This window comes from Elephas maximus, chromosome 5 (assembly GCF_024166365.1).
Source record: "Elephas maximus indicus isolate mEleMax1 chromosome 5, mEleMax1 primary haplotype, whole genome shotgun sequence".
Taxonomy (NCBI): domain Eukaryota; kingdom Metazoa; phylum Chordata; class Mammalia; order Proboscidea; family Elephantidae; genus Elephas; species Elephas maximus.
Window position 1 is genome coordinate 13,615,836 of NC_064823.1, and position 72,089 is coordinate 13,687,924.

Genomic DNA, 72,089 nt, shown 5'->3' on the forward strand with positions numbered 1-72,089 from the left:
AAAGAATACAACCCTAACGCACGCCTTTCCTGACTTTAAACTAATCAGTATCCCCTCGTTCTGTCCGAACAACTGCCTCTTGATCTATGTAAAGGTTCCTCATGAGCACAATTAAGTGTTCTGGAATTCCCATTCTTTGCAGTGTTATCTATAGTTTGTTATGATCCACACAGTCAAATGCCTTTGCATAGTCAATAAAACACAGGTAAACATCCTTCTGGTATTCTCTGCTTTCAGCCAGGATCCATCTGACATCAGCAATGGTATCCCTGGTTCCATGTCCTCTTCTGAAACTGGCCTGAATTCTGGCAGTTCCCTATCGATATACTGCTGCAGCCATTTTTGAATGATCTTCAGCAGAATTTTGCTTGCGTGTGAAATTAATGATACTGCTCTATAATTTCCACATTCAGTTGGATCACCTTTCTTGGAAATAGGCATAAATATGGGTCTCTTCCAGCCAGTTGGCCAGGAAGCTGTCTTCCATATTTCTTGGCATAGACGAGTGAGCACCTCCAGCAGTGCATTTGTTTGTTGAAACATCTCATTTGATATTCCATCAATTCCTGGAGCCTTGTTTTTTGCCAATGCCTTCAGAGCAGCTTGGACTTCTTCCTTCGGTACCATCAGTTCCTGATCATATGCCAGCTCTTGAAATGGTTGAATATTGACTTATTCTTTTTGGTATAATGACTCTTTGTATTCCTTCCATCTTCTTTTGATGCTTCCTGCATCATTTAATATTTTCCCCATAGAATCCTTCACTATTGCAACTCAAGGCTTGAATTTTTTCTTCAGTTCTTTCAGCTTGAGAAACACCATGTGTGTTCTTTCCTTTTTGTTTTCCATCTCCAGCTCTTTGCACATGTTATTATAATACTTTATTTTGTCTTCTAGAGAGGCCTTTTGAAATCCTCTGTTCAGTTCTTTTACTTCATGAATTCTTCCTTTTGCTTTAGCTGCTCGATGCTCAACAGCAAGTTTCAGAGTCTCCTCTGACATCCACCTTGGTCTTTTCTTTCTTTCCTGTCTTTTCAGTGACCTCTTTCTTTCTTCATGGATGATGTCCTTGATGTCATTCCACAACTCGTCTGATCTTCGGTCACTAGTATTCAATGCATCAAATCTGTTCTTCAGATGGTCTCTAAATTCAGGTGGGGTATACTCAAGGTCATATTTTGGCTCTCATCAACTTGCTTTGATTTTCTTCAGTTTCAGCTTGAACTTGCATATAAGCAATTGATGGCCTGTTCCACAGTCAGCCCCTGGCCTTGTTCTGACTGTTGATATTGAACTTTTCCATCGTCTCTTTCCACAGATGTAGTCAATTTGATTTGTGCGTGTTCCATCTGGTGAGGTCCATGTGTATAGTCGCTGTTTATGTTGGTGAAAGAAGGTATTTACAATGAAGAAGTCGTTGGTCTTGCAAAATTCTATCATTCAATCTCTGGCATTGTTTCTATCACCAAGGCCATATTTTCCAACTACTGATCCTTCTTCTTTGTTTCCAACTTTGGCATTCCAGTCGGCAGTAATTATCAATGCATCTTGATTGCATGTTCGATCAATTTCAGACTGTAGCAGCTGATAAAAATCTTCTATTTCTTCATCTTTGGCCCTAGTGTTTGGTGTGTAAATTTGAATGATAGTCGTATTAACTGGTGTTCCTTGTAGGCGTATGGATATTATCCTATCACTGACAGCGTGGTACTTCAGGGTAGATCTTGAAATGTTCTTTTTGACGATGAATGCAACACCATTCCTCTTCGAGTAATCATTCTAGCATAGTAGACTATATGATTGTCCTATTCAAAAATGGCCAATACCAGTCCATTTCAGCTCACTAATACCTAGGATATCGATGTTTATGTGTTCCATTTCATTTTTGATGATTTCCAAAATTCCTAGATCCATACTTCGTACATTCCTGGTTCTGATTATTAATGGATGTTTGCAGCTGTTTCTCCTCATTAGCGTCGTGCCACATCAGCAAATGAAGGTCCTGAAAGCTTTACTCCATCCATGTCATTAAGGTCGTCTCTACTTTGAGGAGGCAGCTCTTCCCCAATCATGTTTTGAGTGCCTTCCAACCTGGGGGGCTCATCTTCCAGCACTATATCAGACAATGTTCCCCTGCTATTCATAAGGTTTTCACTGGCTAATGCTTTTCAGAAGTAGACTGCTGGGTCCTTCTTCCCAGTCTGTCTTAGTCTGGAAGCTCAGCTGAAACCTGTCCTCCATGGGTGACCCTGCTGGTATCTGAATACCACAGTACGACAAACTGGCAGACACATGGGGGGAAAATTACCTATAACACCAAAAATGATATCTTAATGGCACAAATTTTTGGAAGAGACAGGAAATAACATGAATACCTGAAGGGGGAAAAGGATAAAAAGAAGGAGGAGTTAACCATTTCAATTACAGCATTAGAACAGATATTCATGGAATTAACAAGTATTTTTTAAATGTAATATGTCTGTATCTGAAATGTAACAGGAAATGTCACTATGAAGACCCACATTAGTATTCTGGAATACAAAGGGAAAAAAAACAGCATAAAATACAAAAAAAAAATGGAAATAATGAGGGAAGAATAAGACAATTGAAGAACAATGCAAAAAATCTAAAATGCATGTGATGGAATAATAAGAAGTATAAAAAATAGGTGGAAATCACGAGAATTACAGAAAGTGTGGGAATTTTCTTTAACCTGAGGAGGCTTTGAGTCAGTGTATTTAAAAGCTCATCCAGTTATAGCTGGGTTAAGCAGAAATTTGGGTATAATTCTTGAAATTTCAAAAAACAAGAGAAAGATTTTGAAAACTTCCAATCAGAAAGTCAGACAAGTGACTGGCAAGAGAAGCGAAACTAAGCTATACAGCTGGGTCCTTAACACCATCGCATGTGACCACCTTGTTCACCTTTCTCGGGTTGTGGCAACCGCGCTGGACATGTGTCCCACATGATATAGCTACAAGATGTAAGAGCACCGCCATCCAATACAACCTTTAATTTTCAGCTTTCTCCTTTCTAGTGTCCCTCTTCTTTTTATGTTGCTGATTCCAATTCCCTTTTCAGAAAGTTGTTCATTTGTGGACAATCAAGATTTTAACTTACCTATTTAAATTTTGTAGCTGCTGAGATTTCAAGGATCATCTTTGTTAAAGAGATGCTTAATATTTAGAAATGTGTGGAGAAATAACTTCATAAGTTTGGGTTAGCAGTTTTTTTTTTTTTTTTTGGAAAGAAGAGACTTTTGAATAAGTACAGAAGATATTATCTATTGAAGCCTGGTGGTATAGAGACTGAAATACAAAAGAGAAAAAAAAATTCAAACATTACCAGTGAAAATGCCTTGCTACTATCAGAAAGTAATTTTGCTATTTAAATTTCTCTATGGAACATAAAATACTGATATCATTTCTAAAATTAAGAGGCTTATAAGATATCACAGTATATAAACTGCACTCTCTTATGGAATGTGCCAAGACTTTGTTTTGCAAAATTAATGAAATTGCTCACTTCATCACTTCTTCACTTCTATTACCTCTTTAATGACTTCATACACTCTGGGAGAGAAGTGTACAATGAATTTAACAAGATTTTTACTAGTTTGCTGTTCACACTATGCATGCAGATGTATTTTATATGCAATAGTCATTTAGGCTTACTCAAATTCTATATATATTCTATTCATATCTATATCAAAGTTTATTAGTTGTTTTTTAACTATGTATCTATTTATCCATCTATCTATTTATCATCTATGTCTGTCTGTCTATCTACCTGTCTATAGTTGCTATATTTATAATACATAATAGAATCTTTCAGTATTTTATTTCTAATATGGAACATTAACTAAACATGATAATATTTTGCTACACACTTTTAATAGCATAAATAAAATACTAGTTCTTGAATTATAAGAAATGATTATTGACAGATAATTACTATCTTGTTAGATAACCTCATTCAGTATTTATATTCATATGTAGTCTACATGGAAACCCTGGTGGCATAGTGGTTAAGTGCTATGGCTGCTAACCAAAGGGTCAGCAGTTCGAATCCACCAGGCTCTCCTTGGAAACTCTATGGAGCAGTTCTACTCTGTCCTGTAGGGTCGCCATGAGTCGGAACTGACTCGATGGCACTGGATTTAGTAGTCTATATTGTAATATAAAATAAGAAACATTCATAATAAAAGTCAGTAAAATATTAACTTTTTGTTCTGATGATAAATATGAAAAATGGTCATTTTGAGGAAATAACATGACAAGAAAAATAAAGCATACTAAAAATAATGTTACATTTATTCTGCCAATAAGATTCTCAGTCTTGATTTTAAAGTAATATGATGACTGAGTAATTTGTGACAATTATAGCTTCCCTAATTATGTATATGATTTTTTGGATTTCATCATGAAAAACTTTGGAAGAAATATTGAAAAATAAATAAATTCTAAACAAAATTTAATTTTATAAAAATGAATCCTTTGGTCCTCACATTATTAAAACAGTAACAACAACAAAACACACACACACACACAATCACATGACCTGTTTCCTTTTTTGCTATATATACAATTTAGGAAAACATTCTAATTTTTGTTTGTTTAGGTAAATTAAATAAATAATGTAGAGGATGACTCTATCGATCAATGGTTTACCAAGGCAACTATTGCCATATTAAAGTCCAACCTAAAAATATAATCCAATGTTTCTTATCTCTCTATCAGTCTATCTATATACACGTGTATTTATTTGTGTTTAATAATGGAAGTTCTTGACCACATTTTCCTTGTTTGCTTTAAATAAAGCACCTTCCCTAATATATTTAACTTTGAGTAACTGTCTAACTTCCTTTACGTACCACACAAATTCTCAGGGTGGAAACATAACCTGGTTTGATTTCTTGCAGTGGAATTCAGAATTTAGAATAAAGGATTAAAAGAAGGATTCAGTACCCTGCCCTAGGCTTCTAAACAAGCATGACAAGAAATAAGTGTGCATCAGGATCAGTTGTTTCATTAGCTGCCTCGTTTATTTTTATTTTTAGTTTTTCCTGAGGAAGAACATGATCAAAATGAGCATAGACAGTGTCAAAATAATCCAGGCACCTTGACTCTACATATGTGGGTGGTTAGGTTATTGGTTCATGAACAACCTTTTCAGTAGTAAGTTTTGCTAAGCCCTAAACAAAATAATAGGATTTAACTAGACATCCTATTATTTTATCTCAAAATAATTCAAAGCAGTTGCAGCAGCACTTGGACAAGAACCAGCCAGAAATTCAAGCCGGATTCAGACGAGGATGTGGAACCAGAGATAACATTGCTGATGTCAGATAGATCTTGGCTGAATTCAAAGAACACCAGAAATATATTTACCTGTGTTTTTACTGACTATGCAAAGGCGTTTGGCTATGTGGGTCATGACAAATTATGGATACATTGCAAAAATGGGAATTTCAGAACACTTAATTGTGCTCATGAGGAACCTACACTTAGGCCAAGAGGCAGTCATTAGAACAGAACAAGGAGATAGTGTGTGAATTAAAATTAGGAAAGATGTGTGTAAGGATTGTATCCTGTCACCATATTTATTCAATCTGTCCATGTGAAAGCTGGACGATGAATAAGGGAGACTGAAGAATAATCGATGCCTTTGAATTCTGGTTTGGGGAGGAATATTTAATATACCGCAGATTGCCAGAAGAATGAACAGGTCTGTCTTGGAAGAAGTACAGCCAGAATGGCTAATTCAAAGCAAGGATGGTGAGACTTCATCTCACATACTTTGGAGATGTTATCAGGAGGGACCGGTCTCTGGAGATGGACATCATGCCTGGTAAAGTAGAGGCTCAGTGAAAAAGAGGAAGACCCTCAATGATATGGATTGACATAGTGACTGCAATTATAGGCTCAAGCATAACAATGATTGTGAGGATGGCACAGGATTGGGCAGTGTCTCGTTCTGTTGTACATAAGGTCAGTATAAATTGGAACTGCCTCGATGGCACTTAACAATAATACAATCTGTATGATGAGCAAATAATCTGAAAAAATGGACTATATGAAGAAGAATGCAGCATCAGGATTGGAGAAAGACTCATTAGCAAGCTGTGATATAAAGGTGACACAATATTGCTTGCTGAAAGTGAAGAGGACTTGAACAACTTACTGGTGAAGATCAAAGGCTACAGCCTTCAATATGGATTATACTTCCACATAAAGAAAACACTCCTTACAACTAGAACAATACACAACATCATGATAAATGGAGAAAATATTAAAGCTGTCAAGCTTTTCATTTTATCTGGATTCACAATCAATGCCCATGGTAGCAACAATCAAGAAATCAAACGCATATTGCATTGGGCAAATCTGCTGCAAAAGACCTCTTTGAAGTGCTTTAAAAAAAAAAGCAAAGATGTCACTTAGAGGGCTAAGGTGTGCTCTACCCAAGCTATTATATTTTCAATCACCTCATATGCATGTGAAACCTGAACAATGAATAAGGAAAATGGTAGAAGAATTGATGCCTTTGAATTAGGGTGTTAGCAAACAGCATTGTATATACCATGGACTTCCATAAGAATGAACAAATCTGTCTTTGAAGAAGTACAACCAGAATGCTCCTTAGAAGCAAGGGCAAGGAGACTTAGAATTGAGGATGAAGAGTCTTCATCTTGCTTACTTTGGACATGTTACCAGGAGGAATCAGTCCCTGGAGATGGACATCATGCTTTTTAAAGTAGAGGGTCAGGGAAAAAGAGTAAGACCCTCAACCAGATGGACTGATACAGTCACTGCATCAATAGGCTCAAGCAGAGCAACCTTTGTGAGGATGGCACAGGACCGGGCAGCAGTGTTTCTTTCTATTCTACATAGGGTCGTTATGAGTCAAAATTGACTAGATGGCACCTAACAATGACAACAACACCTAGACATCAGACGTTAGAATGGAGGAGAGGTTCTGGCTACCAATCCAGAGCAATTTCTACATAAACCAGACAATCAATTTTAATTCTTAAAATTTCCTGAACCCAACTCTCCATTCAGACACTCAAATTTCAAAAGCCTAAGTATGAGTATACTAGAAATATTTTTATGTTTAAGCCTTGAGACTAAATGTAAGCATATTTATATTTATGTTAAATTTATATTAACTAGGACAAAAAAGTTCTGACGACAGATATGTGCGTGCGTGTGTCTGCGTATATGAGTGTGTGTGTATGTGTATTTTAAATCACTGTTGCATTTAAATCAATATGATCTGAGAGGAGAGGGGACAGTTCAGATTAATCTGAACAAAACAGAACTAAGAATTTACATTGATTTTCTACTTTCCAAAATTCTTCATAAATCATGATCATCACATGCCATTCCTATGTGCCCTTGATTCTGAAAGCTATAATCTCTTCTTTTACTTCAAGTCCTTCAGAACAGGACATTTTTCTAAGCACTCCTTCCTACTTACACATTGTACTTATATCCTCTATCTTCCTTTTTTATTTACCTATAATACTGCTAGCTGTACGCAGGATGCTGACATCTCAAGGTTAACAAAATGAGTTAATGAATAATAATACTTTTGTTCTCAGTGGGCCACTTGCCTATAAGTTCAGTAAACTAGGAAAGAAATAAACTCTCAAGCATGTTAATATTGTAGATATTCTAAACATGATTTCTGAAATGGTTAAGTTCAAAAATCCTTATCATCAAAAAAATGCTTCATAATTTCTGATTTAAAAATTATATAGACCATCTTTCCCTAATATTTGCTATTTGCGGTACACACAAGAACAACCCGTATGATCTAACATAAATATTCAGGAAAAAAATTGATAAATATTTTGTAATTTTCATTTCACATGAAATCAAGGGCAATATTCTCCTGGTGATATTCAGGTAATGATTAGTCCTGTCTCATTTATATTTATTATTCTTTCCTATTTTGATAATTTTTCACATATTCTGATTATTCATTACCACTGCTCTCACAATTGATTGACTATAATGAGTACTGAGAGCTCCACTCAATTGAAATAGCTTCTCTTTGTGGGATACGCATTGGAAAATAATAAAAATGTGGCAGGTAAATTTTTTTGGATAGAAGTATGCAAAAAAGTGGATTGGAACAGGACAATTGAAGTGAAGAAAAAGAAAAATTATGAAAGAGGTTATTATAAGAAATAAATGTGCAAAAATAGCACACATTAGCAAGAAAAAGATTTTCTGAATCAGCCGTGCCTTTGTGCAGTATTTCTTAATATATTCTGCTTGTGAAACATGTTCTAAAGAATCTGCAAAATCAAAGAGGCTTTAATGGAATGCACCTTCACTAAAGGCTAGCAACTTGACACACATCTTTCAGAAGAGTTTGAATTCTGTAATGGAAATATCATGACATTAACCAAAGGTGCTCACTAACTGATCTGAATTAAATAGATACAAACCAAAGGCAAGGTACCCTCAGGAATTTGAAGATAGAATAATAATGGCCTAATTTATTCAGAGTATAAAGTGCAGGTTAAGTTTAGGAAAGCAATTATAATTTCTATTTTGCAGAAATGTTTTACTTTAATCAGTACAGTTAGGTTATTTTTCTCTGATAATAATTGCTTCCTACTCGCAATACACAATATGTCTATCTACCTTCCTGTCTATCTATCCTCTATTTCTCTATCTATTCATCATTTCATCTATGAACGTGAAAGTTGTTGCCACTTGAAAGTAAAAAATATATTTAAATATACATTGCTATTTACTGTAAGTCTTCTAAATCAACAACCTAACCTGATTAAACTCATTTTAAATAGAACACATTCCAAAATTTTAAAATATATATTTGAAATAAAATGATAAAATAAAACATGGCTAAGACATGGAATTAAACATAAACATAATAAAAAGGAAGAATTTTAATGCTTGATTAGTTTAAAAACTTTTAGACAATTGTTCTAATAGGTCTAAACATCCTAAAGATACTTTCATGTGTTAGAATTTGCAAAAACAGTTGATTTCATCTACTTCTATTTTTTAAAAAATAATATGAAACCAATCTTTCATAGATATGATACAATTTCTCATAATATTAGCATGATTTTAAAAAAATACAATTTTTAAATGATATTCAATGTATTACTATTTGATGAATTGACACAGTGGCTATAACAATGGGGTCAAGCACAGTGACGATTGTGATAACTGTGCAGGATCAAGCGGTGTTTCCTTCTGTTGTACACAAGCTTGGTACGAGTCAGAACCGACTTGACGGCTTTTTTTTTTTAACAACAACATATTGCTATTTATAATTATCAGAAGTTTTTCGTTTATTCATTTCTTCTTTTCCATATAGGGAAAAACTGGTTGCCTTTTTTTGATGAAGCAAAACATGCTGACTTTTATCACAGTAACGTAAAAATCATTACTCACATTTATAATTACTCACGTTTTTAACCCTATGGCTGCAGCATGTATTTCTCTGCCACGTTACACATGATATGTAGAAAAAAAATAGGGCTAACATTTTGTTTTAAAATATTTTTAACATAAAATATTTTAGGCTTCTTTAATATAAGGTAAAATAAACATAATAAAAATTCAAATTCTATAGTCTTAGAACTGAAACACATTATTGCTATTGTTAGTATGTCAGCAACAACTTGTGATGGAGAGAAAAAATACATTTCAGTGCATCTGATTCAACTGAAAATGTGATCATTCAAATTTCTGAGTTCTTCGTCTTCCCACTCTTGCACAGCTGAAAAATAATGTAGGCTAAAAGTGAATGTACTAAAATGAGATACAAATAATAGCCGTGTAGACAATTTTGATTTAGTTATATTGTTAATATTTTAAATTTTAATATTCCAATACATACCGAAACATTAAGAGTTATCACATAAGTGGAAAGAATATTAATATTTTTGGTTCCTATATTTTTGGTAAAATATTTTTATTAAATATGTTTTTGGATAATTGCACATTTACTTATTTGTATTACTGTATTTATTTCAGCTCTATACTTTATCAAAGGAACCCTGGTAGAATTTATCAAAGGAACCCTGGTGGCACAAAGGTATAGCTCTCAGATGCTAACTAAAAAGTTTGGCAGTTCTACTCACCAAGTGGCTCCAGGGAAGAAACTCTAGCAATTTGCTTCTGTAAATATTACAGGCAAGACAATCCTATGTGGGAGTTCTACTCTGTCGTACAGGCTCACTAGGAGTCAGAATCGACTCCACAACACCATATTTCACCAATGATAATAGCTTGAAATATTTTCAAACCATCACCTAGGGAAAAAAAGAAAAACTGTTTAGAATCTAAATCCATGAGGGTTTTTAACACACAATTTTTTTTGTGTTCTCCTACCAAGTGTCTCTAATTTCTATAATATTTGAAAAAATGGTCCACTTGATTTTTACTTTTGTTTGTGTTATAACAAAAGGGAATACACATTTGTTTAGTGAGATGATGAAAGAATAGAAAATCTAGAGATTAGAGCAATGAAAGTAATACAAGTGACTAAAATGCTGACTAATTGTCATGGTGTTTCTGTGGTGTTCCAGATGATTCGAAATTAGGAATTCTTTAGAGTCATGTATTCATAAATCCTTACAAGAGGATATAACCACATTTAAATAGGCTAATTCATAACTTTTGAATGTTCAATAACAATTTATTAAAGTGCATGTTCAATAAAATGGATTTGAAGATCATCCTATTTAATAAGACCTCAATTTTGTTCACTAATTTTAATAAACTACACAGTAGGAAATGAAGAATTATGGTTAGAAATCTAAATAATTTAGGAGGTAGTGTCAATTTTCGTACTGACTCATTTGTTTATTTTAAAGAATTATTTGTATGCTTAACTTTCTAGTGTTCCATCAATCAAATACAGTCTACTCAAAGCATGGTGATAGGATTATAAAACAATTAGGTTTCCTGGTAAAAAGATGAGGTGGGGAATGCTTTATGAATGTTGGCTAAATTGGTGGACTACAAAGAATTGGAACTATTAAATTCTCCTACTCAGGAAGGGATAGAAAGGAGAGGCAAACTAGATAAAATTAAATAGAAATGGATGTTCAGCAACAACAAAGACTCATAACAAGTATACGCCTGATTAATGATATTATTTAATGGTAAGAGTTAAGCATTTATCATTCAACTTAGAATATCTTAGAAATTAGTTTCATCTAAATCTATGTGAGTTGTTTTTTAAATTGAAGAAACTTCAGTCAAAATTAGCATGGGTTGTAGTTGGTAAGAAATTATACCAAAGTATTGTTAAGTAGCGTTCTCTAGACCACCAGTTCTCATCAATAATGCTTGAGTCAACAGATTAATTTTAACAACTTCTAAGGAACATTCAATTGTCCTACTTGGCCCAAAATACTTCCTCTTGATGTTCATATTTCTGACTAAACATTTTTTTTAAACGAACTTAGATAGAATTTATGAGTTTGAAGACTTTTGACAGATACATATCTCCTTGTAACTAGTACAAAGTTATAGATTATTCCTATCAGTCCAGAAATGTTCTCCACCCCCCTTTGTTATCAGTACAAGACTGAGGAAACCACTGATGTGATTTCTGTCACTATAGGTTTAGTTTTGACTCTTCTAGATTTCGGTAGAAATGTTTTACAGTATGTACAATTTTGTGGCCATCATTGCTGATGTGAGATGGACCTTGGCCAAATGGAGAGAATACCAGAAAGATGTTTACTTCTGTTTTACTAAGCAAAGACTTTTCCATCAAAACAAATTATGGATAACATTGTGAAGAATGGGAATTGCAGAACACTAAATTGTGTTCATGTGGAATCTGTACAAAGATCAAGGGGATAATATGTGGTATAACATTGGATTAGGTATGTAGAGGGGCTGTATTTGTTCTCCTTACTTAATCTATATGTTGAAAAAATCATTTGAGAATGGCTATCTGAAGAAGAATGCAGCATCAGTGTTGGAAAAAGACTCAGGAATAACTTGAGATATGCAGATGACACAACTTTGCTTGCCTCCAGTGAAGATGACTTGGAACACTTACTGATGAAGATCAAACATTACTGCCTTAAGTTAGGATTACACCTGAACATAAAGAAAATGAATATGCTTACAACTGGCCAATAAACAACATCACGATAAATGCCAAAGAAAATGAATTTATCAAGGATTCCATTCTTTGTGGGTCAAAAGTTAATGCACAAGGAAACTACAGTCATGAAATTAAACAATGTGTTTCCTTGAGCAAATCTGCTCTGTTAGACCTATTTAAAGTGTTAAAAAGCAAAGGCATCATTTTGATGACTAATATGTGCCTGATCCAAGCCGAGATATTTTCAATTGCCTAATATGCATGTCAAAACTGGAAAATGAAAAAGGAAGGCAAAGGAAGAATTGATGTATTTGAATTGTGGTGTGTGTGAAGAATATTGAATATACCATGGACTGCCAGAACAATGAAAAATCAGTCTTGGAGGAATTACAGCCAAAAATTCTCCTTAGAGGTATAGATGATGGAACTTTGTCTCACTTACTTTGTACATGTCATCATGAGAGGAAAATTGTTGGAGAAGAACATCATGTTTGGTAAATAGATGGTCAATTAAAAAGAAGCATATCCTTAATGAGATGGATTGACACAGAGGCTGAATCAAAGGGGCAAACATAGAAGTGATTGTGAGGATGGCACAGGACTGGGTAAGTTTTCATTCTGTTGTACGTAAGGTCAATTTGATGATGTCTAACAGCAATAATAATTTTGTGTCCATCTCCTTTTGTTCAACATACTATTTTTGAGATTAATCTATATGTTTGTGTACAGCAGTTTATTACTTCTTATTACTGAGTTTTAGCTCATTGTAGAATATATTACAACTTTTTTATCCATTTACTTATCAATGGAATTTTGGGTTATTTCCAGATTTAGATGATTATGAATAATGTTTTTTTTAAACATTCAAGTAAATATTTTGAGGTGGATATGTGTTTTCTTTCTTTTTTCCCTGTAGTATTTTAAAGTTATTGTCCCATTGTCTTATGGCTTTCATATTTTTATGAAATTCTATGATCATGTTTGTAATTGTTTTTTCTTTAAGAAATGCGTAGTTTTTTTCTACATCAGTTTTTAAGATTTTTCTCTTTATTAATGCTTTTCAACAATTTGATTAAAATGGGCTTTGATATGGTTATCTTTGATTCTACTGTAATTATTTACCACATTTGTGATTTACAATTACACATCTGTTTGACTGAATGATATTTTCTTTCTGTTCACTAGGACCGTGTTCATTTTTTTCCTAGAACTTTGTGTGTGTTTCGGGGGGAGGGGGATGCTTCTGTTTTAATAATTTCTAATGCTTTGTCTTCCAGTTCACTGATGTTTTCTTCTGAAGTAACTAAAAGTAACTAATTGTCAGTTAATTCCATCTAGTACTTTAATTTTTATTTCAAATATTGTATTTTTTTATCTCTAGAAGTTCTATTCTGGTCTTAATTTTGACTGAGTGCAGGACACTGCATATTTTATATTGTCAAATGTTGAATTTTACTCTCTTTAAGAGTTTTGAAGTTTGTAACTTTTGAGGCTTGTTTTTAAGCTGTTAGGGCTGATCCAGAATAGCTTATACTTGGAGGTCACTTTAGCTCTACTAACATATAACCCTGCTTAGGGCTATATTGAGTGTCTCTGTTATTCAAGGAAGGACAACTATGATTTGTTGGCGCTCCAGTTATCTCACAGTCCTGTGTGCTCTCTGCATATTTTTAGCTTATAACCACCTCACCTGGCCATTCTTTGTTCTGCGCATGAATACCCCATAACTTAGCAACTGTGTCAAGGAGACGCCTTTGCAGATTTTTGGAGCTGTTTCTCTTGTAGGTCCCTTCTCTCTGCTATTTTCCCTTAAACTATTCCAGCCTTGTGTCTCTCCCTGATTTTCAACCACTGTTTCTATAATTCAGCAAGCCCTATTCTCCTTTCCTGTTTCTCAGTTAGAAAGTGCCTCCAAGCAGAAGATAGAAGTATCTCCTGGCTCCTCTTTCATTGTTTCCCTTTTCTCAGGTATTATAGTTCTTTACTATTGTTGTAAACGTCTGAAAACCATTGTTTTTCATACAGATTCCAGTTGTTTATGATGAGTTCAAAGTTTGACCCCAGTTACTTCATCTTGCCTGGAAAGGTTTTATTATTTATTTTTAAGAATAACTGATGGCAGTGCTTTGGGAAAAGGTTAATAATTTCTTCAGTCATGTAATATTTTTTGAAAATGACACAACTAAGAATTATTATGAAACTTGGGTAAGAATGAAATCAATAATGTGTGACAACATATCCTTTTTACACTGATAATGCACGTAATCTCTATTTTAGTAAACATCTGATATTTAAAACATCTTTTATACTTTGAAGCACTTCAAACAACAGATAACCGGTGCCTTTGATCAGGAATAAAACCTATGTCTCACAGAACACATATCAGTTTGAGAAATGTGTGACTGGTATTTCAGTAGCCTCACGTGTTTGGCTTGTCTGCGTGGAGATGTGCTTATGATCCTTTGGTGTACAGTTTTGGCAAGGATTTTATTTTATCAGATTGTAAAGCACCCGTTTTCGTACTTGTTATCACATACCCCTATACGTCTCCAACAAAGGAAAATGGAGCAGAAACAAACACACTGATAGCTCTCAGGTTATATACTTCATAAGCCAAAATCTTGTTGTTGACCCCATCCTGTCTCTGTAATTCTCTGTAACTCTGAAACTCTGCTTTTGCGGCATCTATTTCTCTGCAACTACATAAACGTGCAGTTTTGAAGCGCTATAAGGCCTGAAAGAGAGTTTATCATACAATAATAGTATTGTTTACCCCACCCCTACCCTGTAACTGACCTGAGGGATAATAATGTTAAGATTCTCTCTCTGAATTCACTCAATGCCACTGAGTAAATATACAGCAAGAGGCATTTTATTGACACGGCAAACCTTAATAGCAGTCTATTTTTTTTTAAATACATATGATTTTTGTAACAGATCCGATTGAGGTTCTCATTCTGTAAGTATCTTTCCACTGGCTAGGAATGTGCAATACCATATCATTTTATTTTCTGTTGCACATATGCCACAGTCCTTAAGGGTTTCATGCAAAGCAAAATAGATCATACAGTCACATAATATTTAAAGTCATACCAGTTTAAGTAAAATTAGTAGTAGTATTTTAAGTCAAATCTCTGATAGATTTTCTTTTCTCTCTTTTTTTTTTAAGCCAAGTTCCACAAATGGTGCAACAATCTAACATCAACAGGCCTATTTGAATTAACTGGGCCTACTGACTTCTGGAAAAAAATTTTTGAAGGATCATATATATCCAAGAAGGTTATGCCTTAATGCCCAGTGTTCTGTTCTGACTAAAAAGATAAATGAATAAAAATATAATCTTTCAATTGCCTATATATATTACAACAAGAAGTGGAAACTTAGATGAGAAGGAAGTGGCTCTAATTAACATTACAGAAAAGAGAAGGAAGCTTTGTGGCACTTTTACGTAAACAGTTGCAGAGGAAGGTAACATAATATTGAAAAATTGACAAACTTTTCCAGGTGATAAGACAGGGCATAAACTCAGGGGATGAAGCCATATATTTAGTAAAGATTAGATTTAAAGGGGAAAGTATGAAGAATGTCAGGTAATATATGTAGATAATAGTTTGAGCTTTTTTAGTGTCATAACAAGTTTAAAAAGAACATGTTATTGGTTTATATAATTCAAGATATAGCCATACCCCAAAATTTCCTTTCAAAGTACATAATACACAAACATACAAGTATATATGCTTGACATCTATTTTATCTTAGATAGTTTAGTCTGTGAGTCTAGTGTAGCCGTTTGCTTACATTTGAGGCAATGTGTTACAAAACAAACCTAAAACGTTGTTAACATTTAATTGAGGCCATTTCTCTGCAGTCTGTACAGCTGAACATTTAAAATTCACTTAAAATCAGTTTATCTCTCTTGAAAAAACTCTAAGTGCTATATTTAAATTTAAGAAAGACCTAAGTGTGTCTTTTAGAGGAATAAAGTAAATGTTACATCTGCTGGATTTAGCGCTACTTAGTGTCCTTTTTAGTGTCCAGACAAAACAAAAACTAGTCCAGTTGCCGCTGAGTAGATCCTGACTCATTGAGACCCCATGTGTGAGAAGTAGAACTACACTCCAAGGGAATTTCAAGGCTGTGCTGTTTCAGGAGCAGGTTGCCAAGCCTTTCTTCCAAGCTGGCTCAGGAGGGTTCGAACTGCCAACCTGTTGGTTACTAGTTGAGTTCTTAAATGTTTGTGTCACCTAGGGACTCCAGAATTTCATAAATGTCTTTATGCCAGAATAAGTAAGGAAAAAATAACCTGCTCCAAAATACTTGCACAAGAGTGAAATCATATTACATATTGCCTATCCTATTTGTCTTCAAATAAAATGCTATTTTACCTCAATAAGCCATCATACCTAAAATTATTACAGTTTATAATCTTCTCTTTGAATAAGGTGTATTGTGAGCTTCCAGTATTAGATTTTCTTGTTATTCAACTTTAAACTAATAAGCAAATTAGATTGTTAAGAATATGCAAGATTGGTCAATATAGATATCCTTTCTTTTCCTTTCCTTTCCATTCTATTCAGTCATCCTCCTGTTCCATTCCTTCCTTTCTCTTCTCTTTTCCTTCTCCTCATATTCCCTCCCCTCCCCCTCCCCCTCTCCTCCCCTCCCCCTCCCCCTCCCCTCCTTTCACCTAAATAATTCTTGTCTACTATCTAATTAGTGAATACTTCTCTCCCTCTGTCTACACCCTGAAACCATCAAAGAATATTTTCTTCTCTGTTTAAAATATTTCTCGAGTTCTCATAATAGTGGTCTCATACAATATTTGTCCTTTGGCAAATAATTTCACTCAGCATAATGCCTTCCAGATTTCTCCACGTTATGAAATATTTCATGGATTCATCATTCTTCTTTATTTTTGCATAGTATTCCATTGTGTGAATATAATTTATTTATCCATTCTTCTGTTGATGGGCACCTTGTTGCTTCCATCTTCTTGCTAATGTAAACAGTGCTGAAATGAACATGAGTGTTCATATATCTGTCCATGTACAGGCTCTTATTTCTCTAGGATATATTCCAAGAAGTGGGATTACTGGATCCTCTGGTAGTTCTATTTCTAGCTCTTTAAGGAAGTGTCAAATCAAAGTCCAAAGTGGTTGTACCATTTTACATTCTCACAAGCAGTGTATAAGCATTCCAGTCTCTCCACAACCTCTCCAACATTTATTATTTTGTGTTTTTTGGATTAAATTGTTGGAGTGAGATAGTATCTCATTGCAGTTTTGATTTGCATTTCTCTAACAGATAGTGATCAAAAGCATTTCATCATGTATATGTTAACTGTCTGAATGTCTTCTTTGGTGAAGTGACTGTTCATATCCTTTGCCCATTTTTAACTGCGTAATTTGTCTTTTTGTTGTTAAGTTTTTGCAGTATCATGTAGATTTTAGACAGCAGATGCTGATCGGAAATGTTGTAGATAAAAAAATTTTTCCGAGTCTGTAGATAATCTTTTTACTCTTTTGGTGAAGTCTTTGGATGAGCATAAGTGTTTGATTTTTAAGAGCTCCCAGTTTTCTAGTTTCTCTTCCAGCAATTTTGTATTGTTAGTGATGTTTGATATACTGTTTATGCCATGTATTAGGGCTCCTAGCATTGCCCCTATTTTTTCTTCCATGATCATTATCGTTTTTGATTTTATATTTAGGTCTTTGATCCATTTTGAGTTATTTTTTGTGCATGGTTGTGAGGTATGGGTCTTGTTTCTTTTTTTTTTTTGCAGATGGATATCCAGTTATGCCAGTACCATTTGTTAAAGAGACTGGTCTTTTCTGTATTTAACAGACTTTGGACCTTTGTCAAACATCAGCTGCCCATATGTGGATGGATTTATGTCCAGAGTCTCAATTCTGTTCCATTGGTCTTTGTATCTGTTTTTGTACCAGTACCAGGCTGTTTTAACTACTATGGTGGTACAATAGGTTCTAAAATCAGGTAGTGTGAGGCCTCCCACTTTGCTCTTCTTTTTCAGTAATGCCTTACTTATCCAAGGTTTCTTTCCCTCCTATATGAAGTTGGCAATTTGTTCCTCCATCTTATTAAAAAATGTCATTGGAATTTGGATCAGAATTACATTGTATCTAATAGATCGCTTTGGGTAGAATAGACATTTTTACAATGTTAAGTTTTCCTATCCATGAGCAAGGTATGTTCTTCCACTTATGTAAGTCTCTTTTGGTTTCTTGCAGAAGTGTACTGTAGTTTTCTTTGTATAAGTCTTTTACATCTCTGGTAAGATTTATTCCTAAGTATTTAAACTTTTTTTTTTTTTTTTTTTTAATTTTCTTGGGAACTACAGTAAATGACATTGATTTGGTGATTTCCTCTTCGATGTTCTTTTTTGTTGGGATAGACGAATCCAACTGATTTTTGTATGTTTATCCTGATACTCTGCTGAACTATTAGTTTCAGTAGTTTTTTTTTAGGATTCTTAGGGTTTTCTGTGTATAAGATCATGTCATCTGCAAATTGAGATACTTTTGCTTCTTCCTTACCAATCTGGATGTTCTTTATTTCTTTATCTAGCCTAATTGCACTGGCAAGAACCTCCAGCACAATGTTGAATAAGAGTGGTGATAAGGGGCATCCTTGTCTGGCTCCCATTCTCAAGGGGAATGCTTTCAGAATCTCTCCATTTAGGATGATGTTGGCTGTTGGCTTTGTATACATGCCCCTTATTATGTTGAAGAATTTTCCTTCTATTCCTATTTTGCTGAGAGTTTTAATCATGAATGGTGCTGAACTTCGTGAAATGCCTTTTCTGCATCAATTGACAAAATCATGTGGTTCTTGTCTTTTGTTTTATTTATATGGTGAATTACATTGTTTTTCTAATGTTGAACCATCCCTGCAAACCTGGTATAAATCCCATGTGGTCATGGTGAATTATTTTTTTGATATGTTGTTGAATTCTATTAGCTAGAATTTTGTTGAGGATTTTTGCATCTAAGTTCATGAGGATTATAGGTCTGTAATTTTCTTTTTTTGTGGTGTCTTTACCTGGTTTTGGTATCAGGCATATATTTGCTTCATAGAATAAGTTTGGGAGTGTTCCATCCTTTTCTATGCTCTGAAATATCTTTAGTAGTAGTGGTGTTAACTCTTTCCTGAAAGTTTTGTAGAATTCGCCAGTGAAGCCGTGAGGGTCAGGGCTTTTTTTTGGGGGGGGGGGCTGCGAGAGTGTTTTTTAATTATCTTTTCAATCTCTTCTTTTGTTATGGGTTTATTTATTTCTACCTCTGTTTCTGTTAGTTTAGGTAAGTAGTGTGTTTCTAGAAATTTGTCTATCTCTTCTAGGTTTTCAAATTTGTTAGAGTACAGTTTTTCAGAGTAATCTGATATGATTCTTTTAATTTTTATTGGCCCTATTTTGATATTGCCCATCACATTCCTTATTCAGGTTGTTTGCTTCCTGTTCTCTTTTTCTTTTGTCAGTTTGGCAAAGGGTTTATCAATTTTGTTGATCTTTTCAAAGAACCACCTTTTGATCTTGTTAACTCTTTCAATTGTTTTCTGTTCTCTAAAAACTGCTCTAATTTTTGTTATTTGTTTTCTTCTGGTGCCTGAGGGCTTCTTCTATTGCTCTGTATTTGTTCAAGTTGTAGGGATAATTCTTTGATTTTGGCCCTTTCTTCTTTTTTGTATGTGCACCTTCATTGCTATAAATTGACCTCTGAGCAGTGCTTTAGGTGTTCGCCATGGGTTCTGATAGGAAGTGTTTTCATTCTCATTGGATTCTATGAATTTCTTTATTCCATTCTTAATTTCTTCTGTAACCCAGCCATATTTAGCAAGGTGTTGTTCAGTTTCCAAGTGTTTGCTTTCTTTTCCCTGCTTTTTCTGTTATTGATTTATACTTTTATGATGCTTTGTAATATTTTGAAGGTTTGATTCTGTTAAAGCTTGCTTTGTTACCCAATATATGGTTTATACTAGAGAATGTTCCATGTCCATTGGAAATGAAAGTATCCTTGGCTGCTGTTGGGTTGAGTGTTCTGTAGATGTCTATGAGGTCAAGTTGGTTGATTGTGGCTTTTAGATGTTCTGTGTCTTTATAGAGCTCCTTCCTGGATGTTCTGTCCTTCACCAAAAGAGGTGCGTTGAAGTCCCCTGCTGTTATTGTTGAGCTGTCTATCTCACTTTTCAATCCTGTTAGAGTTTGTTTTATGTAGCTTGAACTCCTGTCGTTGGGTTTGTAAACATTTAATATGGTTATATCCTCCTGGTATATTGTCCCTTTAATCATTATATAGTGTCCTTCCTTATCCTTTGTGGTAGATTTAACTTTAAAATCCATTTTGTCAGAACTGAATGTTGCCACTCCTATCTGTTTTTGTTTATTGTTTACTTGATATATTTTTTCCATCCTTTGGGTTTTAGTTTGTGTCTTTAAGTCTAAGGTGTGCCTCGGATAGGCAGCATATAGACGGATTGTGTTTTTTTATCCATTCTGCCACTCTCTGTCTCTTTATTGGTACATTTAGTCCGTTTACATTCAGTGTAATTATGGATGGATATGAGTTTAGTGCTATCATTTTGATGTCTTTTTTCTGTGTTGTTGATGGTTTCTTTTTTTCACTTAACTTTTTTGTGCTGAGTCATTATTCTTTATGTATTTTCTTCTTTCTCTTTTTTATTGTTGTTGATTTTGTTTTTCTGAGTCTTTATGTTTGTCTTGTATTTTATTTCAATGAGCAAGATTGTTAATCTCTTTTGTTTCTACCTTAATATTTACCCCGTTTTCCTAAGTTTAAACCAAACTTTTATTTCTTTATGTCACCTTGGTTTCCTCTCCTTATGAAAGATCTATTACTACATTTTTCAATCTCTCTTTATTGATTTAATTTTGTTACCTTTTACATAATGACATCATTGTTTCCCTGTTTTGAGTTTTTTTTTTTTTTTTTTTATCTTGATTTATTTTTGTGATTTCCCTATCTGGGTTGATATCTGGTTGCTCTGTCATGTGTTCTGGTCTTGGATTGATACCTGATGTTATTGATTTTCTAACCAGAGGACTTCCTTTAGTATTTCTTGGATTTTTGGTTTGGTTTTTGCAAATTCCCTAAACTTTTGTTTATCTGGAAATGTCCTAATTTCACCTTCATATTTGAGTGACAGTTTTGCTGAATATATGATTCTTGGCTGGCAATTTTTTTCTTTCAATGCTTTATATACATCATCCCATTACCTTCTTGCCTGCATGGTTCCTGCTGAGTAGTCCAAGATTATTCTTATTGACTCTCTTTTGTAGGTAGCTTTTTGTTTAGTTTATCCCTAGCCACCCTTAAAATTCTCTCTTTATCTTTGATTTTGGCAAGTTTGATTATAATATGCCTTGGTGAATTTTTTTTGAGATCTACCTTATGTGGGGTTCAATGAGCATCTTGGATACATATCTTCTCATCTTTCACGAAATCAGGGAAGCTTTCTGCCAACAAATCTTCAACAATCCTCTCAGTGTATTCCATTTTCCTTTCCTGTTCTGGTACTCCAATCTCTTGATAGAGTCCCACATGATTTTAGGGTTTGTTCATTTAAAAAAAAAAATTATTTTATTTTATTTTTTTCAAATACATTGGTGCCAACTATTTTATCTCCAGTCTTACTAATTCTGACTTCCATTTCCTCAATTCTGCTCCTCTGACTTTCTATTGAGATGTCTAATTCTGAAATTTTATTGTTAGTCTTTTGAATTTCTGAATGCTGTCCCTCTATGGAGTCTTGCAGCCTATTAAATTTTTCATTATTACCTTCTTAATTTCCTCCACTGCTTTTTCTGTGGGTTCCTTTGGTTTTTCTACATTTTGCCTGATCACCTTCCTGATCTCTTGAAGAATTCTGTAAATTAATCTTTTGTATTCTGCCTCTGGTGATTCCAGAATACCTCTTTGTCCAGGATAGTCCATGATTCTTTGTTTTGAGAGTTTGTTGAAGTGATCATGGTCTGCTTCTTTATGTGATTTGATATTGACTGTTGTCTCCGAGCCATCTATAAGTTATCATATTTATTTTATGCTTGCTTACTGTATCCTTTGGAAACCCTGGTGGCATGGTGGTTAAGAGCTACGGCTGCTAACCAAAAAGGTCGGCAGTTTGAATCCAACCAGTAGACGCTCCTTGGAAACCATGTGCAGCAGTTCTACTCTGTCCTGTAGCGTCTCTATGAAAAAATAAAAATTTTTTTTTGACTGTATTCTAGCTTCTTGCTTTGTTCTGTTTTCATATGTCCAAATAGGCTGTTTGAGAGAGCTAGCTTGATCATTTGTGTCTTTGAAGCTCTGATGTCCTATCACCAGATGGCTAGAGATATTACTAGGTATATAAGCCCAGGAGTCCATTCACTTTTCTTGTATGGATTCAACTCAGGTGTCCAGGTAGTTGGACATCAGATGTGTTGCACAGGCTCTGTCCTCGAGTCTTAGTAGGTCAGGGGTGATTGGTGTAGGCACAGGTATCTGGTTGCAGCAGAGGTTCACGCCTTGAGCAAGGCAGGGGTTGACAACCATCCCCTGAGTGTCTGTGAGGAAAGCGTGTTCCTGTTCCTAGAGTGCACAGGTGGGTGGGTTCTGCAGCCAGACCCTGGGCACCAATGCTTTTGAGTGTAAGGACTGGGAGGCACTACGTATCCTTGGACCCCTGAGGTTGGTGGCTAGGTGGTGTGGATGGAGCCACCAGTCCTCAGGCCCCTGATATGGGCATGTGAGGACCCATTTAATTGGTAGAGTGGTGTCAAATGCCAAAAACCCATCTCTTTACCACACAGCTAAAACAGTTAAAGTCAGATCTCAGGCACATATACCATTCCAGTCTGCCAACAAGGGTCTAATCTCCGGAAATGGGCCCTTACAGGTCCATGCAGGGGTGAAAGGCATTCAAAGTTTGTGGACCATTTGTGCCTGGACAGGAGCCTCTTCTGCCCTTGTTTCCTGTCTTAAGGGAGCTGGCAGATTGTCTCTTCTCCAAATTGTCAATTTATTCTTTCTCGGGAGAATGGCTAAATGCACACAGCAGGACCTATCTCAGATCCAGGGAAACTGACTGCCACTGAAGCTGGCTTGGGCACTGGGGGCACAATAAAATAGATGCAAGTACTTAGCTTTAGCTGAGAGTGCTATTCTCTTATTCCAGAGGCTCACTGTCCCTCCCTGAGGAACTCGCATCCTAAACGCCACCAGCCCTGCCATGGTCGAGCCAGGAGATCATGCCTGAGTGGCTCCAGTTCCTGCTGAGTCAGGTCCAGCTTCTCCTTGCCACATCTAAACCCTCTCTCCCTCCTGCTACAGCTCAGTCCAATTTCCTAACTTTGCCTTTGATGTTCAGAGCTCCTAATGTGTCATATATACAATCACTTCACTTGTTTTTTAGGGTCTTTGTGTAAGAGGGATCACCAGAAACATATGACTACTCTGCCATCTTTGCCCCACCTCCATAGGTTTTTCAGTGGCTAATTTTTCAGAAGTAGATTGCCAGACCTTTCTTATGAGGCATTGTGGGTAAATCTAAACCCTCAGCCTTTTAGGCTACTGTACTTACCATTTGTACCACCACAAACTATGAAAATTGACTCAAAAAGAAACAAATAACTTTAATAGTCCCTTAAAATATTCCCTTAAAATAAAGCCTAATCCAGAGCAAGACCCTAGCTATCTTCTGTTCTATGAAGGCTGAGAGAGGTGAGGAAGTTGCAGAAGAAATGTTTGAAGCTGGCAGAGTTTGTTTTATGAGGCTTAAGGGTAGAAGCTGCCGCCATAACACAAAAGTGCAAGGTGAACCAGCAAGTGTTGATGTAGAAGCTGCAACAAGTTATCCAGACCTTCTAACTAAGATAGTTGATGAAAGCGGCTACACTAAATAACAGAATTTCAATGTTGGACTAGGAATTTCATAACTAGAAAGGAGATGTCAATGCCTACCTTCAAAGCTTCAAAAGACAGGGTGACTGTCTTGCTAGGGGCTAATGCAGCTGGTGACTTTAAGTTGAAGCCAATGCTCATTTACCATTCCAAAAATCATAGGGTCCTTAAGAAGTATGCTAAATTTACCCTGCTTGTGCTCTCTAAATGGAAAAATAAAGCCTGGATAAGAGCACATCTGTTTACAACATGGTTTAGTGAATATTTTAAGCCTAGTGCTAAGTCCTACTGCTCAGAAAAAAAGATTCTTTTAAAATATTACTGCTTATTGACAAAGAACCTGGTCACCCAAGTGCTCTGACGGAAATGAACAAGGAAATTAATGCTGTTTTCATGCCTGGTAACACAACATCCATTCTGGAGCCCATGGATCAAGGAGTAATTTTGAATTCCAAGTCTTATTATTTAAGAAATATATTTCTTAAGGCATTAGCTACCATAGATAGTGATTCTGCTGAAGGATCTAGGCAAAGTAAATTGAAAACCTTCTGGAAAGGACTCATCATTCTAGACGCCATTACAAACATTGGTAATTCATGGGAGGAGGTCAAAATGCCAACATTAGCAGGAGTTTGGAAGTAGTTTATTCCAACCTTTATGTATGACTTTGAGGGGTTCAACACTTCAGTGGAGGAAGTAACTGCAGATGTGATAGAAATATCAACAGAACTAGAGTTAGAAGTGGAGCCTGAAGATGTGACAGAATTGCTCCAATCTTATGATAAAACTTTAAATGATGAGGAGTTGCTTTTTATGGATGAGCAAAGAAAATGATTTATTGAGATGGAAACTACTCCTGGTGAAGATGCTCTGAACATTGTTGAAATGACAGGAAAGGATTTAGAATATTACATAAACTTAGCTGATAAAACAGCCAAATGGTTTAAGAAGATTGGCTCCAATTTTGGAAGAATTTCTACTGTGTGCAGAATACAATCAAACAGCATTGCATGCTACAGAGAAATCTTTTGCGAAAGAAAGAGTCAATCAATGTAGCAAACTTCATTGTTGCCTTATTTTAAGAAATTGCTACAGCCACCCCAGCAACCGCCACTCTCATTAGTCAGCAGCTGTCAGCATCAAGTCAAGACCCTCCACCAGCAAAAAGATTACAACTCACTGAGGGTTCAGATGACAGTATTTTTTAACGAGAAGGTATTTTTTAACTAAAGTATGAAGATTGTTTTTACAGGCATAATGCTATTGCACACTTGATAAAAAACTAGGGTATAATGTAAACATAACTTTTACATCTACTGGAAAACAAAAAAAAAAAAACGCGTGTGACTCGCTTTATTGTGGTGGTCTGGAACTGAACCTGCAATAGCTCCAAGATATGCCTGTAAACACTTAAGAAAGAAATAATACCCATTCTACACGATCCCATCCAGAATATAGGAGAATCTGGGACACTTCCCACTATATTTTATGAGACCAGCATTACCCTAATATCAAAAGCAGACAAAGATATTACAAGGAGAAAAAAAAAAAAAAAAACTGCAGATGAATATCCTTCATGAAGACACACGTACATATGCCCATGCGCGCACTTACTCAACAGGATCAAACACAGATACTGTGGCAAGTGAATTTAACTCTGTTGTATGTACCAGATAGATACAGGAAGTAGAAGAAGAGAAAGAAAAGAGAGAGAGGAAGAGAGAGAAACACAACAAGCAATCTTACAAAGAGAGTGAGGGAAAAAAGCTGACTTAACTACTTTGTAAAACAGTGTTTTGATTGGAAACTCTAACGCTAAAGACTAAAAAATTGTACATAAACACTGTATTCTTACTAATACATTTCTTTCTCACAGGGGCACAAGTTAGCTCTTCAGAAACTACGTTATTTCATGTAGTCTCTAAATCTGGTTTCAGAGTCAAATGAACAGATGATCCACTATATTAACAGCTTTAATCACTAACATAAATCACCAATTACATTTTGGTACATATTAATTCTAAAAAAAATCTTAAAAATAGATTCTGATTTTGCTTGGGAAGAAGGTACTACATGATTTAAATATAATATGACTGAACTTTCTCAGCTAGTATTCAAGGAAACTCCAGACACTGATAGTCTAACTTTCTTCTTGGCAGCAATTTTAGAGGCTGGGGACAAGTATCCGAATAATGAGCTATTTTTAAAACATGGTCTCATGTTAAAGTTACTGGACTAGCTATAGAAAGACAAATATTTATCTGTTTACTTGATTTAAAAATGACACACTTCTCAGAAATACTGTCTATTATTGATACAAAATTGACAAACAGGAAAATAACATAAATTACCATTATTTTCAATTGCATAAAACTATTATGATTTGTGTTATGACAGATGGTGTACGAACAGTGTCAGTAATAAAGCCACATTTCACACATTTAAAAATGAAAGGTTTTTTTTTTTTCTTTACCTTTTAAATTATATCATTAATTACATTTATTAGAAACCTAGGACAACCATTCCTAAAACACACTTCTAATTTAAGAATATGTGGCACACAGATTTTATGGTGCTATCAAAATCTTTGTTTTATAAGCTTATTTCCTCAGCCTAAGCCCAAATTGCACTGGCAAGGTTAATGGAAAGATCAATAATTCCTAGGAAGAGCTAACTGGTCTTTAACTGAGAATATTTCTCCATATTAAAAACACACCACAACAATAATGTTTTATGTATATGATGCCATTTAACTGGAGGAAAACCAAACAATCAAAAACCATGGAAAAATATGATTCTCCCCTTCATCCAAAAAGAAAATTCTTCAAAGAATTATCTAAGAGAAAACATATACAAAATGACTTATCTAATAAAAGTACATAAAATCATATTAAACTATTACCTTCTTTAAAGTTGTGAATAACCTCACCAGCCTGTCTTTTATCCGTACACTCAAACACAGCCTTCATCCACACATATGGCCATTACTAGAAACTGATCTCATCTCAGCTTCTAACTTAGTGATTACAATGTACTATGTGTATATTCGTGCTTGGTACAAGCAATCATTTGGCAAGAGACATTGTTGATACTTCAGTGATGAGTAAACGTCACCTTCACTAGGAAATACCCAGCTAATGAAGAAAATGTGTTATGGGTTCTTATATTCAGAAAATTAAGCAGAGAATTGGAAAGCATGCCATAAATACAGGGTGTTATAGTATACATATTTTTTATTATTATCCAACATAAAATTATATTTTATTATCTTTCATATTGTTAAATGTGCAATAAAGAGAAAGTCAATATTCCTTTCACTACTTAGTCTACTTTTATGTTAGTTTTAATTTTATTGAGATACCCATCTGCAGCACTTTTAATGTTCCAGTAACTCATTTTTGTATGTAAGCAAAAGGTTATGAGGAGGTAGAAAGCTAAGGAAAATCTGCATTTGGGGTTGTTTCAAAGTCATCATCCTCCAACTACAGAACAACAAATAGTTACCCAGGCATTGCTCTTCTTGGTTGTTTATATGAATCAAATTTTCTCACTATCAGAGAAAGAAGTTACAAATAAGAAATGAGGTGGGTGTGCGTGTGGATAAATCCTATACATTGAAATAGGATGCTCCAGCAGAAACACACTTCCTTTGGCTGCTTTTGATTTAAAATTATCTATTTATTTAAGAAGGTATGTTGTCAGATTTATGAAAATGTTAATATAGGTTAACTTGCATTTTGGGGGAAAAAAACTTACTGCCTGCCTTTATTTTCAAACCCTCAAATTAGAGTAGAGCATGAAAATAAAGATTAAGTAAATAAATAAGAACAAAGAAAAACATAACCTTACACTATATATATGTTGTTGTTAGATGCCATCAAGTTGGTTTCAACTCATAACGACCCTATGCACAACAGAATGAAACACTCCCCAGTCCTGCGCCAGCCTCACAATTGTTACTATGCTTGAGCCCATTGTTGCACCCACTGTGTCAACCCATCTCATTAAGGGTCTTCCTCTTTTTTGCTGACCCTCTACCAATTTTATATATATATATATATATATATATATATATATATATATATATGTGTGTGTGTGTGTATACACACGCACACACATACACACATTAAATTCTTCCTTTCAAACAAACACATTCAAACAACAGGAACTTCAAATGATTTTGCAACAACTAATCACTTCGTATACAGTATTTGGGGACACAATTGCTTCAGTTTTCCATTTTAAATGAAGACCAGAATATATACAGAAAGAAACCAATCGATGCAGGCTGAGTTTTTAATCTTCCTGCTTTATTGTGAGTGTGTAGATTTCTATCAAGTAGAAATTCCATTTGACTGTAAATTGCAAAGAGTAGGAAACTGGTGTTTGGAAAAAATAGGTTATTTATTTATTTATTTTTTTTCTGAAAGTCTTCATAATATCATCAGGAAGCAAAATTTTCTATTCTTCTGTTGGGTCATTCTTAATGTATTTGTCACAATATTTTGCTAGCCTCTGTAGCAAACCACCCGGAATCATATCATGACCTAAACATGATACATGTAAATGTGCCTTGTATCAAAACTCTAGTGTAGGTTTTCTTGAGGACCTCCTCAAAGGCACAGGATCCTTCATCCTAGTGGACCTTTCACCTTCAGGTGCAGACACAAAATTGATGTACCACATCTTTGCTCATATCCCATTGGCAAGAATTATGTCTGAAATCTGACTAGAAAGAGGAGGATGAGAAGGGAGACAAGAAACATATGGCAACTGAGTAGTTACATTTTAAGCTTTAGGGAAATGTTGAAATAAATATTAAAAAAATAGAAGAGAATAGGTTTGTCTGAAATTCTATTGGGTGAATGTGGGCAAGAAAATAAGCTCACCCCTCTAAGCTATAGGGTCACTATGAGTTGGAATCAATTCAATGGCAATGGGTTTTAAGCTATAGCTTCCTTTATTGTAAGATGAATATTACAGAGATTTGTAAGAATATTTAATAAATATTGAACTTAATTTGTCTTTGTAGTTAATAGATGCTGAATAAATTTTACATTCATTGTCAAATGATAACTCTCCTTGGGAACCAAACCAAACCAGACCTGTTGCTGCTGGGTCGGTTCTGACTCATAGCAACCCTATAGGACAGAGTAGAACTGCCTCACAGAGTTATCAAGGAGCAGCTGGTGGATTCGAACTGCTGACCTTTTGGTTCGCAGCTGTATCACTTAACCTCTATGCTACCAGGGTTGCCCCTTGAAAAACAGTCCTCTTATTTTCTTCCATTACAATATTTTACACAGGTTTCCAGATTTACTGTAAGTATATGCTGACATTACAAAAACAAAACACGATAAATATCCAGAGTAAATAAATAAAAATAGGCAGAGAAAAATTCTAAGATACTAACCTAAGTCCTCAACCCACCACAAAGAATGCTTCATATAAGTGCCTGAAGTACTTTTTTTGGTTGGTCTCTATCAAGGATGTTTTCTATTCTCTGCTGTCAGGGGCAGGAGGGTGAAGCAGAAAAAACAAAAAGAAAGTAGGAAAAAAAGTATACATACAATAGAAACTTAATTTTGATGTTGAGAATGAGATATACTTGGGCAAATGTGGCCTTCTGGAAGAGAAAAGAGAAGGTCCCCAGTGGATCAAAGTGAACATGTAGTGTATATGTTGCAAAACTATTTGTTTTGGTCAGTTAGGAAATACATTTTGTCCACTCTGTTACCCATTAAGGTGTGAAAATAGACAAAAAACACCAAAATGAGAACAAATGCTATTATTTATTCAGAGCTTGCAAGGGAGTCAGTCACTATCACTTGTGTTTGGCAGAGACTGAAAGGAAGGCAGAGGATGTGAAAGCTATATGGAGGAAAAAGAGAAGGCTTCAGGTACGCCGTATTGAGTTTCTTGGCATCAAGGAACTGGAAGCAGACTAAATAGCAAGGCATCCTATATGTTTTGTCAGGGGGTGTATTTGGCTTTCTCCAATTGGTCCTGCATGAGAATGGGGCAAGAAGTGGCAAAAATTAGAGAGGCTGCCAATATCCAGGCTGTCAGTCAAGCCCTTCCATTTAGGGTCCATTTTTAGAGGGGTTGTTGTTTGGCTTTCTTAACTGGTTGCTATAATGATTTTAATTTTTTGGGCTGGTTGCTGGAGTTTGTGGGTCAGAGTTCTATTTTTGTATGTGGTCTGGCCACTGTCCATTTGTTTATTCAGTCTTTTAAAGGAAAGTTGGAAAGGTGGTTGAAGGCCAAGTAACAGGAGGTAGAGTTGAAAAAAGAGGCCTGTGTGGTGTTTCGGTTATTACTCTCCTTCAGATGGGATAAAAAGGAGTCTAGTGGTCCTGACTCTACATCAAAACATTCTATTTTAAAAGGCAGGCTGAAAAGATACAGATTCTAAAGTTTATTCTTGAATAAGGAAAATAGTAGGGAACCAAACACATTTTGTGGGGCTTTGGGGAACGAAACACACAGGTGTAGAGACAATTCTTCTTATCCCCCTGGTTCTGTGTTCCTCCTCTATCCTGACCTTAGCAGCTTTAATGAATAAAGGTGGGGCCAACGTCTACCCACAAGTAGAACTGATGGCCCTAAAAATTACCCAGTCATGCTGGGACTTCAAGGATGGGAGGCCTTAAAAGTTTATACATCTGTTGAATGCAAGCCACCAAGTCACCATCCCGTCCACCCCTGGGAATAGGAGTGAACAAAGGTGCCATGGGACATAAAATGGAATCATGGTGATGTGTTAGAGGTAGAAAGAAAGAGCTCTCAGGCTGGGTAAATACCCAGATACTGGAAAGCGAACAGGCAAGGAGCCAAAAAGTTTCTGAGGTTATTCCAGCTATCCCCCAAACTTTGCTTACAATTGCCCCCTCCCTAAGCTCTGGTGTTTTCTAATCTCCATCTGGGGGATAAATAGATCTCCTAGAAGCTCCAACTGTTAGCCTCGAAATGCTGAGTTTAACCTATGGGATAGAATAAATCTTGCAGAGAAGAACATAAAGGAAGTTAAAATGACTTTGTATTATTTTGTTGCTTCTGCATATGAATGTATGGTAGGAATTGCTGTTTGGTATTATATATCTGTACTTTCCAATCTCACAAATGACAAAGGGGTCACCCTGACAAGGAGAAACTAGGGATCGATAAGTGTGTTAATGGGAGAAGCTCACCTGCCCAGTAGTTGGGCTAAGATTTGGCATGGGTACCATTCAATTTATTGTATGTTTTGGATATTGGGGATAGAACAAGTCTTTCTAACTGATGTTTTTTTGTTGATTGGTGAGTCTTCCAAAGGGAGGCTACTTCCAGAGGCATGTAGTTTTTATTGGCAGGCAACCTTGAGTTGGCACAAATTTGTGGTTTTGAAAGGGCTACTAGATATACTATCTTTTTGAAATCCAGCTGTTAGCTTGTTAATGAGCTTTTGCTAAATTGAAGGCCTAACCCATGGAAAAGTCCCTGGGTAGTGCAGATATTACGGAACTTTGCTGGTAACCAAAAGGTTGGAGGTTCCAGGCCACCAAGAGGTACTTCAGAAGAAAGGCCTGGTGATCCCCTTCTGAAAAACCAGCCACTGAAAGTCCTGTAGAAAACAGTTCTGCTCTGGGACACATGGGGTTGCCGTGAGTCAGAATCAGCCCAGCAGCATCTAGTTTTTAACCCATAGAAGCCCAAAGATTCTGACCTGATGCTCATTTTGAGGGTGGGTTACCTTAGAGTCTCTAACTAACAAACTAGAAAAGTCCCAAAAAATCTTACTTGTCAACTATTCGTGATAAAGTGAGGACTGTGAGGATCTTTCTCCAGTACCAACGCGGTTTTACATGAGAAAGTGGTAGCTATCCCTGTGGGGGTGATTTAACTCCTACTCCACTGAGCCAAGGAAAGACAGAGCTGCTGGTTTTCTGGCATCCCCCCAAATGCCAGGGCATGACTAAAAGATGCAGTGGCATCACTAAGGTTGGTGTCACCCAGTGCAGCAACTCCGAGTGTCAATTCCCCCTCATGGACCTCTTCCCACACTTCATGTTTTAAACTGTTAATTTCTCTGTTTAGTTATCAATTAAAGCATAAAAAATTGTTATATGTGTATGTTTATTATCAATTTTAATCATAGAATAATATGTGACAAATATAGTTGCAAATTGCTTAAACGTAATATTTGTTAGATTATATGAATACTAGAAACAATTTTTTTTTGTAAAATCTTTCTACATTGAATAACATTATTAAGTAAAATACTATTAGTAACTGAGTGGAAGCCTTTTTTACTTTTCTCCTTTTAACTTAATTACTACTTAGTTCTCAAAAAAGGTATAGATATAAGTTCACAAATATTAATTACTACAATAAAAAACTGTAGCTAAAACACCAGAAAATTTGACAAAAACAAAAACTATAAAAAACACTGGCAGAAACGAAAACACTGGCTTGTAGTGTGTGCAGACGAAACCACATGATTTGAAGCGTTATGGTAATTGAGTAATAATGGCAGTTCTCACCAAAGGGCATTAGCCGCTGACCTGCTGCAGTGGAGTCAATTCCAACTCATAGCCGCCCTATAGGACAGAGTAGAAGTGCCTCACTGAGTGTCCAAGGAGTGCCTGGTGGACTCGAACTGCTGACTGTTTGGTTAGCAGCTGTAGCTCTTAACCACTAGGGTTTCCAAAGTGCATTAGAAGCTTCAAAAAACAAATTAGCATAGAGTTTTAGCGTCGCGGGTATATCGATACATGTAAGCTAGGCTTACAAAAAATATGTTTGTTGCTTTAATTAATTACAGGGTATTTTCAAGAAAAAACAATAAATTTCTGCTGAAACAGTGCACAAAAATTTTATAGACAGTCATTTTGGTGTCACCCCTTCTGACAGTGTCATCTGGTGAGGTCTGCACCCACGCAAGCTCCTAGTGATGCCAATGAACTTATGTTCAATTTAGCTGAAACACAATGGTCTCTTAGGTAGCTGTTTTACCCTCAGAACCACCATGAGCCTGTCAGTTTATTATAACTGTGGTGTTTTGCTTGTTGCCGTGACGCTGGAAGATATGCCACTGGTATTTGAAATGCAGGAAGGAACATCCATGGTGGACAGGTTTCAGCAGAGATTCTAGACTAAGACACACTAGGAAGAACAATCAGCTGATCTACTGAAGAAACTGGCCAGTGGAAACCTTATGAATAACAGCAGAACAATGTCTGGCATGGTGCTGGAAGATGAGTTCCTTAGTTGGAGGATGCTCAAAATACAGTTGGGGAAGAGATGCCTCCTCAAGGTAGAGTCAGCCTTAATAACATGGATGGAATAAAGCTTTCAGAACCTTCATTTGCTGATGTGGCATGACTCAAAATGAGAAGAAACAGCTGCAAACATTCATTAGTAACTGGAACATGGAATGTACGAAATATGAATCTAGGAAAACTGGAAGTTGTCAAAAGTGAAATGGAACACTTGAAGATCCATATGCTAGGAGGCAGTGAGTTGGAATGGACTGGTGTTAGCCAATTTGAATCAGACAATCATAGTATCTACTATGCAAGAAATGACGAATTGAAGAGGAACAGTGTCACAGTCATCATCAAAAAAAAAAAAAATCAAGATCTATCCTGAAGTACTACACTGTCAGTGATAGGACAATACCCATACACCTGCATGGGAGACCAGTTAATACGATTATTATTCAAATTTATGCACTAAACACTAATGTCAAAGATGAAAAAACTGAAGATTTTTACCAATTTCTACAGTTTGAAATTGATCAAACATGCAATCAGTATGCATAGATAATTTCTAGTGATTGTAATAAGAAAGTTTAGAAACAAAAAGAAAGATCAGTAGTTGGAAACTATAACCTTCATGATAGAAATGACGCCGGAGAGTTTTGAAAGACCAACAATCTATTCATTGGAAATACCTTTATTCAACAACCTAAACTGGGACTATACACCTGGACCTTGCACGATAGAATACACAGGAAACTAATTGACTATGTCTGTGGAAAGAGACAATAGAGAAGACCATCAGTTGGTCTTTAGCAAATTCAAGTTGAAGATGAAGAAAATTAAAACAAGCCCATGAGAACCAAAGTACACCCTTGAGTATGTACCACCTGAAATTATATACCATCTCAAGAATATATTCAATGCACTGAACACTAATGACCAAAGACAAGACAAGTTGTTGAATAACATCAAGGATACTACACATGAAGAAAGCAAAAGGCCATTAAAAAGACAGGAAAGAAAGAAAATACCAAAACTGGACATCAGAACAGATTCTAAAACTTGCTTTTGAAAATAGAATAGCTAAAGCAAAGGGAAAAACTGAACAGATTTCAAAGAGAGCATCGGGAAGACAAAGTAAAGTGTTATAATGAAATGTGCAAAGACCTGAAGTTAGAAAACCAAAAGGGAAGAACACTCTCAGAATTTCTCCAGCAGAAAGAACTGAAGAAAAATTTCAAGCTTCGAGTTACAATATTGAAGGATGCTAATGGCAAAATTGGGCAAGAGCTTGACTGCTAACCAGCTGCTCAGTTGAAACCCTATGGGGCAGTTCTACTCTGTCCTATACAGTCACTTTGAGTCGGAATTGACTCGACAGCAACAGATTTGGGTTTTTTTGTTGGTTTATGGACAAAATACTAAAAAACACAGGAAACATCAAAAGAGGATCAAAGTAATACACAGAGTCACTGTACCAAAAAGAATTGGTCAACCTTCAATCATTTCAGGAAGTAGTATTTCATCAAGAACCTTCGGTATTGAGGGAGGATGTGTAATCTTCACTGAAAGCATTGGTGAAAAACGAAACTCCAGGAACTGTTGGAATACCAACTGTGATGATTCAACAAAAGAATGCAACTCTGGGATTGCTCACTCATCTACTCAAAGGAATTAGGAAGATGGCTTTCTGTCCAACTGACTGGAAAATATCCATATTCATGCCCATCCCAAAGAAAGATGATGCAACAGAATGCAGAAATTATCAAACAATATCATTAAAATTACATGAAAATAAAATTTTGCTGAAGATAATTCAAAAACAGTTGCAGCAGTGCATTGACAGGGAACTGCTGGTATTTTAAGCTTGATTTGGAAGACGACATGGAACAAGGGATATCATTGCTGATGTCGGATGGATCTTGGGTGAATACAGAGAATACACAGAAAACCTGTGTTTTATTGACTGTGAAAAGGCATTCGACTGTGTGGATCATAACAAATTGTGGATAACATTGTAGAACCTGTACATAGACAAAGAGGCAGTCGTTTGAGCACGACAAAGGGATACTGTGTGGTTTACAATAAGGAAAGGTTTACATCAGGATTTTATCCTTCTACCGTGCTTATTCAGTCCATATATTGAGCAAATGATTTGAGAAGCTGGACTATTTGAAGAACAGTGCTTCAGAATAGGAGGAAGACTCATGAACAACTATGATATGCAGATTACTCAATTTTGAGTGCTGAAAGCAAAGAGGACTTGAAGCACTTACTGAAGAAATCAAAGACTACAGCCTTCGGTATGGATTATACTTCAACATAAAGAAGACAAAAATCCTCACAACTGGATGAATAAGTAACATCACAATAAATGGAAAAAAATTGAAATTGTTAAGGATTTCATTCTACTTGGATCCACAAGCAATGCTCATGGAAGTGGCAGTCAAGAAATCGGTGGATGTATTGCATTGGGGCAAATCTCCTGCCAAAGACCTCTTTAGTGTGTTGAAATGCAAAGATGACACTTTGAGGACTAAGGTGCACCTGACCTAAGCTGTTATGTTTTCATTCATCTCATATGCATGTGAATGCTGGACATTGAACGAGGAAGACCAAAGAGGAATTGATTATCTTTGAATTTTGGTGTTGGGGAAGAATATTGAATATATCATGAATTTCCAGAAGGATAAACACATTTGTCTTCGAAGAATCACAGCCAGAATATTCCTTAGAAGGGAAGATGGATAGACTTTGACTTACGTACTTGGGACATGTTATAAGGAGGGGCTAGTCTCTGGAGAAGAACATCATACTCGGCAAAGTAGAGGATTAGCAGAAAAGACCCTTAACATGATGAACTGACGTGTGGCTGCAAAAATTGGCTCAAACACAGCAACAATTGTGAGGATGACACAGGACTGGGTAGTATTTCTTCTCTTGTACATAGGGTCCTTATGAGTCAAAACCAACTCAATGGCACCTAACAACAACAATGACAAGCACAACAACAACCTATTCTAAATTGAAATCAGGCATGGATATTCTGCTTAGTGAGCAGAACTCAGCCCCAACTGATGCAGATTTAGGACACCGCTCTCTGGAGCTGGAGTGCTGGAGTAGGGCAAACAGTGAAATGCATGGCTACTAACTGAAAGGTTGACGATCACACTCACTCAGAGGCTCCTGGGAGGAAAGGCCTGATGATTTGCATCCATGAAATTAGAGCCTTGAAAACCCTATAGAGTGTGATTCTACTTAACACTTAGGGTCACTATGATTTGAAATCAACTCATAATTGATTTTGTTTCTTTGGAGCCATGACCTGTGGAAGTGGATCCTGATCGTTGATTGAATTGCCTGGGCAGTCATGTATGCCCTTGGTAAGTGTTCATTTCTTTTAATGAGACCAACTGAAATAAAATAACCATTCCAGGCTCTATGTTTCAGAGGCAGAGGATATACCTGCAGACCAAACTTATGACTTCTGCCAAAGATGTACCCTTTGTCTCCAAGTAGGGGAGGCCACATTGCATGGAATGTGCCCCACCAAGTCCCTGGCACGTTCGCTACTTCAAAGATTTTGAACCTACTGCTCACTCTACCAATTAGCTTACTCTGACCATACTGATGTGGTCCTTGAAACTAATTTATGTCATGTGTTTGGCTTTCTGGACCAATCAGTTTGATACTATGTGCTTTTGTGACAGAAACTATTCAATAATGAGTTGATGATCTGAACCTACTTCCTTCTTCTCTTTCTCATCTACTCATCTTATTAAGCCAAATTGTTATTGTCTGTTTTTTAAATGCAGTTGTCTCCACAAAGGGATGACCACTAGGCTGCTGTGTAGGTAACGACCAAGATGAAAGAAATGGGGGATCACAGGGGTTAGATAGACCCATTTTGGAATTTAAGATTCATCTTTAACCATCTGGACATGATGCGTCAGTTTTTTGCCCACCAGCAATCTCAAATCAGTATGGTGGGCACACCCTCTTGGTTACAGCTTGACCAAAGGGGGACCTAGAGGGTTCACACTTAATTCTGATTGTTTTATGAAAATGCATTTGCCCCCCTTGCATCTGACACTTCTGAAAAAGCATGGGTGAGAGTAGGTGATGATTGGGGAAAAGAAAATGTAAAATCATATTTACCAAAATGGTACAAACTGATTTTATGAAAGTGAAGAAAGAAGAAAAAATATCTGTGGAAGAGAACCCCTCAAGTCCTCAGAGTTGCAATGGAGGGGACATTAATGATGCTTGTTTTTCAAAACTGCCCTTGGAGCATTTCACCAGAAGGATAATAATGTCTTAGTGTTGCTCTCCCAAATAGTTGTATATGAAAGTAAACTGAGTGCTGAATCTGTCTTCTCCCATTGGAGAGCTGTGACCAAAATCAGCAAGGGCTGGCTACAGTTCCTATACCTTACATGCAAAGCACCTCCTGATATTATATTCACCTTCAATCTCAGTCTTCCTTGGGGCAAGTGAATTGGTGCCTTGAACATGTAGGACAGATCAAACTGACCACCTTCAAATTGTCCTTCTGAACCAAGGACTGGATCCTATTATTCAGACTGAACAGGGGAACCTAAGGCTTAACATTGTACTACGTGGTAGGAGGTGGTAGGTCCCACTGGAGCCGTGGACAGATGCTATGTGGGAAACCACTGGCAACGTGTGCCTTCTGGCTGATATATACCCCATTTGAGGGACCTTTACATTGGTTTCCAGGTATACCACATGTGCCTTAAAATTCTACTTCTTGTGTGAAACTTGTATGTTAATTTGCCTCCTTAAGTTTTAAGAAAACATCACATGTAAACCATGTAGCCCTCAAATGACCATGGAGTTCGCTTCAAAACTAGGATATACTCAGTTGCTATGGGGAGCTTCCTGGAAGGAAAACTGATTTATACATACTATACATCCAGTTTTACCTATGATAGCAGCCATTCAATTAGGAAAGCTAGCTCAACATTTGTCAACGTCCCAGATTTTTCCTTGCAGGCCATGGTAGCATCTGTGCAGTCAGTGGTGTGTTATGCTAGGCCTGGATTAATGCCTTGGGCAAGGTGGAAAGGTTCATAAAGAAGTGTAAGAAGAAAGCCACTTGGCTTTGTACAATAGGCCTTGATGGTTTATGGGATTTTTTCAGCTGGCTGGATCCTAGATCTGGGGGACATGGCTGAGATCTATACTAATTGTTGGTCTCGTTTGTTTTGCTGCTTCATGTCCTGCTGATAATAGTGTTAATTATGTGTTGTGTAAGACAAAGGAAAGAATTTGGTCTTAGTCCTTGTCATTCAGATTAATCTGAATGGGAAATTGAATGGTACATAGATGGAAAATTTGGCAGAAGCCAGACCACCCAGAACCAAGAGGTGGAAGCTTTGCGAACAATGCCTCATGGATATTTTCCTATTTCTGCATGGGCAGGGTTTTCTGGGAAACCCCGGTGACATAGCAGTTAAGTGCTACGGCTGCTAACCAAAAGGTCTACAGTTCATATCCACCAGGAGCTCCTTGGAAACTCTATGGGGCAGTTCTACTCTGTCCTGTAGGGTTGCTATGAGTCAGAATCGACTCGATGGCAATGGGCTTAGGGCTTTCTGAGCAAAAAATTGTTGCAACTTGGGCTAAAAGATAATTGAATAGCAACCCTCAGAGAGATTAGAAACATCTTCTCCTTAGACATTTGTTTAAATTTCAGGGGTTGCAACCTAGGGAACCCACCCTGCTTAGGGTTTGTTTATATTCCAGGAAAAGGAGTGCTTCCCTCTCTACAGAAGAGAAGAGGTAAACTTCAAGATTCAAAATGCTGGAGACTTTCTCCTGTAGTACAAACCTTGTATGCTTAGGATAAATGTAGCCCTCACTACTGTCACCCCTCCAGGAATTGGGGCATGGAGAAATATACATGCTGCTCTGTGAGTATATAAATGATCTGATCCCTGATCCAGGCATTTCGTGTTCCTGTTATTGTGTGTGTACGTATGTGTGTGTATTTACATTATATACATATATATGGACACAAAGATACATGCTCACACATACAAACATGTATCTATCTGTGCATGTAGGGTAACACCTCAGACCCATCAGTTTCAGATTCAACAAGTTTAATAGAAGTCCAGTGGTAAGATTCAGAAAATCAGCAGTAAATGTTCAAAGTTCAACTATTTCCGCACTACACTTCTCCAACTGTGTGTAATTCTGTCAGGGCCATTTTGGCAAGGAGAGTTGGAATCATTATAGCCTAAGTATTGGGAACTCTTGATGCAGCCACATTTTAAAAGTATCCCAGTTAATCAACACAGAAACACATAAAGGGGGTTAATGCCTTCTAAATGACCATTAAATAAAATTTCTCATTTCAATTATTTTAATAATATTTCTATATCCTCTTATTAAATGTTTGCCTTCGTCTATGCAAATCTTTCTGAATTGGGATCTCTACAGTATCATTTTTTTTTTTTTACAGTATCATCATAAACTTTATCATAAATTGTTGTTGAAAGGACCCTTGAAGTCATGATGCCATATAAAACAAAAAGACACAGTTCATTGATGACAGGACAATGAAAGATATAAACTATTTCAATGGAGTCTAGCTTTAACAAATTCTTTCATTTTTTAAAATTTAATTCTGACTTCTGTGCATTTATGTTAATTTTATATATGTTTTGCTTATAGGCAGATACCTTACAATTCTGTTTATCTTTGACTCTCATTGGAAAAGAAAAAGAAAAAAAAGGACAGTGAACAGCTTAGTAGTTGTCAGCAAGTGGTACATAAACTTAGAGACATCAGATGATAGCCATGGCAATTACGGAAAGGAAAGAGACCCCGGATAAATAAGGCATTACTGAAAAAGAAGAACAAAGTGGGAGGCCTTACTTTACCTGATTTTAGAACTTATTATACCGCCATAGTAGTCAAACAGCCTGGTACTGATACAACAGATACATGGACCATTGGAACAGAGTTGAGAATCCAGACATAAATCCATCCACATATGAGTAGCTGATATTTGACAAAGACCCCAAAGCAGTTAAATGGGGAAAAGACAGTCTTTTCAACAAATGGTGCTGGCATTACTGGATATCCATCTGCAAAAAAATAAAACAAGACCCATAAATTATGCCATGCACAAAAACTAACTCAAAATGGATCAAAGACCTCAATATAAAATCTAAAACGGTAAAGATCATGGAAGAAAAAATAGGGGCAAGGTTAGAAGCCCTAATACATGGCATAAACACTATATAAAACAGTATAAAGAATGCAGAAGAAAGACTAGATAAACGGGAGCTCCTAAAAATCAAACACCTATGCTCATCCAAAGACTTCACCAAAAGAGTGAAAAGACTACTTGCCGACTGGGAAAAAGTTTTTAGCTATGACATTTCCAGTCAGCGCCTGATCTCTCAAATCTACATGATACTGCAAAAACTCAACTGCAAAAAGACAAATAAGCCAATTAAAAAATGAGCAAAAGATATGAACAGACTCTTCAGTAAAGAAGACATTCAGGTAGCTAACAGATACACGAGGAAATGTTCACGATTATTAGCCATTAGAGAAATGCAGATCAAAACTACAATGAGATTTCATCTCACTCCAACAAGGCTGGCATTAATCCAAAAACAAAATAATAAATGTTGGAGAGGCTGTGGAGAGACTGGGACACTTATACACTGCTGGTGGGAATGTCAAATGGTAGAACCACTTTGGAAATCAATTTGCGCTTCCTTAAAAAGCTAGAAATAGAACTACCATACGATCCAGCAACACCACTCTTTGGAATATATCTTAGAGAAATAAGAGCCTTTGCACAAACAGATACATGCACTCCCATGTTTATTGCAGCACTGTTTACAATAGCAAAAAGATGGAAGCAACCAAGGTGCCCATCAATGGATGAATGGATGAATAAATTATGGTATATTCACACAATGGAACACTACACATCAATACAGAACAATGAGGAATCTGTGAAACATTTCATAACATGGAGGAACCTGGAAGACATTATGGTGAGTGAAATTAGTCAGTTGCAAAATGACAAATATTGTATAAGACCACCATTATAAGAACTTCAGAAATAGTTTAAACTGAAAAGAAAACATTCTTTTATGCTTACGAGAGGGGAGAGAGAGGGAGGGTGGGAGAAGGGCATTCACTAATTAGATAGTAGATAAGAACTACTTTAGGTGAAGGGAAAGACAGCACAGAATACAGGGGAGGTCAGCACAACTGCACTAAACCAAAAGCAAAGAAGTTTCCTGAATAAACTGAATGCCTTGAAGGCCAGTGTAGCAGGGGCAGGGGTTTGGGACCATGGTTTCAGCGAACATCTAAGTCAATTGTCATAATAAAATCTATTAAGAAAACATTCTGCATCCCACTTGGAAGAGTGGCATCTGGGTCTTAAAATGCTAGCAAGCAGCCATCTAAGAGGCATCAGTTGGTCTGAACCCACCTGGATCAAAGGAGAATGAAGAACACCAAGGAAACAAGGTGATTACGAGCTCAAGAGACAGAAAGGGCCACATAAACCAGAGACTACATCATCCTGAGACCAGAAGAACTAGATGGTGCCTGGCTACAACCGATGACTGCCCTGACAGGGAACACAGCATAGAACCCCTGAGAGAGTAGGAGAGCAGTGGGATGCAGACCCCAAATTCTCATAAGACCAGACTTAATGGTCTGACTGAGACTGGAAGGACCCCGGTGGTCATAGCTCCAGACCTTCTATTGGCCCAGGACAGGAACCATTCCCAAAGCCAAATCTTCAGACACGGATTGGACTGGACAATGGGTTGGAGAGGGATGCTGGTGAGGACTGACCTTCTTGGATCAAGTGGACACTTAAGACTATGTTGGCATCTCCTCCCTGGAGGGGATATGAGAGGGTAGAGGGGGTTAGAAGCTGGTGAAATGGACATGAAAAGAGAGAGTGGAGCGAGAGAGCGGGCTGTCTCATTGCGGGAGAGTAATTGGGAGTGTGTAGCAAGTTGTATATGGGTTTTTGTGTGAGAGATTACTTGATTTGTAAACTTTCACTTAAAGCACAATAATAATAATAATAAAAGTCTATTATTCAATCTCCGGCATTGTTTCTATCACCAAGGCCACATTTTCCAACTACTAATGCTTCTTCATTTCCAACTTTTGCATTCTAATCGCCATTAATTATCAATGCATCTTGATTGCATGTTCGATCAATTTCAGACTGCAGCAGGTGAAAAACATCTTCTATTTCTTCATCTTTGACCCTAGTGGTTGGTGTCCAAATTTGAATAATAGTCATATTAACTGGTCTTCATTGTAGGCATATGGACATTATCCTGTCACTGCCAGCATTGTACTTCAGGATAGATCTTGAAACATTCTTTTTGACAATGAAGGCAACACCATTTCTCTTCGAGTTGTCACCCCAGCATAGTGGACTATATGATTGTCCGATTCAAAATGGCCAATACCAGTCCATTTCAGATCACTAATGCCTAGGATATTGATGTTTATGTGTTCCATTTCATTTTTGATGATTTCCAATTTTCCTAGATTTATACTTCGTACATTTCAGATTCCGATTATTAATGGATGTTTGCAGCTGTTTCTTCTCATTTTAAGTCATGGCACATCAGCAGATGAAGGTCCTGAAAGCTTTACTCCATCTATGTCATTAAGGTCGACTCTACTTTGCAGAGACAGCTCTTCCCCAGTCAGTTTTTGAGTGCCTTCCAACCTGGGGGCTCATCTTCCAGCACTATATCAGACAATGTTCTGCTGTTATTCGTAAGGATTTCACTGGCTAATGCTTTTTAGAAGCAGACTGCTGGGTCCTTCTTCCTAGTCTGTCTTAGTCTGGAAGCTCAGCTGAAACCCGTCCTCCATGGGTGACCCTGCTGGTATCTGAATACCGGTGGCATAGCACAGTTAATAAGGTAACCACAAAATCATTGTGCATTTCTGATATTTTTTGTGGAATTATATATATTTTTAGTACTGAGACAATATTTGCTCTAGCCTCAAGCTCCAACAGAGCAAAGTTCTAAAATCATAGTAACTATTCATTCTATTTCCATCACAAGTATTTCAGTTGGTCTTATTGTGGTGGCTTGCATGTTGCTGTGATGCTGAAAACTATGCCACTGGTATCTCAAATACCAGTAGGGTCACCAGGGTGGAGAGGTTTTGGCAAAGACTCCAGACTAACACAGACTAGGAAGAAGGACCTGGCAGTGTACTGTTGTAAAAATTAGCCAGTTAAAATCTTATGAATAGCAGTGGATCATTGTCTGATATAGTGCCGGAAAATGAGTCCCTCACGTTAGAGGGCACTGAAAGTACCACTAGGGGGGAGCTGCCTTTTCAAAGTTGACCTTGATGACATTGATGGAGTCAAGTTTAGGACCTTCAGTTTCTGATGTGGCACTACTCAAAATGAGAAAAACAGTTGAAAACATCCATTAATTACTGGAACATGGAATATACAAAGTATGACTCTAAGAAAATTGGAAGTCATCAAAAATGAAATGGAACACATAAAGATCAATATCCTAGGTATTCATGGGCTGACGTGGATTGGTTCTGGCCATTTTGAATCAGACAACTATATGGTCTACTATGCAGGAATGACAGCTTGAAGAGGAATGGCATTGTATATAGCACTAAAAAAAAAAAAAAAAAGAAAAATCAAGATCTTCCCTGAAGTATAACACTGTCAATGAAAGGATAATATCCCTATGCCTACAAGGAAGACCAGTTAATAAGACTATTATTGAAATTTAAACACCAACCACTAACGACAAAGGTGAAGAAATAGAAAATTTTTACAAATTCTGCTATCTGAAATTGGTCAAACATGCAATCAAGATGTATTGAAATTACTGGTGATTGGAATGCAATTCAGAGTTGGAAAATATGGTCTTGGTGATAGAAACAACTCTGCAGATCACATAATAGAATTTTGCAAGACCAATGATTTTTTTTATTGGAATTTTTTTCCAACAACGTAAACATCAACTCTACACACGAACTTTACCAGATGGAAAATACAGACATTATTTGGGGGAAGAGATGATGGAGAAGCTCAATATCATCAGTCAGAACAAGGCCAGGACCAACTGAAGAACAGAACATCAATTGCCCATATGCAAGTTCAAGATGAAGCTGAAGAAAATTAAAACAAGTTCATGAGAACCAAAATACAACCTTGAATACATTCTACCTGAATTTGGGGACCATCTCCACAATAGATTTGACACATTGAACACTAATGACTGAGAACCAGAGGAATTGTTAGTTGACATCAAAGACATCATACATGAAGTAAAGTATGTAAAGACAGGAAGAAAAGAAAAGACCAAAATTGGTGTCGGAAGATACTCTGAAACTTGCTCTTATGCATCGAGTAGCTAAACTGAAAGGAAGAAATGATAAAGTACAAGAGCTGAAGAGAAGATTTTAAAAGGTGGCTCAAGAAGACCAAATATTGTAATAAAATGGGCAAAGACCTGGAGTCAGAAAACCAAAAGGGAAAGAACATGCTTGGCATTTATCAAGCTGATAGAACTGAAGAAATAATTCAAGCCTCGAGTTGCAATAGTGAAGCATTCTACGGGCAAAACACTCAACCATGCAGGAAGCATGAAAAGAAGATGGAATGAATACACAGTCTACTTTCAATCATTTCAGGAGGTAGCATAGGATCAATAACCAGTGGTACTAAGTGAGGAGACCCAAACTGCCCTGAAAGCCTTAGTGAAAAACAATTGACGGAACACCAATTGAGATGTTTCAACAAACTGATTTAGCACTGGAGGTGCTCACTCATGTATATCAAGAAGTTTGGAAGACAGCTACCTGGCCAACTGACTGGAAAAGATCCATACTTGTGCCCATTCTAAAGAAAGGTGATCCAACAGAATGTGGAAAATATGGAACAATATCATTAATATCACTTTCAATTAAAATTTTGTTGAAGATCTTTCAAAAGCTATTGCAGCAGTACACAGACAGGGAACTGCCAGAAATTAAAGCCAGATTTAGAAGAGGACATGGAACAAGGAATATCACTGCTGATGCAGATGAATCTTGGCTGAAAACAGAGAATACTAGAAAGATGTTTACCTCTGTTTTACTGACGATGCAAAGAGATTTGACTGTGTGGATCACAACAAACTATGGATAATATTGCGAAGAACAGGAATTCCAGAAAACTTAATTGTGTTCACGAGGACCTGTACATAGACCAAGAGGCAGTCATTTGAACAGAATAAGGGGATACTGTGCAGTCTACAGTCAGGAAATGTGTGTGTCGAGGTTTTATCCTTTCACGATACTTATTTGATCTGTATGCTGAGTGAATAACCTAAGAAGCTGGACTATATGAGGAAGAAAGTGGCATTAGGACTGTTGAAAGACCATTAACAACCTGCATTATGCACATGACACAACTTTGCTTGCTAAAAGAGAAGAGGACTTGAAGCACTTACTGATGAAGATCAAAGGCTACAGCCTTTATTATGAATTACACCTCAACATAAAGAATACAAAAATCCTCACAATTGGACTAATAACATCATGATAAATGGAGAAAATATTGAAGTTGCCAAGGATTTTATTTTACTTGGATACACAATCAACACCCACGGAAGCAGCAGTCAAGAAATCAAAGGACGTATTTCTTTGGGTAAATTTGCTGCAAAAATCCTCTTGGAAGTGTTGAAAACCAAACACGTCATTTTGTGGGATGAGATGTACCTGACCCAAGCCATGGTATTTTCAGTCACCTCATATGCATGTGCGAGCTGGAAAGTGAATAAGGAAAATTGGAGAAGACTTGATGCCTTTGAATTATGGTGTCGGCAAGGAATATGGAATATACCATGGACTGCCAGAAGAAGGAACAAGTCTGTGTCGGAAGAAATGCAGCCAGAGTGCTCCTTGGAAGTGGACATGGTGAGACTTAGTCTCATGTACTTTGGACACGCTATCAGGAAGGCCCAGTCCATAAAGAAGGTCAGCATGCTTGGTAAGGTAGTAGGTCAGCATAAAAGAGGAAGACCTCAACGAGGACAAGATTCATTGACATAGTGGCTGCAAAAATGGGCTCAAACATAGCAATGATGTTAGGATGATGCAGGGCCAGGCAGTGTTTTGTTCTGTCCTACATAGGGCGGCTATGAGTTGGAACCAATTTGATGGCACCTAACAACAAGAACATCATTAACTCTATTTGAATACTTTGAAAAGTTTACTACTTTGTTGGTTTATTTTGGAAAAAAAAGCAAATAAACCAAAAAAACTCTCTTTCTTTCCTGAAATCCCATTTTTTAAAAAGTGGCCAGCTTTGCATTCTAATTATTTGTGAAATTTTGGAATTTCCCTTTGGCTGTCCTCACATTGAGGAAATGTATTGTCAATTACATGTGTTTGCATCCTTCACTGGGTCTCACACAGACTACTCAACCCAAGAGTTGTGCACTAAGTGACTGGATTGAGTAAACTCATATTTTTGAAGATGAATTTCTCAAATTTTACTTCTCTGTTTTCTATAGGGTCACCCCGAAGAAGAACCATGTATGCACCAAAGTGCTCTATCACAATAAAAAAAAATAAAGAGGATTAATATGTTTCTCTGTAATTATTATCATCGACCTAAAAATAAGTAAATATTATTGGCAGATGGCTCTGTTTCAGACAAGAAGAAATAATTATTAAAAATATTAACCTATTAGACTGCTAACTATCAAATGACCTACACTATACTCTTTGGTTTATCTGTAAGTTTTGAAAATAATATTTTTCCTTGCATTCATAATGTAGCATACTCTCATTCAGCAGAATCTAAAATGACTAATATCTTAAATCACAACTTCCATAATGATTTATTTCAGAACGCACATATATCATCATTCTCTTCGCATTTAGACAGAGACAATTCTACTACTTGGGTTGACATTTAATTTTTGTCACTTTCTGGCTTCAAACTGCCATTAAACTATTCAGTAATAGACAGATGTGGTCTATGGATGTCAGTCATGTAACACTACAAGTTTATTTCACATGTAGCCTGCTTCTTTCCCTTACTTTAAAGGGTATGTTGGTTTATTTCTGTGCGTTTTCATTCATTAAAATATTGTAGACCAAAGTAAATCACCACTATATTCCAGTTTTTGACATCATTACCATATATAAGCCAATAGATTTAGACTTATACATTTTTCAAAGTATAGAAAGCTTGAGCTCACTGATCCAAAACCATTTACAGTGTTTTGATTCCATTTTGGAATAGTTACTTTGGTACTGACACTTAGAATTTAGTGCAGTGGGCTAGTTGTAAATCTAGCATAAACTCTGTCTGTATGGTGGTGTTCAGCCTCAGATTTATTTGTCTGTCTAGTGAAGTCAAAAAAAAATACATATATGAAGGACAACTTAATAAATTTATTAATACATGTCAATTGACTCTATAGCCATCACGATCTTGCTGCCAATTACGCACCTTTAAAAGAAGAGAAAGGAGAGGGCATATAGGCATGTAGATTTGAGAATGAAGAAACTGGAACAATTCCTCACAGGCTTCAAGTGGTAGGTGAATGTGGAAAACTTGGGGAGGGAAATAAGGTTATCAGAAAGAATATGGCTGTACAAGGGCTAACTACCTAAAATAAAATAAATAAATGAAATAAAAGGTAGTCCAGAAAAAGCATCTTTCCAGAGTTTTACTCCCAGGGAAAAACACTAATTCCAGAGAAGAAATTGTGTCACACAGGAACACCCAGGGTAATTGAGGGGAGACTTTCAGATAACCAACATGGAGAGACCTAAATTACTTATATTCCATCTTGAAATTATCAAATGTTCTTGGCTTTTCAAGATAGTAATTATTATAGCATTGGGGAAATATGCTGCAGAAGACCATTTTAAAGTGTTAAAAACACAAAAATTGTCACTTTGGAAAAGTTGGACAATAAATAAGGAAGACTGAAGAAGATTTGACTCTTTTGAATTATGGTGTTGGTGAAGAATATTGAATATTACCATGGACTGCCAGAAGAACGAACAAACCTGTTGTGCAAGAAGTACAGCCAGAATATTCCTTGGAATCAGAGATGACTTCTTTTCACTTAATTTTTGGCATGTTATCAGGAGGGACGAGTCCCTGGAGAAGGACATCACACTTAGTAAAATATAAAACAAGCCCAAACCAGTTGCCCTCGAGTTGATTCCAACTCATAGCAACTCTATAGGACAGAGTAGAATTGTCCCATAGAGTCTCCAAGGAGCAGTTGGTGGATTCTAACTGCCCACTTTTGGTTAGCAGCCAAGCTCTTAACCAATGTGCCACCAGGGAGCCTGGTAAAGTAGAGGGTCAGTGAAAAAGAGGAAGAATTTCAATGAGATGGATTGACACAGTGACTGCAACACTGGGCTCAAACATAGCAATGATTGCGAGGATGGCACAGGACTGGGCAGCATTTAGTTCTGTTATATATACAGAGGGTCACTATGAGCTAGAGCCAACTTGAAGACACCTAACAACAAGTCATGTATAGAAGCTACATTTTGAGTTCTTTCCATTTGACAGTTATATATTTCTATGATGTTTATACAAATTTGGGTGAATCCTGTAATTAAAACAAAAATAAGATTTAAAAACAAATAATTCTGATAATAGAATCTTAGTCATAAATATTACAAAGTGACTGAAGTCCGTAGTTAGCTCCATCATAGATCTGGGTTCCACAGACAGTCTGGGTTAGAATCATGAGTGAGATTAAAAAAAAAAAAAAATCATATTTAGTGTGGTATGTATTACTAAAGGGAGGTCACTTTTGAGTCCAACAAAAATCGCATGATAGACAAAGTGGAATTAAGTTAATCAAAACAACATCATAGCAGTCAATAAAAAATCACCAATAATTAAGATCATTTAGGCTCTCCTTGTATTATGATACAATGAAGATCAATCTTTGGGGAATAATGACTGAGTACGTGAGGATGGCTTCTAGAGTGATGTTGAGAATCTACTTCTTGATCTAGGCAGTGGATATCTGCTTGTTTTCACTTTGTAAAACTTCCTTAGCATGTATACTTATGACATGTGTGGTTTTCTTTGTGTATAACTATATTTTCATGTGGTATATCTCTTTCCGTGGATGTGTCTATTGCTATTCTGCTGATTTAATAAGACACCACTCATATGAAATTAGGTTTAGGACCTAACTTACTCTATTATGAGCTCACTAACTTAAGAAAACTTCTATTTCCAAACATGTTCATATTTACAAGTATAAGGGTTAGGACTTCAATATAACTTTTTTGGGGGGACACAAATCAATCCATAAAAAGATAATTAATAATATATCAAAGATTTTGTGTTCTTATGTTATAATGACCACCATAATTCATAAATTTTAGACATACATTTTAAGGTTATCCAAATATCTTGTTCCTTTTTAATGATTTTCCAACCAATTTTAGCAGTTATTACTCTGATGTTCTAATGATGATTACTATCAGGTTTTAATTATATTCATTGTGGTCTGAGAAAAGATATAATATACATAATATCAGTTATATGACATTTATTTAACTGCTTTGTGGTCAAGTACATTTTATAATTTTTTTTTCAGTATCTCATTATCTTGAAAATAATTTATATTATTTGTTTTTTGAGCATAGGTTTTACACACCATTAGGCTGGCTTTACTAAATTTTTTTTAATCTAATCTCCTAAATTGCAATTTCATTTTTCTCCTAGATCTATCAGTTTCTTGGCCAGATGCATTAAAACCCCTCTAATCTGTTTGAATTAGTAAATTCTTGCCGTTATATTCGTCAATTATCACACCCTAAAATTAAAAGACATTTTTATTGTATCTAAATTAATTCAAAGTTGTTACAGATATAATGTCTCTCTTTAGTCCATTTAATATTTGTCACCTAATATTTTAACAATATTAATATTATCATAACTGGCTTTTATTTTGGTGATACATTTTCCATAATACCATATAGCATTTTTTTTTTAACCTTTGGTGTTATTTTTAAGTAATAAGATATATGCAAGTTATTTAAAAAAAATTTTCTATTATAGGCTTCTTGGCCCTTTAATAGCTAAATCGAATCTACTGATAACATTGTGATTTCCAATGTTACAGGTTGGGGGGTGGTGGGATAAATCTTCCAGCTTGATTGCCTGCTACCTCATAATGTAGAGCTCAGGAAAAGCTAATCTTGGTTTTGACCATCTTTGGGCTCAGAGAAAATTTTATTTCATGTCAAGAAATAAAGATTCACACAAAAGTTATCCAGGTAAATTTGATATAAACTGTACATAAATAATTAACACACACATATGCATTTTGCTTTTATTAAAAAAAAAAAAAAACCTATCACAGATATATGCATATTTCACTGAAAAACAAATTTCAAGGTATAATTAACTTAAAAGATCCATGGTGAATATTTCAAAATGTTCTCACGTTGGATAGGCCTCTGTCAAATTATTGTAAGTTATTTCTATATTCTTTGATAGATTTATAACACAACTTGGGGGTTAGTGTGTGTATGTTTCCACTATAAGAGTAAGCAAAAACAATAAATGGTGTGCAAGTGCTTATTAGTATGTAATTTTATTGTTTTAATTTTAAATTAATTAGCTAGAATAAATATTTTTCCTAAAAATATTTTTGTATGTACTCTGAATTTTTTTATATGCATATTTACATTAAAAGGAATATCAGAAATTTCAACAATGGAAGATTGTTAGCATATTAACGTGTCCTTCTTCGATGGCATGGGGTTGTTTTTTATTTCTTCAGTCTCATAAATATGTTTTAATTAATGTGGTACAGTCTTAGCTATGATATAAACCAAAAAACCAAACCTGTTGCCGTAGAGTCAATTCCAACTCCTATGAACCCTATTGGACAGACTAGAATTGCCCCATGGTGTTTCCATGGCTATAATCTGAATTGAAAAAGGAGCCCTGATGGCACTGCAGTTCAAATCCACCAGCTGCTCCTTGGAAACCCTATGGAGCAGTTCTACTCTGTACTGTAGGGTCACTATGAGTCAGAACTGACTCGATGGCGCCTAACTACAACAAATCTGAATTAGGGGAGATTTCAGAACTAAAATTAGGCACTCCATTCTGAAAGTAACTGAGAATTTCACTTCTGCTCTCCTGATAAACATTGGGCTCCTGTTAAGGTTTTACCTTTTGAAAAACAAAGCTCAGAGTCTGTCATGTCAAGTATGTTCCCTCAGCAGGCCTTAGAGAAGGCCTCACTGATATGTTAAATGAAGTTACAGCTGTAAATAAACTTGTTTTTACCTATCTCCAAGGAATTTCCCCAGCAGGTGCCTGGACTTCCTCTCCTTTTCCCTTAGCTGAACACAGAGTGTACACTCCAAAAGACTTAGATTTAAAACTGATCTAATCTTGACACTTTCCTTACTAATGGTCAGTTTTGTATCCAAAGACTCCAATTAAGTTGGCTCAGCTTCAAATACATCATTAAACCTCCATGTTGAAAATGTTTTAATACTTTTCATTTTAGGAAATACTGCCTTAGTTAAATCATATCAAAAATAAGAGATTTGTGCTAGACTAGAAATTGCTGTGAAGAAGGTTTGTAGTTAATTGCCTCTTTTAGATCTTTAACCCTTTCTCTGAATCTGTTTGATGTGAAATTGTTTCTTGTGTTTACTCTGCCTTTTAAATATTTCTTTGTTTTGCCTATAAGGCAGAACACACTATGGCAATTGACTTGAATGCCCTGTGTTCTACAGTGGAATAATCCCTTCAACAATATTTTTGTTTTACTATCAGTTAGAATGTTGGTCCAGTGACTCCACTAAGACAATATTTATCTGCTGTTATGCATCGTGGTATCAGATTACATTATATATTATTTGTAATTACAATATGATGAAGTGACAAATGTGTGAAGCACTGTATATTTATCTGTTCTGTAATTGTAAAAGTGATTGAAAGAATTGAGTTCTGGAAAACCTGAAATTTTGTTTACAATTACTTCTGTCATACAGTATGAATGAAACCACAACTCATATAACTCTAATTATCTGTTTTACTAAAATAATTGACTAGTGCATTCCAGAAAGCACACAAAATCAAATTGTTGAACCTTTCAGCCGTTCTCCCTCCAAGCACACACATTGCACAAAATTTTCTCATATGTCATAAAACGGAAATTGCAGTGTCTCCAAAATTTCTTCAGTGTCATAAAAGATAAAGAAAGAATGGAATAAGTGGAGCAATTGACAAATGATTTCATAGGACAAAGTATATCTCCCTCAGGGAATAATTTTAAACAAATACAATATAATGTTCAAAACAGATGTTCTCATGGGATGGAAACAAGTAGGATATGTATGAAAACTGTACATAAAAAAAGGAGAGAACTGATAGTTCACATTGCATTTATTTGACTTGAAATTTCCAGTTTTGGGGTTATTCATGATCCAAAAAATCCCTCTGCTGTTGAGTGGATTCTGACTCAAAGCGCTACAGGACACAGTAGAACTGCCCCCTAGGGTTTCCAACGAATGCCTGGTAGATTCGAACTGCCAACCTTTGGGTTAGTAGCTGAACTCTTAACCACTACACCACCAGAGTTTCCTCATTCATGACAGAGTCATTAAAATAAAAGGAAAATTTCATTCAAACTGTAATAAAAACATTGAAATTGAATTTGGATACCCCCTGTTTGGAATTCTGTATTTTCACTAATGAACTGGTTAACATGGAACACACCCAGGCATCCCTGTAAACTTAAGTACTCTCACTACTTAGAGTAATAAAACCTACTGTATTAAGAGTAAAGATGAAAATATATAAAATAGCTAAAACATCATCTCGTAATCATTATTATCAATAATTAATAGTCACATATTAGTATGATTATGGAATGTGATATTGATATCACAGAACGACAGGTTAGTAGCCATTACTACCAGCTGTCCTACAAAGTTCCTTTATTGGTATTTCACAATGCCTGTAAACTGTTTTTTTTTCAGATTACATCTGATTTATAAGTGTCATTATGGTTATTACTCCATAGATAGCAACTGTCTTTGAAATAGGTTTAAATTTATATAAACCCAGGGTATATAATGCAACTTGCATTTTTTAAATAAAAAGTTTTAAAAATAGCTGAATCGTTGCTGTCTTTAATTTATTAGAGTACATTATGTCACATTGTAAGAAGTTTTAAGTTGGGAAAATTTGGATTTTTATTGGTGATATTTGCTCTTATTTATTTCTAATGTATTTTCAAGTAATATATATACATACATGGTTTCCCATTGAGTGGGGAACTATTCATTATTTTAATGAATTTTATAAAACAAGTGATATTCACTCATAAGAAGGTTTATTTGGGATTAAATATTAAGAAAGAAGTCTCTAACTTTGTTATAAATTGTACATAATGCGAACAGAAAATTGTGACTATAGGTGAGATTCTCGATATTGATTACAATTGTAATTTTTATATTATTATTTAGTGTAAAGGCAATACTAATTTATAAATATGCTACTTTTAAAAATAGCTGCCTGGATATTTTATTATTGACTATATCAATCAGAGGTGTTTATTATTAAATGTTACTTTCATTTTTTTAATCCATACGATGAGCTTTTTAATATCCACCTGACTGATAAATTAAATCTGAATGGAAATATATTTTTAAAACATAAAACATTTCTTACTTTTTCAGATTATCTGTCAGTAGCTCATGATTTTTAAAGGTTTTTTTTCCTATAATTCAGACTTCTAAGCCTCAATTCAAACAATGCCTGGTCATACACGATCAATTTGAAAAAATATATACCTAGGTCTTATTCCAAAATTACTTTGAAGTAACAAAGCATGCCACTTTCTATGCACCTATTCATGTGTCTTATTCCTAAATAGGTAATCGGATGCTTTTATTTCACCTTAGGGTAGGGTAAAATTCTGAAAACAAATGTCATTTTGATGATTTTCATTAAACTGAAAAATGGCATGTTAAAACAAGTTTATGTAAAATTATGGAACACTTCATCATGTTTACTTATATATACTTTAAATCTGTATTAAGTGACAACTACTGTTTTGATGACATTGAATTTGGTATTGCTTCAAAGTTAAAAGAAATAATTTGTTACTGAAGTACAAAATTGAATCTTTCAAAGACTCATGTGTGATTATTATTTCATTGAAAGTAAAACTCATGTGTTCTGGACACAATGTCTCATTATACATTTATTTTCTCCTTTAAGTTCATTTAATTTTTAAACCAAGATATTTTAATATTAAAATTACTTAAAAAAAACTTCAGGTTTATGTTTGGTTAAATGTAATAGTACATTTCAAAGACTTATTTAAAAGATTCAAATTATATTGTAAAAATTACTTTGAGGAAGGCAGATTTGGGATCGAATGGATTTATTTTAGCATAACTCAAATGCCTCTTTTAGCAAAATGAAAATGGCTACATTAATCGCGGTCATTTTAATTTTAAACTAATTTCAAATGTAAAGAAAATGGTTCAATTGAGAGTACATACGATTCACTTTTCTGGGTTACTAATGGAAATAAACACTAGAATCCATTATTGTCAATATTCAGTGTCTCTATAATGTGAAAATATAAGGAGTTGGAATTTTCCATTGCCATAGTTGTCAGAATAGAGAACTCTCAGGTATCAAACAAAAGGTGGTAATTGGACAACATGATGACAGATAATAATCTATAAGAAAAAGTGCTAAATAATGCACATTTGCAGAGAAAAATAAACGACTAGCAAAGTGATGGCATCTAAATTACTGTCGTTTTAGGAAAAATACATTTCACAGTTTTTGTTATTATGAATAATGCAATAAAAATGTACAGGGAACAATGAAAATATCAAATAATTAAAGATCTTTTTTTAAAGTAAGAAATAAAACAGTTTAATGTTATATGTCAACATGTAAAACGACATTTCTTTTTTTAGGATAATTAAATTTTATTACCGAAAATTTTAAAGAAATAAAAAATAGATGCATGACATAAATCTCATGATTATTTATCCTTAAATAAAAAGAAAAAAAAAAAAACAGAAGAGTATCACCGATGCATAACAAATCTGGTGCTTTGTTTTCCCATTTCTAAAATATAAATATCAAGTGAGATTGGGCAAAAATTTATGTGCGATAAGTGAGAAAAAATATTCATTTTATAAAACACACTTCAGTCAAATAATTCTGTTTTCTCTCAGGTTAATTAATGTTTTCATATCTTCTTAACACTTTATGACTGAATACTTCAAGCGTGCTGAATTATGGAAGAGTATCAAAACACCTCTTAAATGACTTTATCTGATTTCTGAGCCCTAAGAACTTGCATTAGAACAGAAAGTGATCTTTTGACATGAGAAATGATGAAGTGGCTAAACGCCAAGGAATTAGGCTTTGCAGACAATAAAAGAAACTTAAAGAAGAAAGTGCTGCCAATTAGAAACATAAAAACTTGATTGTAAAATTTAAACGTAATTCCCAATTGAACTGATGCCAAATATTATGGAAATGACAACCCCCATTTTGTTCATGCAACAAACTTGATTTTTCTATTCCCAAAAGTAAGTCTTCTTTACCTTTTGCTGATTTCTAATATATTCGTTGTATTAATGCCATTTAAAAATTCTAACATTTATATCAGACAGTTTACCTAGGGTAGAAAATGCCTGATGTTTCCAGTTTTGACGATGGTGTGTCGGTGCCCTTAGATGCAAAACCCACCGTTTTGTCTTTGTTAATCCTTTCTGTTGTATGATATTATCTACTGGTAATATCAATTTCTGCTCTTGTTGTTTTTTCTTTTTTTTTAATTTCTTAGTATTTACCTTGCTTTCAAATCTGCCAGGCGCTCCTCGGAAACTCTATGGGGCAGTTCTACTCTGTCCTGTAGAGTCGCTATGAATCGGAATGGACTCTATGGCAGTGGGTTTGGTTTTATTGGTTTTTCTTTTTCTAACTTCTCGAGATAGGTGTTGCCTTGTAAATAAGGATGAAGGGTTAGACAGCAAACATGACAGGCACGATGGAAACTTCTTCACTGAGGGAAGTATCACAGAGACTTATCAGTACCACCTATTTGGTCCCTCGTCACCCATCCACTTAGCAGGAAAAAAAAAAAATCCCAGAAATCTGGCAGAGCTGGACATCAGACTTCAGGGGGGCAAATTCAACCTTAAGCTGAGGAACTTTTTGTGTGCCTGACTTAAGAGCCAAATGAAAAATGCTTTTACCTTTTGTGTAAGGTATAGGCATGTTTGAGGATATTTTCTTAGGGATTTTCACAGGTTTCTATCCAATTAAGAAACCAATCATTCTTAGTAGAGGCCAACTTTATGATAAAATGCTTCCTGGCATTGTCTCTCTTGTTCTGCTCTTTTCTCAGCCCCGTGCTCACTCCTGCTCCCCAGATCACACTCCTCAATAAGATACTTACACCTGAATTTTTTCCTTAGGCTCTGTTTACTGCCTTGGCTATGTTAGAGAAACGTGTTTAACCTTCACAAATATATACAAGAAACATGATATAAGAAAGGACAAATCAATCTTACTTATAAACATATAAACAAAAGCCCTAGAGAAAGTATTAGCACACCAAATTCAATTTTACAGACAAGGGATAATCTAGAAAAGAATTTTATGTACAAAAGATAATTGATCAAGTTGTATTTGTACTGGAGATTTAATTTGGAATCTATGTTGGAAAAATTTTCAATATAATATTTTTAATGTATTTACAGATTTTAAAAATAAAAATTATGTAATTATTTCAATATTTGTAAACACATTGATAAAATTCTGCATCCATATTTAATAAATATGTACTCCAAGTGCGAATTAAAGGAGACTGATTTATTCTAAGCAGAGGTTATCTATATCCCCACGTCAATATATGTTTCTTAATTGTTGTGTATTTCTGATAACTATTGTTTTCAATTTCCATTGTATTAATGTATAATAATTAGGGTGAATGTATTCAACATACTTAACTGAGAAACACTGATGACTTTCTTTTTGACATGAAGAAAAAATCCTAGGATGCCTACCATTCCTCTTTCTAATAAAAAAAAAAAAAACCCTGAAGATTATAACCAGTGTAGTAAGGCAAGAAAGGCATATAAAATAAAAAGACTGGGGGCAGGGGGGAGAAGCAACAGTGTTATTACCTATTTATAATGTAATTATCTACATAAAATGTGCAAATATTTTGTCTCAGTAATAGTAGATACAGATTGTAAAGTAATTAATTTTATTTCTATATACAAACTAAATGAGATAAAATAAAAATTAAAAAAAATTCCACTTATGACATTAAGAAACAGGTGACTAGACATAAATCTGGAGATCAGGTGGCACCGTGGTTAAGAGCCTGGCTGCTAACTAAAAAAAGATCAGGAGTTCAAATCTAACAGCTGCTCCTTGGAAATCCTATGGGGCATTTTTATTCTGTCCCATAGGGTCGCTAAGAATCAAAATCGACTCAGAGGCAATGGGTTTACCGGTAGACACAAATCTAACAAAATTTTAGAAAGATTGTTACGGAGAAAACTGTTACACTTTCTGAAAGACATTAAATAAGTTCTAAATATATATAAAACAGATATCTTATCCATGGCTAGGAAGATTCAATATTTCAAAGATGATGTTTCTTCTCAAATTTATCCAGAGATTTCAAAGTATCCAAGTAAAAAACTCAGCAGGATTGTTTTAATGCTAATTGAAAAACTTGATTCTAAAAGTCACATACAAACAAAAAAGAAAAAAACAGAATACGAGTGATAAAGAAATACACATTTAAAGAAATATCTCCAGTTTATAACCAGATTTATTAAAAAATATATACCAATAATTAAATAAAAAATAAAAACTGGCGTATTGATGTACAGCTTGAGAAATAGACCACTGAAACAGAATAGAGTTGAAGAAAAAAACAAAAATAAGTATGCATATATGGGAACTTGATTCATTACAAAGTTGTCACTGTAGAGAGACTGAGAAAGGATTTTCTTTTTAATAAATGGTACTGGGTTCTTTGTATAGCCATATGAAAAAGGAAAATGTCCCCAATTTCATATTATATGCATATTGATACAGCTATATCTCGATCCCCGGTGGCACAGTGGTTATGTGTTTGGCTGCTAACCAAAAGGTCAGCTTTTCAAATCTACCAGGTGATCCTTGGAAACCATATGGGGCAGTTCTACTCTGTCCTATAGGGTTACTATGAGTCGGAATCAACTCAATGCCAATGAGTTTTGGTTTATAGGGTCACTATGAGTCAGACTTGACTTGACAGCAAAGAGTTTGTTTTTTTTAATAGACATATCTAATAAAAATAACTCTCAAGGAAAACTATGGGATAATATATTAACTAAGTGGAGCAGCTCATGAAAAATGATTAAAAAAACTAGAGGTAAAGGGAAAATGACAAATTTGACAAAGAAAAAATGACAAATTTGAGAGAGTTATGATTAAATCTATGAAATTCTGTTCATCAAAATACATGAGTGATAGTGAAAAAGTAAACCAAAGAACTAATACTCAAAATTTATAAAGAACTCCTACAAATAAATAAGGAAAAAAAGCAGCAACCCCCTGAAAAGAAATGAGCAAAAGCATGCACTCTCAATTTTAAAAAGAGGAAATCTAGAAAACCAAAGACATAAGTAAAATATCAGTCCAAACAACTAATGGACCACATGAAACACAGCCTCCACCAGCCTGAGTCCAGAAGAAGTAGATGGTACCTGTATACCCGCACCAACCATTCTGACAGAGCTCACAATAAAGGGTTCTGGAAAGAGTGGGAGAAAGTGTAGAACAAAATTCAAATTCACAAAAAATGGCCAGACTTCCTGATCCCACAGAAACTGGAAGAACCCTTGAGACTATGGCCCCTGGACACGCTGCTAACTCAGAACCAACTCCACTCCCGAAGTCCACCTTTCAGTCAAAGATTAGACAGTCCTATAAAACAAACAATAAAACATGGGAAGAACATGTTCCTTAGTTCAATCAAGTATAAGATACCAAATGGTCAACAACTGACCAGAAGCAAAGATGAGAAGGCAGAGAAGGAAAAGGGATAGGAAACATGAACAAATGGATATGGAGAACCTGGGGTGTAAAGGGAAGGGGGAAAAGTGTTGTTATATTGTGGGGATTGCAGCCAATGTCACACACACACAAAAATATTTGTGTAAATTTTTGAATGAGAAACTAATTTGTTCTGTAAACTTTCACCTAAAACGCAATAAAATTAGGAAAACAAAGAAAATCTAAGTGCCAGTAAACATGAAAATTTTGAGACCACATAGTATTTAGAGAAATGGAAATTACAACCACAATGTGATACGAATATATATCCAATAGATTAGTAAACATTTTCAAAGTTAGACAACAGTAACAAAAACTCATATACTGTTGGTTAGAATCTAAACTCTAATTGCTACTTTTGTAAACACTTTGTATTTTTTGTTGTTGTTGTTATTTTGAAGAAATCTGTAAGCCAAGACCCAGGAATTCTACTCCTAAGTTTATACATTATGGTATATACTCGCATGCAGGCACGCACACACACACCAGGAAAAATTTAAAGTTGAAAACTGTTTACTGCAATAATCATAAAAAAAAAAAAAATTTAATGAGTAAATCAATTGTGATTACATGCATACAAAGGACTAGTATGAAACAACAAACATTAATGAAAAGAGCTACTGGTAAAAACTTTGATGAAGGCTAGAATCCTATTACTAAAGAAAAGTTGTCAGACCAAAAGAACACATACTGAATGAGTGATTTATATATGTTATGCTTTGTTGTTTTTCTCTTTTTTATATTCCACAAGGGGAAAAACAATAAGAAATTATTTCCCCTTTTGACTTTACTCTTTGTTTTACAGGGGGCACATACATTTTCTGAATCTGATGAGGTAATAATGAATTTTGACAACTCATTCCTATCAAATGTTTAAAGAAGAGGAAAAGGAATCTAAATGTACAGATTCATACATTATTTTTGACTTTTAAAATGGGGGAAATGATGATATAGTTTATGGGACCAGTACTCTTAAAGAATCTGATAAATCTTTGCTGAGGGGCATGGTGGGGAAGAAATAATTTAGAAACATTTATACATGAAAATTACTTCTGCAGAATTCCTGTTATGTGGCTTGGTGAAATCAGTTTAAAATGAATTGATTCAAACTGAACTTTTCACCTCAAATCATTTGCTTGCAATAATATAGCTCTCACACATGTTTCACAGAGAAAGCTTAAGTTATAACTATTTTGCCACCCTCTAAATCCTTCCGACACAAATTATTGTCCAAATATCAGCATTTTAACCAGACTCCCAGGTGATAAGCCCTAATCTACTGTCCTGTACTATTTTGTCATCTGCCAGTATAAAATATTGCTTCCAGTATTATTAGATTATACTTCAACATAATGAAAACAAAAATACTCACAACTGGACCAATAAGCAACGTGATGATAAACGGAGAAATTACTGAAGTTGTCAAGGATTTCATTTTACTTGGATCCACAATCAACATCTATGGAAGCAACAGTTAAGAAATCTAATGAAGCATTGCATCAGGCAAATGTGTTACAAAAGACCTCTTTAAAGTTTTAAAAAGCAAAGACGTCCCCTTGAAGACTAAGGTGTGCTGACCCAAGCCATGGTATTTTCAATCGCCTCATATGCTTGAGAAAGCTGGACGATGAATGAAGAAGACCGAAGAAGAATCAATGCCTTTGAATTGTGTTGGTGAAGAATATTGAATATACCATGGACTGCCAAAAGAATGAACAAATCCTTTTTGGGAAAAGTACAAACCGAATGCTCCTTAGAAGCAAAGATGGTAAGACTATGTCTCACATACTTCAGACGTGTTATCAGGGAGGATTGGTCCCTGGAAAAGGACATCATGCTTGGTAGAGATTCATTGAAAAAGAGGAAGACCCTCAATGTGATGGGTTGACACAGTGCCTGCAACAATGGATTTAAGCATAATAATGATTGTGAGGATAGTGCAGGACCAGGCAGTGTTTTGTTCTGTTGTACATAGGGTCGCTGTGAGTTGGAGTAGACTGGATGCCACTTAACAACAATGTATTATTGGATACTATATTTAATAAGCAAAGAAAATAAACATAAAGTCTAATCATTTTGCAATTGAATAATTTTAAGAGTGTGAATAATGGTGTTCATTTTTTAATTATTATTATTTTGATAATGTTGAAAAACAGAATAAGTGATGTCAAAGTGGTAAAACTTTTATAGAAAATCAAAGAAAACAGAATCAGTATAGTTATTTGGGCAAAAATATTTAACTGAGTAGAATGAAGATGGAGGGGAAAAAAAGATAAAAGACCATTACACAGAACACATTAAATATGATTGTGGTAAAAAAGCGATGAGATTTTTAACTAAATTTAAAACTGAGTTTTCCTGTAAAATACGTAGTGAAAATAATAAATTCAGTTTTGGCAAGGTTGCTTTCCTTTTGTGAGGAGCATAAATTATTTCCTGGGAATACAGAATGGCACAGGAATTTTATTTATGTCTCTTCATTGTGCCAAACACCTCAAGCCTTGTATTATAGCTTTTGATTTTGCTTTTTTAAAAATATTTTAGAGGGACCAAAGCCTACATTAATACTTTAATTTCTATGGTTTATGGAATATAATTTATACAGACTTGTGTAAGTAATGCATATGTCCCTTCTACTACTTGTCACAGTGAACCAAGTGTAATGACATAATTAAATGATATAGTCATTTATATTATTTATAATGGTAATGTATTAAAAATATAAAAAATATACATGATATTAATTCATTTTTATTTCCCTCCTGTGATGCCAGAATAATATAGAGTTTAGGTGGCTCATAAATAATACTGGCACTGTGCTCTCTTTTGCATATTTGTATGTCAGCTCCTGGGGAGGTCAGAGTTACATAATTCCTGCTCTTGATGGAAAAGCTCCCCCTGAAGTTATGCAAGGCAAGATTTTTATCTACAAATTACAGAGCCCTGTCTGCTGTTGGGCTTCCTCAACGGATTACAACTGCCTACATCCTGAGAAAACACTCAGGCTCTCCAAAGGCAGCATCATGTATTATCCTCTGCCCAGAAGCTGTGGGATGACGGCATGCCCTGATACCCCTCCATACCATCTGTTTTTATCTGATGAAAGAAGCATAATTGTCAATATCATTTCATCCCCAGAATCTGCCAGGTAGAATTGCAAAGCACTTTGAGTTTCTTTGCAGCATCCTTCATTTAACAACCTCTTCCCTCTTCATTTTTCTCTCTTCATACGGCTGCCAACCGTTTCCTTCCAGCTGACCCTTGTTGCCATAACCAAGGAATGGCCTGTAGCTTCCTGATGTTCCATTTGCACGTAAATGGCCCAATTTCTGCCTTCACTGAACATTCTCCAGAAGGATCTCTATGATCTGGCATGTTGCTTAACCTTCAATTATCCACGAAGCCCAACTCTGTCATGTTATGGTGCCTCACAACCATAATGTCAGTTTCTTTGGTATGTTTTTAATAAGTTACCGAGAAACAAAGCTGAGAGTACAATAAAGTTAAACATCTAAAGAAATAAGTTCTCCCTTTCCAAAAAGAATCTGACAGAGGTCTTTTGGATACATTATCTCTGCATTTGCTGTGAAGACAAAAGCTATAAATCTGATGGAAGAAATGTCAGATCTGATAAGAGTGGATTGAAATCAAGTCTGTATATAGCATGTAAACTACTCTTTGAGCAAAAGTTACTTCATAGTTCATAGCATATACATGTCACTTACTTAACTTGTACATTAAATGCTATGTTTATGTACACTGAGGAGATGATCATTGAAAGGCTTTGTTTTTGTTTTTTTCCATGTATAGAGCTTTTATTGACCAGCCTGGCTTCTAGCTCTGCCTTTGCTATTCAGAAGCTTTTTTTTGTTTTTCCTTAGATTTAACTTATAACTTTGTTTGGTCTTAGTTTTCTCATCCATAAATAAGTTGGTATCAGTTAGATGATCTTGAAAGATCCTTCCACCTCAATCCCTTTATGATTTCATCACTATTATAGAAAAAAGATGTTGCAATATGTGTGAGATAACTCAGGCAACAATCTATTTATGCCTAGATGTGGGGTAGTAGCTACAGACACAGAGTGGACTATCAGATCTGAAGGAACTGCCTTTGAGTAGGCCCTACCACTACGTATGGCCTCTTGTGCAAGTTAACCTTTCTGCAATTCATTTCTTCATCTTTCATTTGGCAAACTAACACCTGAGCTGAATGTTCTAAGACTACACTAAGTTAAATGTCTGTAAAACAACCGAGTGTATTGCAATTCCACAGCAAACGTTAGCTCCCTTCCAAGAGCTGAATGATTGCTTCTATTCAGTTTCCAAACAGGTCTAGACTTTCTGGGAGCCTTATTTAAATATTGTAGTGATACTTGTGACATGATTCAAGTTTAATTTCACACGTGTGGCTTTCCTTCTGGATTCTAACACTTTTGGAAAAAAAAAAAGAATTTAGGGAGAAAATTTAACAGATCCTACAGTGAAATGTTTGGTAAAAAACAAACTACTATAGTTATATTTTATCATCATTGCTTGTGGACACATTTTGATATTTTGTTTTATTTTGTATGTTAAGTGTCATGGATCATGTAATAATGTTCCCTAGAGAAATGGAATCTTTCTTTTACATAAAAGTAATTAATATGCTCAGAATGTTACCATGTTCCATCTTTTGGTTTCACCTTTCCAAAATTGGAAACAGAATATTGTTTAGATAGGGCCTTCACTCCTAAAATTGCATTCTTGCATTTATGTTGGCCTTCAGGGAAAATGCAAGCACATTGATTTAACTTGCTTGAAGAGGACACAACATTTTAAAAAGTAATTTTTGTGTTAATCTAAATGCACCCAGGGGAACAAGAGCTGATCCACTCTGTAAATCAGTTTTAATGGGCAAGATTCAAATTCTGAAGACCTCTTTGGTTATCCATGAAAAAAAAATCTTAGTACAAATTTTAAAACTTGCATTTAAAACTCTTTAATCAATTTTCTTAAAAAAAATTCAATAATTCTAATAATCTTTAGTAGTTAACAATATCTATTTAAAAAAAAAAAAAAAAACTGTTGCCATATCAACCCTATAGGACAGAGTAGAACTGCCCCATAAGGTTTCCAAGGAGTGGTGGTGGATTCAAACTGCCAACCTTCTAGTTAGCAGTAGAGCTTTTAACCACTGTGTCATCAGAGGTCCAATAGTATTTATAGATATTATCTTTACCTTCAACCCTGGTAGCACAGTGGTTAAAGTTCTCAGCTGCTACCTAAAAGTTCAGTGGTTTGAATCCACCAGTTGCTCCAAGGAGAAATATCTGGCAATTTGCTTCTGTAAAGACTTGCAGCCTTGGAATCCCTATGGGACAGTTCTACTCTGTCCTATAGGGCCACTATGAGTCTGAATCGGCTGACGGCAGTGGGTTAGGTTTGGGCTGTAAGTCAGAACGGGTTTTTTTTTTTTTTTTTTTTGAGTATAGCAAACTTCCCTAATTTTTAATAAAGTCAATATTAGTTTATCTGAAGTGTATAAACTAATAAATGATTAGAAAAATGTTAATTTGATTAACCCTGCAACTTAGTATCTTATGAGGGTCTCTAAAATATTTAATTCTGTAGAGTGTTAAGAACAATTCAGTAGTCATAAAAATGAATAACAGACTTAGTTTGGGAAATTATCTTTAATCCTTGGGTTAACTTAATGAAAAAAAAATGTTTCTGTAATAAGTGGAGCTAACAGGACATTCTTAAAATAGTTGTTTAATATAGAGAGTTAATGTGAAAGAAACGGTGTACATCTGCTTGTTTGAACTATGTTCTTTACAGTAAATTTTGGCCCAGACATGCCAAAAAGCCATTTATGCATTCAGGCTTGTATATTAAAGTTTATTTTTTCCTGTTTAAAATTGTATCAATTTACATATAGTCATTAATTAAGACGACTTTTAGATAATTCAGTCTACGGTTAGGATATCAGGAAATTTTTCTAGCCTGAATAATTTCCATCTATAAATATGCCTTTAGTTGTAGTTTTCTTCTTTCTCATCATTACCATAATAAAAAATAGATATAATTTAATATGTATCTTTATACAAAGAGTATTATGTTGATAAAATTAAACCATTTGGAGTTTATAATCTGATGCAACACTGATGTTGATGGTACAGAACATAGAAAACTCCCTGTCATTGGGTTTCATAATGGACAGGGGTCTTTATAGAATTAAAAGGAATGTTTAGGCTAGATCTTCCATTTGTTATCTAAAGAGAAAATGACAATATATGATTTCAGTTTAAAATAGATTTGTGATAACTTCCATTTATCATTATTTGTGTTCCATTTGGATTCATGAGTTTGTGCTTTCTGTTTCATTGATTCACAATAAAGTTGATCTTATGCATGGGAGTACTCCCAAAATTAAAAAAAAAAAAAAAAAAGTCATGTTTGGAAGTTCTTTTATAATCCATAATAGATTTTTTACAATATGAAATAAAACTGATGTCTAAATCTTGAAAATGACATCTGAAAAGAACCCAGATAGGCTGGTAAAGAAACAAGTGGCACCTAACATATTTTTCACATTGACTGTGGCAGTGATTTACTATGTTGTCTGAGATGCTAAATATACATCATAAATCCCTCCAATAGAAGCCTTATTGTATTCATTCATCTCTTTTCCATGAGCCAACATTTCCTCTTTTCATAAACTTCATTGTGTGAAAGAATCATTATTTTTTAAATGTCATTTAAATCCAGTGATTTTGCACTGATATAATGAAGCTTTGCTTTTAAACTTGAGCAGAGAAGGTGCCCGACTGGAAATAAATGTTTCCACTCAAGGTTTTCTCTGTGAGAACAAGAGAACAAAGTAGTGTGCTACGGTAGCTCTTTGTCCTCATGTAAATTTCACCCTTCATGACACAAACACTTAAGAGAAAGGCAAAAAAGAAAGAAAAATGAGTGTAAAATAATATGTGATAGCTCTATGTTATGCTGTTTAAGTCCAGTAATACATTGTTTTATACACTTTCTGACTGAAATACAGATTTTATTAACAACTTTCTTATTGAGCAGACTGCTAATACTTCAATTCATCTTTCAGTGTTTCAATAGGAATACTATTAAATAATATGAGAAATGAGAACACGTTCAGTACATTTTTCTTAAATGGGTCGGAAAACACATGACCCAGAGTTCATATAACACAGGAGCCTAACTTAATTTTAAATGTCCACTTGTGCATTAATAAAAGGAAATTACTCTTTTCATAAAGGAGAAATAAAGAATATATATTTTTTAGCTTAATTTATGAGGTGCGCAGGCCAGGGAACTTATTATGTAATCCATTTTTTCCTGGGGATAGCTTTCTACAAGGCAAGAGAAACTAATTATCACTGAATAACTAGACTTAAGGCTGTCGAAAGTAATGGCTGCACTTGTATTTTAATCTTCCCTCAAAGGGCATTACCGTCAGAAGATTGCATCTTTGGTGCATTGTTGAGTCAAGCATTCTGCCAAAGCAGTTTGCTCAGCTTGTTATATCTTAATATTCATTCTATTATTCACAGCGTAAATGTTTATGAAGCTTAAAAGCACTAGCTGTCTTAGATCTCATTTCGGATTTTATAATGAGAGTCTTTAATTTGGGGTGGTCTTGATAACTTGAGAGATGGGAAGAAAAATGGGTGTGAGCCACAGAGAAATATACAGTATTCAAGCAGAGAAGCATTAAAGTAATTTGAATGGCTAGAGAAAGAGTTTTTCAGAAAAAGTCTTTCTAAAGAGTTTGGTAAGGGAATATTTTTGAGTTTGAATCCTGAATTTTATGTTTTATATCACAATGTATGTTCTATTCAAGATTTTATTATTCTTAAATGACAACAGACATGAGAAATCGAGTTCTGATTTAAACCAAATCAAAAGCAGGCTACTCTTCTTGGATCAATTCTTGAATGGGATATTGAGATTTAAGAACATGCCAGGAATTAATGGAGTACTCAGCTTCTAAGTGCAGCTTGGCAGCAGAATGACCAGAAAAAAACAATGCTTGGAATAATAACAGTAAAGAGCAACATTGTCATTTATCTCAGAACCTAAAGTTCTGATCACTAAGGGCTTATAATAAAATTTGCATCTTTAGCTTCACAAATATATGAAAGTGTCTTTTATATTATTTCTCTTTGAAAATTGAAGGTAAGACACGTGTTACTTTTTTATGCACATCTTGGTAGGGAAAATAAAATTTGTATTCTAAATGTTTCTCCTCATAGAAGTCATGTCAAATGCGTGTGTGTGGCTTTGCACGCTGACCATTAAGGATAGCGTATGAGTTTCTGCAAACTTCCAGCATAAGGAATTGGGACTCTGCTAAAGGTTGCTAAACCTGATAAAAGTTTGCTAAAAGGTCCTCAGTTTTATTAATTCCCCTAAATAATACTCTTCATTATGGCTCACAAATAGAAGTTCATGATGTATTTGTTAGATTTAAGTCACTTGGTCAAAGTCCAGACTATTCTGCTTTTTATTGATAAAGTAATGCTAGTTCATCAGAACAACTTTCAGGCACATTTTCAGAGAAAGGTACTAGACGTAGAAGACTTGGCCTGATTAAAAAAAAAAAAAAAAAATTTTTTTTTTTTTTAACAGGCCTGAAATTGGTGAGGAATGAGTGGTCGTGTTATGAATTATTTTTTTCAGTTTTCCCAAGGTATTTTCTTTTCCTTAGTAGTTACTATGGGTTTTTCAGATGATCAGCAGACTTTTAAAGTTCTTTTTGTTTCTGTTTTGGAGTAAGAAGGATAGGAGAGAAGTATGGAATAAGAAAACAGGTAGGAAAAAAGTGATCTTTATTAATTTTCTTTTTCAAATAGGAAGTATTGTCGATCAGGTGGTAGTTGCAGACAACTCAAAAGCACATTTTAAGTTTCCAAGAGCATGAAGGACTCTTCACTGATTTGTAAAATAATGAGCAGATATCATTTTTTTTTTTAATTTCTTTTGAGGAGTAGTATGTACCTGAACCTGTCATAAGTGGGTCTGTATTTGATTTTTTAATTGTACAGACAGCAAAAAATGTCCATGGCTTCAACAAACCAAGACCCATAAAAAGTCAGCACAATTATAGAGTGAGAAGCAAGAAACTAGAGTAAAGGTAGAAATCAGAGCTATGGCAACTCAGAGACTTGTAAAATACTCTAAGCAGAGGAAGGAAGAAGGGAAAGAAGACGCTCCATCTGTAGCAGACAGATGTAGGGTCATCGCATTAACTGAACAGTCTTTAGAGAAACAAGTTATGAATCATACCACAGGGTTAAAATTATGTTAAAGTAATGAATAGTAATAAAAACCAGTTGTCGTTGAGTCGATCCCAACTCATGGTGACCCCTGTGTGTCAGGGTAGAACTGTGCTCCATAGGGTTTTCAATGACTGACTTTTTGGAAGGAGATCTCTGAGTGGGCTCAAACCTCCAACCTCTCACCAACAGTTGAGCCAACTAATCATTTACATCACCTAGGAACTCAAAAAAAAAAAAAAAGAATAGTTTTTGCAAAGTAAGGTCTGAGGAAGATGGCAATGACAGATGCTGCTAAAAGCTATGGATTAAGGGACAAAGTACTGTTCCATAAATGACCTTATCTGCAGTGGAGCCCAGAAGTTATCCCCCACATTTCTAAAACATTAAAGAACAACAACACATAATTACTTTAGCAGACCCTAAGCTATTTTCTCAAGCTCTATGGTGCCAGTGAGTGAAGACAGGATGGATGTCCCTCTCTCAGATGACACAGAGCTTAGACAGAAAACCAGAGTGCCTGTGTACACTCCCTTTCTTAGGTATAGGCCTAAAAATCCCTGGAAGGCCTTTCAGGGACATGAATAACTGTCCCTGCTGAATGTAGTTTACAGTCTTCTTCAGAACAACTCTGGACACCATGCACAACTCCAATAGGTACAGGGAAAGTTTGCTGGCAAAAAAAGAAATTTAATTTTCCCTGCCTTAACATTTAAATAGCAAAAATGCCATACTTTTATATACCCTAAATTATTATTTAAAAAGAGTATTAAATGTCTCTCAAAAAATTTTAATTAGAAGCAGTTCTGCAGACTTAAGGCATTATCTTGTTTTGGAGGAAATCCAAGATCTTTTGAGACATTCATTCTTCTAAACTGTACTCCTTTTGGAAACTTTATCAGCTTTTTTTTTTTTTTTTTTGGTAAAGAGGACTATGAGTTTGGCACTTACTGGAGAGCACAGGCATCCTCCTTTGCATAAACCTGGGTTGGCATGATTAGCTGACATTAAAGAATGCTACAATGGAGGCAGACTTTGGGAATAATTTAAAATTGGTATCAATAATTGACTGTATTCGGAGATCTGGAGGCACAGTGGTTAAAAGCTTGACTGTTAACCATAAGGTCGGCAGTTCGAATCTACCAGTCACTCCTTGGAAACCTTACCGGGCAGTTCTACTCTGTCCTATAGGATCACTATGAGTCGAAATCGACTCAATGGCACTGGGTTTGGTTTGGTTTGGTTTATACTCACACTCATAATTAATGTCCTTTACTGAGTGTATATGTGTGGCACAGAAAAAAAAAAATTGCTCCTGAATGTATATGTAAAAAATCAAAACCCATAGTGACCCTATAGGACAGAGTAGAACTGCCCCATAGAGTTTCCAAAGAGCGCCTGGTGGATTGGAACTGCCGACCGTTTGGTTAGCAGCCGTAGAACTTAACCACTATGCCACCAGTGTGAGCATAGTTTATAGAAATATCAAAAATCTTGATACAGATATTTGGAGCACTTAAACCTTGAGCATTTGTCTTTGAGGACATTTTTCTAAGTTCAGCAAGTCAGCCAGAGCATTTGTTTGCAAACATAACTTATACTGTTTATGTTATGCTTGCCTTGTGTTCCATGTGTTAGGAAATACAGAATAATTTATATGATATAGCCTTTGAGGGCAAAATGGTGAAAATTGAATAGGGAGACAAAATTGTATAAATAAAAAAAAAATAATACAGCATAATTACATTTCTCAATACCTATTCTATAAGTAAAGAAAAAAAAAGTAAAGATAAAATTTAATTACATAAGTAATTATAACTATAATTACAATTGTGACTATTGAGAAAGAACATGTATACCAACCTGATGGGATATTAATATGACATATAATATTTAGTCAAGAAGTTTCTCAAACATGATTAATTGGCAGTGAGGAACATTTATTGATTCTTGAAAAGAAAAATGAAATAAAAGATGTATTTTAGGATGAGAGTGAGATAATGTTATGCTAAAAGTTTTATTGATACTTGTACAGTGACAGGAGCCCTGGTGGTGCAGTGGTTAAGATCTTGTCTGCTATCCAAAAGGTCAGCAGATTGAATCTGCCAGCTGCTCTTTGGAAACCCTATGGGGCAGTTCTACTCTATGCTATAAGGTTACTGTGAGTCAGGATGGACTTGACGGCAACAGATTTTGGTTTATTACAATGACAAAGGTACTGCGACCTTAGACTCATGAGAATCAATGGAAAGTCGAAAGTAATCAATAAGTGTTTTGAAATTTGGACCAACAAATATGAGGAGAAGCAAATCTCCTTACCTAAAAAAAAAAAAAAAAAAAAGAAGAAGATGAAAATTCACAGTTTCTTTGTCCATATCTTATAATCACAGGTGGGAGTATAATTCAAGAATGACACAGAATTTCAGAAACTCTACCTGGATAAATTAAAGTCCAATTAAAAAAAAGAAAGAAAGCTTATGCCAAAATAATTCTAGCTTAAATGTAGCAACATTTATTGTGACTAAAAATACAAATTATTCATTAGGGACTGCTGGAAAGTATCCATGTATTGGGTCTAATTTCTTTTTCCTCCAGATACTTGAGTTTCTTAAGTAATTTTAGTGCTTTCAACCAAATAGTCAGGCTACCCAATAGTGAATATAATAATGAATATGATATTATGTCTTTATTCTCATTGCATTTTTATTTATATTTTGTGCTTTCTCTAGGCATTAAAAACTACTGTCTTAAAATTGGAACTTTTAGCAGAGGCAACAGAGAACCCAGAGAATCTGAATCTCAGCCCTAATGTGGTCAGTTAATCTACCCTCAGTAATGACCAGCTTGAATGCTCTCTTAAAACTGATGAAACCCTCTCCCAGGTAATAAACAAATGCATCATTTTAAACTTGAAACTCTGAAACTTCCTATTTCACATTTGCAAACTTTTAATCCATTCCAGTTGTTTCTACAAACGTTGGAACTCGTCATTTAACATGAGAAGGTAAACTATGAAAAAATAAATCATTTCCAGTTCTATGAGAAGGAAGACTTGGATGGCAGAACCTAGTTTTAGAAAATTACTTCTTGCTGAGCAATAAGAAGTTCCTAAACAGCTGAGCATCAGGCATTTTGCATCTCACAGCTCAGTAAAAAGTTAGATTTTCTCTTTTCCTTACCCAGCTCCTGGGCTTTCCTTCCCTCCCCATACATTTTACACACAAAAATTACCTTTTCCCTGAAACAGGCAAAGCATGTTGTGTGTGTGTGTGTGTGTGTGTGTGTGCACTAGGTTGTTTAACACCTCAGACACATCCGCTTTAGATAACTATTTGGTA